At 36.8% G+C, this 63,428-nt stretch overlaps 3 protein-coding genes across 5 annotated transcripts; 1 reads left to right on the forward strand and 2 right to left on the reverse strand.

The window, feature by feature from the left end:
* Positions 1-27,241: 27,241 nt before the first annotated feature.
* Positions 27,242-33,116, reverse strand: LOC132184775 (GEM-like protein 4). 3 transcript variants are annotated; one of them, XM_059598522.1, is made up of 5 exons: positions 32,947-33,116; positions 30,424-30,696; positions 30,263-30,343; positions 29,631-29,905; positions 27,242-27,625 (listed from the first exon to the last, which is right to left on the reverse strand). In XM_059598522.1, the coding sequence occupies exons 2-5, from the start codon at positions 30,575-30,577 to the stop codon at positions 27,443-27,445; spliced, it is 693 nt and encodes a 230-aa protein (XP_059454505.1). In that variant the 5' UTR covers positions 30,578-30,696; positions 32,947-33,116; the 3' UTR covers positions 27,242-27,442. The 3 variants fall into 3 exon arrangements, with proteins under 3 accessions (XP_059454505.1, XP_059454504.1, XP_059454503.1); XM_059598521.1 differs by having other exon boundaries at positions 32,931-33,116; XM_059598520.1 differs by having other exon boundaries at positions 32,904-33,116.
* Positions 33,117-49,139: 16,023 nt separating this feature from the next.
* On the reverse strand, positions 49,140-49,760 carry LOC132185934 (uncharacterized). The gene has a single exon (XM_059599751.1). It carries the CDS (start codon positions 49,528-49,530, stop codon positions 49,156-49,158), a length of 375 nt encoding a protein of 124 aa, XP_059455734.1. The 5' UTR covers positions 49,531-49,760; the 3' UTR covers positions 49,140-49,155.
* Positions 49,761-51,434: 1,674 nt separating this feature from the next.
* On the forward strand, positions 51,435-59,075 carry LOC132185943 (uncharacterized). The gene is made up of 2 exons (XM_059599763.1): positions 51,435-51,977; positions 58,387-59,075. Exon 1 carries the CDS (start codon positions 51,565-51,567, stop codon positions 51,946-51,948), a length of 384 nt encoding a protein of 127 aa, XP_059455746.1. The 5' UTR covers positions 51,435-51,564; the 3' UTR covers positions 51,949-51,977; positions 58,387-59,075.
* The last annotated feature ends 4,353 nt before the right edge of the window (positions 59,076-63,428 follow it).

A 63,428-nucleotide genomic window follows, 5' to 3' on the forward strand; every position in this document is an offset into this window, starting at 1 on the left:
TCTTTATCATGTTCAGGCTATCTTGGATGGCACAAACTACACTCTAGATGGCACCAATTACACTCTGATTTTGCATTTGAAATCTCTAGATGACAAAAATCTCTAGATGCCTGGTCCCAATCTATGTGTAGCTTTTCTTAAAGGTTGCAAGCTTTTGTTTTATGTGACAGGAGATGCCAAAGAGCCCATTAAAGGCGCTACTTAAATTGATGAAGCTTTCCTTACTCACCTCATTGATTGGGATAGCAATCATTATCAGATTCTTACGTGGTTCCGCAACACCACTATTTCATCCTATTTCTGTGCTATTTGGCAGTTTTGATGAAGGTAAGGGTGCTTGGAATATGAGAAAGCTGGTGTACCTCTATATTTCTCAATAGTTTACTTCCATGTCCTCTTCACTTTCATATAGTAGCTTCTCCCATGTTAGTATATACAGCATTGGAGTATCCTGGAATCAAGTGGATGCCCTTTTACACATTCAAAAAGTACCTCAATTTATTATTTTTTATTTTTCATTTTTAGGACACGTGGCATATTTTAGGAGTGACACGTGAGAGATTAACGAGGTATCGATTTTGTATTTTCCCATAGGTGAGGTACTAGATTTGACTGTTTTGGAAACCTAGAGGGAAAAAAAAATAAAAAAGTACAAACCGAGGTACTAAAAAAATACTTAACCCTAGTTTTTATAGCATGGATGCATTGCTAGAGATGATGCAGAACCTGCACCAAACGACAATACCCACTACCCACTTGGCCAGCCCAAGGAGCTATTGTAGGCCCAAAAGCCCACAATTGGGGCTGAATGGATTGGGCCTAAGCCAAGGGCCTCAGTCATATAAAGAACACTAGGAATATTTACGGTGAAGAGGATAACCTCTTCCAGGGATAGAGTCAAAAAGTTTTATGAGCAAGAACCAAAGTTTTGTAACATATGTTACAAACATTATTTTTTTAAGCAGTTGGTTTACTAATTCGTTATTTTTATGACAAAAAACTAAATCAATTTAATTGGTTTTTGCGGTTTTGACCGTTAGTCATTAAAAAGTGGGTATTTTAGAAATTTTGACAAAATTTGACAGAAAAGCCTAATGGACGACGGTAATTAAAAGAAATTGAAGGTTTGATACTCATAATTGAGAGTTTTTAAACATTGAGGAGTAATGTCAAAACAAGTGGAAGTTTATGGGGATTTTGTAAAGTTTCCCCTTTTCTTTTGTTGATTGATTGCCCTCTTAAATTTTTTTTTTTTTTTTTTTTTTTTTTGAATCTTTCATAAATTTTTATTAAGGGTATTGTTGTCATTAGAAGGGACATTGATATTTTTTTGGTAGTTAAGAGGGGACATTGATACAATTGGTAGTTTAGAGGTGGGGGATATTGATAATGGGGTGATAGTTTGATATGGATATGTGTACTTTTCCTAACAGTTTAAAATTAAATGTTAACCTCTGAAAAAAAAATATATATATATTTTATCCCTTGAAGTATTCACGCATTTGCATTTTGACGTCCCCAACGTTTAAAAATTGACGAAAGACCCCCACAATGTATCAAAAAAAATCGACAAAGTTGGCAAAAAAAACCATATGTCCATCAAATCTATCTATTTTGGACGGAAACCAAGTCATGTGCGTGGCATGTGACCATTTTCAACCAAAACTTTCGAAAATGCCCTCAGGGGTAGGGCGGGTATCAGGTTTTTTCCCACCTGACCCGCACCTTGCGGGTTTGGGATTTTCCAACCCGCCACCTGAGCCCAACGACCAAGATCCGTACTGGTCGGGTATTTGCGATGCGGGTTAAATAGGTGCGGGTTTGCGGGTCGGGCCGGGTTTATTTACTCAGACCAAAAAGAAAGAAAAGAAAAAAAAATATTAACAATTCTGATGAAGCAAACAGTAATGTCGGAAACATTGACAAACCACTGTTACCAGAAGAAACAAATGTCACCAGGAAACAACTTCAACCCATGATCCACTCCCACAAGCAAGCCATAATCTAACAAAAACCAAAAACACCCATTAACCAGAAAAGCGAAACCCACAACCGCAACTGACCCAAAACACATTCTTCAAAAAAACCCACATATCCATGATTTACTAGAAAACTAAGCAAAACCCACATTTTATTTCACAAAACAAATCAACACTAACAAAAAAATTTGACCCAAAAGCTCGTACCTTCCGGCCATTTGGGAAATCATTTGAGAATATTTCTTTCTTTCCATTCATTTCATCTTTCCCAAGAACCAAACAGAAAAGAGAGAGAGAGAGAGGGTACCCTTCAGAGATCGAGAGGTCAGAGGCGAGAGTGAGAGATCGAGAGGCAAGACTCGAGAGTGAGATGGGTCCGATGGGAGATCGAGAGGTGCGGTCGTACGGTGCGGGGAGTGAGATGAGATCGAGAGGATGAGAGGTGCGGTCGTGAACTCATGCAGTGCAGCTGAGTCAGACTGATGGCTGTGTTGAGGACTTGACTCTTGAGTGCTGGGTGAAAGGGAGAAAGCCGAATGGGTCTCTAAGCCTCTTAAGTCTAGGGTTTTTTTTTGTGTTTTAGCCTTTAGGAGCGGGTCGGGGCAGGTTCCTGCATAGGTAATATTAGTAAACCCAAAACCCGCCCCGCCCCATACAGGTTGGATATTCTTAACCCGAACCCGTGAAAATAAACACTAAACCCGCACGGGCGAGGTGGGGTAGGGCGGGCCGTGCCGGGAAATGTGGTGGGTGGCCAAGCCATTTGGGGGTGGCTCAGCTACCCCCATTCCGCCGATATGGGGTACCGAACCACCCATGTGTCCCATAGGGGTGGTCTAACCACCCCATATGCCCAAATGAGAGTGGGCAAAATCACCCAAAATGGGTTTGGAGGTGGCCAAGCTACCCTTATTCGGTCAGTCTTGAGATGGTTTGGCCAAAGGGGATGGCTCGGCCATCCATCACTTTTTATTTTTTTCTATTTGTAAGTTTAGTTTTAGTTTTTGATTTTTGATTTTGATTTTTTAATTTTTTTTTACTTTAGTTGGATTTTGTTTATTTTTGTTTATTTTATTTTATTTTATTTTATTTTTGCACTTCCAAAAAAAAAAAAAAAGTTGTTTATGTTTACACTTTAGGCACGAGGGCATTTTCAAAAGTTTTGGTTGAAAAAGGTCACGTGTCACGCATGTGACTTGGTTTCCATCCAAATAGACAGATTTTTTGGATCGATGGTATTTTTTGCTGTTAGATAAGAAAAAACACTTTTTCAAATTTGGATAGTCACCATTAAAAGGAACCGAACATCAAACTCTATATATCTGTATTTACTTTAGTTAAATATTATTTTTAATTATTTATTTGATTTGCATACGAGAGACAAAAGAGAAATGAATATAGAAGAAGCCTAAACAATTAAATAACTTTCACAATTTTGGCTTTTAATATTTATAGAGCTTCTCTTAAAAAATTAAATTTGAATAGAGTGCTTATTAATTGGCCTTTTTTTTTTTTTTTTTTTTAACGGCATAGGAGGAGGGAAACTATTGACTGATGATGGAAGAGTTACCACGTTTATGGAAGAATTGTCATTGATGAAAGAGACAGTAACCAGAGATGTAATTCGTCAGTTTATGCTGCAGATCTATATAATGATTGTGATGATGACATTTCTAACGTATTGATTTGTAATAGCCCTAGAGGCTATTCGGTAAATCATATATTCTGTTTGGGGTCATAGAGTTTTCAACTTGCATCTTTGGCATTGAATGATGGAGCATTTTGCTCGAGATTGATTTTATATCAATGAAGATAATTCCTTGGTTAAAATTTTTTTGGGAAAAATACACTTTACCCCCTGAACTATCTGTCAATTTGCACTTTTAACCCCAATGTTTAAAAAATGACATTACCCCCCCTCCCCCAAAGTATCTGACATTGACATTTGACTCCCATGAAATACACTTTACTCCCCTGAAGTATTTGAATTGACACTTTACCACCCCGAAGTAACTAAGTTTTGGGAGGTAAAGTGTCAACTCAGGGAAAAGTTATTTAAAGAGTTCATATCCTCCTAACTTAGGTACTGAAATTTTTTATTTTTATTTTTAACTCTTAAACTAAATCCATTAAGCTGGTTTTTCTCTCTCGCGAAATCAAAAGTGCCAACATTCTCAGCTATCTTCCTCTCTTTGCCACGTTCTCTTGGCAACCCAAGATGTAAAGGACCTCTGCTTCCACGATTTCTTTTTAATAATTTTATGAACACTATTTGATGGAGAGACTGGAGTGCTACATATAAGAAAGTGCTGCCCACAATTTTGATAATAAAACTTGTTAGATTATATGTAGTGCTGTCCCATGTTGGCTATGTACATATAGTGTCTGTATTATTAGCCTATATATATAGGCCCCTTCTGTACATTATTCTGTATGATTAAATATATAACCTTATTCTCAACATGGTATCAAAGCACAGGTTCTGAATCACCTTTAAATTTTTTTTTTTGCATCCTATGTTTTTTTTCTTTTTTGGCGTCACTAGTGTTCTTCGGTTAATCTCTCGCTCTGTTCTTTTCTGTTCTCTCTCCTCCCCTCATAGTTTCCAAGGGCTCAATATACTGCTAGAAACCTCAGAAGATGACCGTTCTAGAGCTACCGCACACAGCCTCATCGGAGTCCTCACGCGCCGCTTGAAGTCTTTGCCGCTCCGCCCCAAGTCGCCACGGTGGTCCATTCGCTTCACTCAGGCTGCCGTTCGATAGATTTCCTTCCAGTCACTCCAGAACTAGCAAAAACGCCTCCATTCAACGCTGTACGCACCCTCATGCGCCACTAAAAGATCCACTCGTAAGTTTCATGCGCTCAGGCGCCTCTAGCCCTTCAGCGCATGCTCCACACGCACTACGGTCTTCAGACTACCACATCAGCCTTTGTATCATGTCAGCCCTATTGCCATTACAGGACCACTGCCACGTCAGTCTTGCATTGACCATTGACCTTTGACTTCTGCTAGAGTTGATCGTTGACTTCTAGAGTTGACCAAGTGCTTTCTACTCTATTTTTTCTTCCTGATTTCATATTTGTGGTCTGTTTTTTCATTTGACCCTTCTAGAGAGCATAAAACGAGATTCTTCTTCATGTTCAGACTGTATTGGATGGCACAAACTATATGGTGTGGTCTCAATCTATGCGCAGCTTTCTTAATGGCCAGAAGCTTTGGCTTTATGTGATTGGAGAGGTCATAAAGCCAGTTAAAGGGGCTTCTGAATTAGATGACGCTTTCACCATCCGTCTTATTGATTGGGATAGTAAGCATTATTAGATTCTTATGTGGTTCCGTAACACCACTGTCCCATCTATTTCTGCTCTCTTTGCCAGCTTTGATGAAGCAAAGGGTGCTTGGGATATGCTTACTTCTTGTTATTCTTCTGTAGATGGTGCTCATGTGTATCAGCTTCTGTTTGAGCTTTTCCATCTGAGGCAGGAACCTAGCCAGAGTATTAATGATTTTTTTGCTCGCATGAAATTCTTATGGAACCAAATTGATGTTTGTGATCCTATTTGGAAGGATCCTATTGATGCCGAGATGTATGTTACACGTAGAGATCAACATCACCTTCACCAATTTTGATGACCCTGAGTGATAATTTTGAGCTTGTTTGTGTGCCCGTACTGTGAGTGGTTTATCTCCAGCTGCTTCATCTCTAGCTACTCCCTCTTCAGTTGCTCCCTCTGGCTAGTCATCAGGATCCAGTGTCACCTTATCTGTAGCTAACTTCGAGGCAATAGTCAACCAGGTCATCCTATCTCATTCTAGTAATGGATTTTCCTCTATCCTCTCAGTCTTGCTAGGTACCTCTTCCTCTTGGCTCTTTGACTCTGCTTGTTGCAATCACATGACACCTCACCCTACTTCCTTTACCACATCTGCACCTTCACCTCATTTCTCATTGATTTGCATAGTTGATGGCTCCACTATGACTATTAAAAATATAGGCACTATCAATACACCTTCCCTTTTTGTTCCTGTAGTTTTTCATATGCCTGAATTGTCTTTCAATTTTCTTTCTGTTGGGCAACTGTGTGAACTTGGATATAGACTTTTTTTTGACTTTTCTGGTGTGCATGTGGAAGATCCTCGTACGAGCCAAACCCTTGGGACCGGGCGTAGAATTGGGCGTATGTTCGAACTCTCATCCTTACACGTCCCCACGACTAGCATCTCTGCTGCTGCCTCTTCGTCACCACCATCTCTTACACTTTGGCATTCGCGTCTTGGTCATACATCTGCGTCTCGCGTACAATTTTTAGCTTCAAAGGGCTTGTTAGGTTCAGTGTCCAATAGTTCTTTTGATTGTATTCCATGTCAACTTGGGAAACAACCGGCATTGCCATTTAATCATAGTGAGCCTCATGCTACTTCTTCTTTTGATTTAATTCATTCTGATGTTTGGGGACCTTCTCTTGTTGCTAGTATGAGTGGTTCAAGTTATTTTGTTATTTTTGTTCATGATTTCTCTCATTACATTTGGGTGTTTATAATGAAAACTCGTTCTGAATTATTAGTTATTTATCACACTTTTGCCAAAATGGTTGAAACCCAATTTTCAAAACCCATCAAAGCTTTTCATTCTAATAATGCTTTAGAATATGCTCAACATGATTTTCAAGCCATCCTCAAACATTATGGCATTGTTCCTCACTTGTCGTGTCTAGGCACCTCATAACAAAATGGTTGAGCTGAACGTAAACTTAGGCACATTTTAGACATTGTCTGTACTCTTCTTCTTTCCACATTTGTTCCTACCCCATTTTAGGGTGAAGCCACTCTCATAGCGGAATAGGATCCTCTCCAGTCCATTTTGGAGTGGAGAATATCCAGTTTATGGCTAGGATTTTTTCTTGGAAATCCTAAAGTCACAAATGAGACACCTGTCCACTAGCAAAAAATAATAATAAAATATTATTTTATCTTAAAAAAAAAAATTAAAAAAATAATAATAAAATAATAAGGGGTTGTTGGCCACCCCGAAGAGCCAAACAAAATTATTACTTTTTTTTTAGATTTGGCCCGTGTGGTTGGCCAGACTACCCCCAATGGCCAAACAATTTTTTTTTTTTTTTTCTTTTAGATTTGGCCCTTGGGGGTGGCCAACCACCTCTTACATTTTTATTATTTTATTTTAATATAAAAATAATATTTTATTAGTATTTTTGTTAGTGGACAGGTGTCTCATTTACAACTCTAGGATTTCAAGAATAAATCCTAGCCATGAACTGGATATTCTCTAGTCCAAAATGGACTGAAGAGGATCCTGTTCCTCTCACGGCTGTCTACATGATCAATATGTTGCTACCCCTATCCTTCATAATTGCACTCCTCACGAGAGGTTGTTTGGCTCTATCCCCTCATATCACCATCTTCATGTTTTTAGTTTTGCCTGTTTTGTTTTACTCCAACCTCATGAGCGCACCAAACTCGAGCCTCGTTCTCGGTTGTGTTGTTTTCTTGGATATGGAGTGGAACAAAAGAGCTATCAGTGTTATGATCCTGTGTCTTGTCGTCTTCGCATCTCCTGTCATGTAGTTTTTTGGGAGCATCAACTATTCCACAAAGTCGGCAAATTCAGCATGCCATCATTTCCTCACTTTAATACTCTTCTTGAGATTCCTCTTTCTCCAACCCCCACCAGCAATGTCTTGCCAGAGTGTCTCTCGCTCGAATAGCTATCATCTTACACTCTTGATGCCGCTCCACCTATGTCCCCAGGTTCTGTTCCATCCGAAGATCCGGTCTGTACTCCACCACCTAACCTTCGTCGATCCACTCGAGTAAGATCTCTTCCATCCCATTTACAGGATTTTCATTGCTTTCATGCCTTAGCTACCTTGCGTGAGTCTCACTCCTTTCGTGAGGCCTCCAGTAACCCTCTTTCACAAGCTACGATGAAAGAGGAACTTGATGCTTTACATAAGAACAAGACATGGGATTTGCTTGACTTGCCTCCTGAAAAATTTGTGGTTGGGTGTAAGTGGGTATACAAAATCAAGACTTGTTCTGATGGTACTATTGACAGGTATGATAAGCGTCGAATATTGCATATTCAAGTCCCTTAACTTGTATATGTTAATTCTTTAGCATTGTTATTTGTTTGATTTTGTGTTGTTTTATTGTTTTCAAGTTTTAAATAGAGATACAAAAAATACCATTGATTTTGGGCTTAAAGCACACTTTGAGAAGACCTAGAAGATGTGGTTAAGCTTAACCAATCATAATAGAGGACCAATATGATGTGGTTAAGTTTAATCAAATTAAAGAAATAATTAAATCGAAATTTCTTTAATTTGAGTTAAAATCGGATTGGATTCAAATTTGGATTTTGCACATGTATCAGTATTTTGATCATAACTTTCTGCTCAAGTATTGGATCGAGATGAAAGTAGTGGCATTAGAAAGCTAACTCAAAATGATACACATCATTGTGAAATAGGATTGTCCTAATTCGGATGTATGCTATGCCAAAATTGTCCTGCAATAAAAGAACGCAAATTTGGAAAAAATCCTATTCTGATTTGTACTAGGATTGCTTCCTAATTTGACTAGGAGGCTAAAGTACGATTTTTTTGGAATTCCTAGGGCTTCTAGGGTTTTTTTTACACCCTATAAATATGCCTCTAAGACTTGAATATAGGTGTGCTTAGTTTTAGACATAAATTATCTTCTTGGAGGCACCATATAGGATGGCACCGTCAGAGTTGAAAGAGTTAAAGGAACAACTCCAAGAACTTTTGGATAAGGGCTTTATCTCCCCTAGTTCATCACTTCGGGGAGCGCCGGTATTGTTCGTAAAGAAGAACGGGTCGATGAGGATGTGCATCGACTACCGCGAGTTGAACAAGATGATGATCAAGAACAGTATCCTTTGCCAAGGATTGACAACTTGTTGGATCAACTGCAAGGAGCGCGCGTGTTTTCCAAGATTGATTTACGCTCAGGCTATCACCAAGTAAGGGTGAAGGAACAGGACATTCCTAAGAAGGCCTTCCGAACTCATGATGGACATTACAAGTTTTTAGTTATGTCTTTTGGACTAACTAAAGCACTAGCTGTCTTCATAGGTATGATGAACAAAGTCTTTCATGACTATCTGGATCAATTCACTGTGGTTTTCATTGACGACTTCTTGATCTACTCAAAGACATCAGAGGAGCACAAGGAGCAACAACGGAAGGCATTAGAAAGGCTTCGAAGGGAGCAGATCTACACTAAACTCAAGAAGTGTGAGTTTTGGTTAGGCAACGTGTCTTTCCTCGGACAAATGATTTCCAAAGAAGGTGTAGCAATTGACCTGGAAAAGATCAAGGCAGTGGTGGAGTGGACTAGGCCAACCAACGTATTTGAGATCCAGAGTTTCTTATGACTCGCTGGCTATTACCGACGCTTCATCGAGGGTTTCTCAAAGCTGTCGGGACCACTTACTGCATTAAATAGGAAGAACGCTTGTTATTTTGGATGGACGAGTGTGAGAAAAGTTTTCAAAAGCTGAAGAAGCGCTTGATAACTGCTCCTATGTTGGCATTGCCTATGGGATCTGGCAATTTTGTAGCATATAGCGACACCTCTGAGAATGGATTAGGGTGCATGCTTATGCAAAACAACAATGTTATTGCCTAAGCTTCACGCCAACTAAAGACATACGAACAGAATTATCCTATGCACGACTTGGAGTTGGCAGTGGTCATGTTTGCCTTGAAGATCTGGAGGCACTACTTTTATGACGAGAAGTGTGAGATCTACACTGACCACAAAAGCTTGAAGTACTTCTTTACTCAGAATGAGCTTAACATGAGGCAGAGAAGGTGGTTGGAGCTGATCAAGGATTATGATTGTATGATCAATTATCATCTTGGCAAGGTTAATGTAGTAGCGGATGCGTTGAGTAGGAAATCAACAGTGGAGCTTGCTGCCCTTGGAATTTTCCAACCTCAGTTGATCAAGGAACTTGCTAGGATGGGACTGGAAGTAGTAGGAGAAGGTGTGCTTGCACACTTGGCTAACTTGATTGTTCAGTTAGAGCTACTTGAAAGGATTAAAGCCACTGAGTTGGAGGACCCTAAGTGTGCCAAGATCAAGCAATTGCTAGGAGTAGGGAAGGCTTCATGATGTGGTCTTTTTGTGTACCAAAATATATCAATAATAAATTAACCATTCACAATAGGACGAATCCTTGTAGGATAGGGCTATATTGAGGGTGTCGAACCTCAAGGACTACGTAGGTGTTGTTATCAAGCTTTTCAAGATTAAATATAACTTAATTTAAATATGTTTTTTTTGTTTTGTTTATAAAAGTAAAGACATAAAAATAAAGATAGTAGTGATGTGGGAAAGAATAGGCGATTGATTTCACCACTAACCACATAACAATGGACAACCAATTAATAAGGAAAATTCATAATATACAATGATATAAGGCTCGTCTCATTTGAGTAGTTAAGAAAATACCATCATTAAGCAATAAGTATAACCCATCTTTGGTTGGCACGAACTGTCCACCTAACCACTAAGATGCGGTGTGATCCGTCTTTCCTAGGTATGGCTTATCTAATTCCTTATTAGGATACATACAATCAAGGGAATAGTATAACCTATCTTCGGTTGGCACGAACTGTCTACCTAAATTACACTAAACTAGGTTGTAGTACAATCCATCTTCCCTAGACATGGTCTATCTAACCCTCTTGATCATATGTCAATTAAAACCATTGCATAACAATCATTCACATAATCACAGAAAATATGAAGGATTGAGTTCAATCAATATAAAAGACTTTCTAAGAAAAGATAAGAAATCCATAATAATTGAATATAAACATTAAAATCAATTCTCGCAGTTATACAATCATCATGCATATATAAAATCCCAAATTAAATACAATTAAGCCATTGTTACTTATAAAGGGCTACATCAAGGCCCTATTACAGAATTAGTTGCTCATCGGGGTGCTACGATGGCCTCCTGCCATGATCTTCTCCTCTTCAACTTGTCAGGCCTCTAAGAAGATAATTTATTTCTAAAACTACGTACATCTTTTCTTGAAGCTTAGGGGTCTATTTATAGGGAGCAAACAAGTCCTAAAAGCCCAAGGAATTCTATAAAAATTGTACTTGAGTCTCCTAGTCAAATTAGGAAGCAATCCTAGTCAAAATCATAATAGGATTTGTCCAAATTTATGTTCTTGTATTGCGGGACAATTTTGGCATAGCAAACGTTCTAATTAGGAAAATCATATTTCACAATAATTTGTACTATTTTGAGTTAGGTTTCTAATGCTACTGGAGTCACCTCAATCCGATATTTAAACCAAAAGTTATGGTCAAAATACTGAGACATGTGCAGAATCCAAATTTGAATCCAATCCGATTTTGACTCCAATTAGAGAAATTTCAATTTAATCATTTTCTTGATTTGATTAAATTTAACCACATCATTTAGGTCCTCTATTATGAGTTTAATCATATCTTCTAGGTTTTTTCAAAGTGTGCTTTAAAGCTAAAATCAATGAAATTAATTGCATCTTTATTTAAAACCTAAAAACAAGAAAACAATACAAAATAAAACAAATAACATTGCTAAGGAATTAATATATGCGAGTTAAGAGACTTGAATGTACAACATTCGGCGCTTATCACTCAGTAATTCAACCTTAAGGACAATGGGTTGCTCACCCATTTCAAGCAAGTATGTGTACTAGATGGCGAAGGACTAAAGAAGGAGATAATGAGCGAGGCTCATCGTTCCTCATATACTGTACATCCTGGTAGTACAAAGATGTACAAGGACGTGAAAGAGTCATATTGGTGGAACAATATGAAGCAAGATATCACAAGGTTTGTGGAGCAATGCTCAACCTGCCAACGGGTGAAGGTAGAGCATTAGAGGCCGGTAGGGATGCTCAAGCCATCGTTTATACTAAAGTGGAAATGGGATGAGATTGCCATAGATTTTATTTTGGGGTTACCTATGACGCCCACCGGAGAAGATTCCATTTGGGTGGTAGTCGATCGTCTCACAAAGAGTGCTCACTTCATTCCAATGAAGGTTAAGGATCCGATGGATAAGTTGGCCAGACTATATGTTCAGAATATAGTCCGATTACACGGGGTACCATTAGCAATCGTTTCGGATAGAGACTCTCGCTTTACTTCGAAGTTTTGGCAAAGTCTACCGAAAGAGATGAGGATGGAGATGAAGTTTAGTACCACTTTTCACCTGCAGACGGATGGTTAGTCAGAGCGGACTAACCTACCTTTGATAGAGTTCGCATACAGCAACAACTATCAGGCGACTATTCGAATGCCGCCTTATGAAGCACTTTATGGACGAAAATGGCAATCGCCCTTGTTCTGGGACAACATCAATGAGAGGCAGATGTTGGGGCTGAAACTAATTCAAGATACTTGAGACAAAGGGCTTATCATTAGAGAAAGGACGAGTTCAGCCCAGAGTTGGCAAAAGAGTTATGCCGATAATCGGAGGCAACAATTGGAATTCGAAGTGGGGGATCGTGTATTCCTCAAGATATCACCCATGATGGGAGTGATGCGATTAGGGAAGAAGGGGAAGCTCAGCCCTTGATTTATTAGACCGTTTGAGATCACCCAAAGAGTAGGGAGATTGACGTACAGAGTCGCCTTCCCCCAGACATGGTCGGGTCGCATGATGTTTTTCATGTCCCAATGCTGAGAAAGTACATCGCTAACCCCGATAAAATTGTGAAATATGAGCCATTAGGAATCCAGGAGGAATTGACCTTCGTCAATGAGCCAGTGAAGATTGTGGACAGAAAGGAGCAGGTGCTCCGTACTAAAATGATTTCTATCGTTAATTGTGGCGTAACCATGGTGTTGAGGAAGCATCATGAAAGGCAAAGCAAGACACGCGGAGCCGTTATCTTGATTTGTTTGAGTGATTGTGTATGACTCTTTTGCTTAAGATTATACTTGGATAGTATACCTATTTCTGTTTTGGATATGGGAATAGTTGATTAAGAAAGAGTTTGTTTTTCTCTACAGGAGTATGGCACCTATACCAGTCAACCCGGATTGCATGTGGAATTACTTATTCTGTAAGCTGATGGATTTAGGAGTTAAGATTGATGATGACTAGTATAGCATTGGAAACATTGAGTATGATGCGTTAGATGACTTACGAGGTGATTTTTTGCAACTGTTTGAGGATGAAGTCATGCTAGTCAACGGATGGGAGGAGATAGCCCAGGAGCCTACTGAGCACGATGTTGATGATGCGGCAGACGAAAGGTAACATTCTACCCCATTTGGTTGCTGTTCTTTTGGTATTTTATCTAAAAATTTTGAGGATGAAATTTTTATAAGGAGGGGAGAATGTAGTGACCCAAATAATTAATTAAGCTTAGATAGCTTAGTTAGAGAGTTAATTTGGAATTTGGGTCACTAGGCCAACTAGAGGTGCATTTCAAGAATTTTGGACTTTCTGACCATACATACGCCCAACAGCACTGTACGTATGCTCCTGTCTTTAGTAAAGGACGTACGTAGGAGGACCACTATACGTATGCCTTTGTCTTTAGTGAGGACGTACGAAAGGGGGCCACTGTACGTATGCGTGGAAAAAGTATAAGGACATATGCCTGGGGACCACCCGGACGTACGCTACAACCTTTGGACTGCTGGGTAAATAGTACCGGACGTATGCTACTTTTCAGAAAAGTGTGCAGCGCCCTCTGCTTTTTCTCACCTATAAAGACCCCCTACCCTCACCCTTTCATGCCCATTCTAGCCCCAACCTCTCTAAAACCCTGTGTGAGTGTGTTCTTGTGAGTTTTAGTGATTTGTGGAGAAAGGAGGTGATTCTTTGGCTTCAAGGAGGTAACCCTCTAAGCTTTGTTTGTTTCTTAAGTCGTTAAGCTCTTTTAATGTTTTCTTGACTAGCTTAGTGTTGGTTTGAATTTCTAGATAGATTATGCTTTAATCTTGATCTGAGATGGGTTAGTGTTTCTTTTTTTTATCAAACGTGTTTTCGTACACATGGAGGCCTTATTTTGAGATAGGAGGTCTTAGAAATCCGTTTAGATAAACCTAGAACCAATTTGGGAGGATAGGAGGACGCATGGACAAATGAGGTTCCACCTGTGAGTTTTAACTCACATAATGCTTGGAGGAATATTCGGAGACTTTGTTCGACCCTGGCGAGTTTTAACTCACATAATGCTTGCCATTATTTTCCCACATGTGCACTATATTTTGGGTACCAAAACATGCATATTTGCAACTCTCACGGTGATATATTTTCTGCTGCACATGAACTCTAGCTTTTGTGAAAACTGTTGTACTTAATATGTTAACGAAAATGAGACTTGTAAAGCATGCATGTAAAATACGGACAAAATAAATTGCATCGTATGACATGGTACACCGGTACGTACGGGATAATGGCCATGGGCTTACTATACATGTTTAACTTTAAGGTCAAATGTGTATGTGTTATATGAGCCTTAGATCCAATGGTTGTTTCGTGACCGGCGCAACCTTAATGGGCGATCACTACAGAACGTACATAATTAGTGGTGTGGGCCACCTGAGTCGGACTCGATCATGCCACTAGTGTTATGGATGGTAGCGTAGTATATCCAGGGCACGCTGTTGTATTATAGGTCCATCGGGACAACGCCAACCCTGCTGAGAATGGGTAATATCTCGGGTAAACCATACTCTTGAACTGTCATTGTTACTCTATGTCATATGCATATATCATCATATATCTATATCACGCATATGGAAAACTATCATGATTAGACTGTTACTTACTTTATAAAATAGAGTTCATCACTAAAATTGGCATGCGTGCAGTGGTGGAGCCAGAACTTTTGTTCATTGGGGGCAAAACATAACTAACGAAATAAATTTTTTTTATCAATTTTAATTATATATTTTAATAGTAAGTGATTGAGTTCAATCTAATTAGGGGGTAGCATGAGAAATTTCAACATTTATTTATGGAATGGGATGTCTTGCAGTTAGAACACATTGTACATTAATGAATTACTTTTTTTCCATCTGAATCAATAAATTAAATCTATTGAGGGTTTCAAAACCATCCAAGTATCATCTTATGAGTTAGAGTTTCTAGATGCACAATGATCATCCATTTTTAATGTGGTATGCATGCTGAAAAGAAATTCTTTTAAAAAGAGTTGTTTCCATATAGCATCTAAAAAATCAATTTTGCATAATTTACTTTGATGGAGATAGAGATTATCCAAAAATAAATAAACTATATAATGCAAATGCTATTCTTGCAAATATGTTTTTAACACTTTAAAGTTTAAATTGTGTATATCCAACAATTAACTAGGGAGCAGTTTTAATTAATTATGATGTCACATTTATCCATCTTCGACATGTAATCAATTTAAGTTTATCCATCTTCGAAAAAAAAAAAAAAAAAACTGTGAGTGATTCAATTTAATTTTTATTTTTTAATGTCAAAATTTTGAATTATGATATGTATGGTAGTGTTGCCGTGGAAGTTTTAGCTTCTATTTTTTATTTTTTTTGTAAAATTTGGCTTCCATTTCCAAAAGAAAGACTAGCCACAAATAAGTCTAGTGGCTTGTGCATTATAATTAATTGTGATGTCTTGTGAATTGTGAACAATGTCTCATCACTTAAAAAAATATATCTTGATGACTTTAAGACATCCCAAACACTCTTCCTGCTTCATTCTTTTTTCTTCTTTTTTTGGGCCCTTCCTTCTCTATTCTTGAAGTTGAAGACTGAAGTAAGTTTCTCTTTCTTTGTTCTAGAATTTTTCTTCTTCTTCTTTTCTGAGCTTGTTCTTGAAAGACTTGAAGGCTGATTTTTCTTCTTTGTTCAATTGTTCATCTAAGTTTTAATTTATTAAAAGTGAAGATTGAAAAAACAGCAACAAATTTGCTGGTCTAACGTCAATAGCTGAAGGATCCTAGGGGTGCCCCTGAATTAGTGGTGGAGAGTTTTGAGGGTGGGCAAGTTCAGGGCAAACAAAAAAATTTCACTGGTTAAAGAACTTTTTGCGTTAAAATTTATAAGTCTTTAAACTTACCCCTTTATTGTATGTTTTCCCCCTTCATTACGAATAATTGCGCGGTTTAGCTAGCCTAGACGAGAATGCCTTTGGATCAGACATGGGTGATTGCGTAGGACCTAATCTAAGTTATTTTTGAGGATATGGACTCAGTTTGGTTGAAGTCTATAGGGATGATGGAGGAACTACCCGAGTGGACATGAACAAGATTATTATCTCTTTAGCATTGCTTAAGCTTAAGATTTGATATATTGATCTTTTGTAAGACAATTGTGTTATAAGATGTAATTTTTATTTTGATGATGGTCTAATGACTGATAGATTTGGTGACTATTTTTATATTATGAGGAATTATGTTTACTCTGGTGTACGAATGTGTGGTTGCTTTGTTATTACCCTCTATTCCTATAGTTTAGAAGTCTTCCGCCGAGGTCTTTTGCTTATGAGAGGTTGTAATCCCTGAGTCTTGTCTTATGAGGGATAGGGCTGGGAGACGTACCATGAGGTCAATTACTAGTTAATTGATTTGCCCATTGGGGTCGTTACATTATCGTAGTATTATTTATTTAGAAACTTTGAGTTTGTATTGATGATAATTAATGACAAATGAACATATTTTTAGTTTGTTTCAAATCATTCTTTTCCGCTATAGTTTACTATGATAATAAATGTTGGTCTAATGAATCTAGTTAATTAGTGTGGAGGCATTACGAGTAACACTCAAAGTTAATTATTTTAATTAATTAATTTTGGGGGCGTTACAATTTTGTTGCTGATTAAGTGGTTGGCTCGCCTAAATAAGGAGGGCCAACTTGAATCCTAAATAGAACAATACGGGAGCAACCACAACACCACAAGAGTGAAAATACCACAACAAAAGATACCCATATACAACCCAATTTTGAGCATAGTTGGGGCGAGAGGGAACAATCCCAAAATAGGCTAAGCGAGTGCTAATGTTCCTCGTATTTTGTTAATTCAATGTTGTACGGTAGAGATACTATCTCCTTAACTGATGTTAAATCTGCTTTGAATTCTATGGAGTTGAGGACAAGATTGAATAGTAAAGGTAGTGATAATCAGGCAGAGGGTTTATTTGTTAAGGGTCGTTCAGAAAAATTTTCTAATTTTAGAGGTCGATCCAGTGAGAGGGATTCGGGTAAAAGTAAATCAAGAGGCCGATCGCAATCCAGGTCAAAGAAGAAAGTAAAGTGTTACTACTGTAAAAAGTATGGGCATTATAAATCCAGGTGTCCGAAGTTGAAAAATAAAGAGGAAGGTGACAAGCAAAGTTCCTCTTCTGTGGCTGGTGTTGTGGAAGGAAATTCTAAGGGTTCAGACCTTGTCCTTGCAGTTACCATTTCTAATGATCGTTCTAACGACAAGTGGGTCCTTGATACTGCTTGAACATTTCATATGTCCCCTAAAAGGGATTGGTTTACTACCTATGATTCAGTCAATGGTGGTTCAGTCTTGATGAGAAATAATGTCGCCTGCAAGATTGTTGGTATTGGTACAATCAGAATTAGGATGCATGATGGGATTGTGAGGACTTTGACAAGTGTTCGACATATACCAGATTTGAAGAAAAATCTTATTTCATTGGGCACTTTGGACTCCCTTGGATACAAGTATTCTGGTGAAGGTGGAGTCATTCGGGTTAGCAAAGGCTCATTGGTTATAATGAAAGGTAACAAGGTTGATGGCCTCTACTTTCTTCAGGGTAGTACGGTAACAAGTTCAGCTGCTGTGTCTTTTTCAAATGATCCAGATTCAAACACTACTCGGTTATGACATATGCGGTTGGGTCATATGAGTGAGAGGGGTATGACAATCTTGAGCAAACGGGGTTTGCTTTGTGACCAGAAAACAGGATCTCTTGACTTTTGTGAGCATTGTGTGTTCGGGAAACAGTGCAGAGTCAAGTTCAGTACAGGCATCCACAGAACAAGTGGTACATTGGATTATATCCATGCAGATCTATGGGGTCCCTCTCAGGTTCCATCAAAGGGTGGTGCTCGATACTTTGTTACATTTATTGATGATTATTCCAGAAAAGTCTGGGTATATTTTTTGAAGAAGAAAAGTGATGTGTTTGTCACTTTCAAGCAATAGAAGACATTAATTGAGAATTACACTGGGATGAAAATCAAGCGACTCAGAATAGACAATGGCATGGAATTTTGTGGTGGTGAATTTAATAAATTCTGCAAAGATGAAGGCATCGCTAGACATCTCACAGTTAGTCATACTCCACAGCAAAATGGGGTTGCTGAGCAGATGAACAAGACTCTCTTGGAGAGAGTGCATTGCTTACTTTCAAATGCCCAGTTGTCTAGAGATTTTTGGGCTGAGGCAGTCAATATTGCTTGCTATTTGGTCAACCGTTCTCCATCAACAGTCATTGATTGTAAAACTCCTTATGAGGTATGGTCTGGTACTCCTGCTGATTATTCATTTTTAAAAACTTTTGGTTGTCCTGCTTATTGTCATGTGAATGATGGTAAGCTTGAGCCTAGGTCAAAGAAATGTATATTTCTAGGCTATGCGGATGGGGTGAAGGGATATAGATTGTGGTGTTCTGATCCTAAATCACCTAAGTTTATAGTCAGTAGAGATGTTGTATTTGATGAATCTGTCATGCTTCACCCGAGAAAGGAGTCTATTGTTTCTGTAGGAAAGGAGCAAGGTTCTAGCAAGGAGGTGGAGCTTCAGGTGGAGGCTTCACAGAGGGTGCGAGATAACACTCAAGATCAGCCTGTTACAGATGTTCATGATTCCAGTTCTGATGATGATGATCCACAAGAAGAGCAAGAGACCAGTATTGCAATTGGTAGACAAAGGAGGTAGATTAGGCCACCTTAGAGATATGGCTATGCAGATTTGGTAGCATATGCACTTACTGAGGCAGAGGACACTGCAGTCCAGGATCCATCCACCTACTCAGAAGCTGTCACAAGTAGTGAGTCTGCTCAATGGGTTTTTGCCATGAATGAGGAGATTGAGTCTCTTCATAAGAGCCAAACATGGGGATTGGTGAAATTGCCTAAATGCGCTAAAACTGTTGGTTGCAAATGGATCTTCAAGAAAAAGGAAGGAATCCCAGGTGTTGAAGATGCAAGGTTCAAGGCACGTTTGGTAGCAAAGGGCTATAGTCAGAAAGAAGGTATGGACTTCAATAAAGTTTTCTCTCCTGTTGTGAGACATAGTTCTATTCGTGCTTTGCTTGCCATGGTTGCTCTAAATGATTTGGAACTTGAGCAACTTGATGTGAAAACTGCATTTTTGCATGGTGAGCTTGAGGAAACCATTTACATGCATCAGCCAGAAGGGTTCATTGCTGAAGGTAAAGAGGATCATGTTTGTCAGCTGAGGAGGTCATTGTATGGTTTAAAACAATCTCCAAGAAAGTGGTTCAAGTGCTTTGACAGCTTTATGATCGGACATGGTTACACAAGAAGTAGCTATGATAGCTGTGTGTATTACAGGCAATTGTCATATGGTTCTTTTGTTTATTTGTTACTCTATGTGGATGACATGCTTATTGCTGCTAAAAGCATGTTGAAGATTAAGAGATTGAAATCTATGGTGAGTGATGAGTTTGAAATGAAGGATTTGGGTACTGCGAAGAAAATCCTTGGTATGGAGATTCACAAGGATAGAAAAGCGGGAAAGTTGTACTTGTCACAGAAAAAGTACATTGAGAAAGTACTTGAACGCTTTGGTATGCATAATTCTAAACCAGTGAATACTCCACTTGCAGCTCATTTTAGACTTTCCGCAGCAGCGTCAGCGCCACAGAGTGAGGAAGAGGAGTAGTTCATGTCGCGTGTTCCTTACTCCAGTGCAGTTGGGAGCATCATGTATGCTATGGTGTGCACTCGTCTAGATATTTCACAAGCAGTTAGTGTTGTTAGTCGCTACATGGTGAATCCGGGCAAGGTTCACTGCCAGGCAGTGAAATGGATACTCCGTTATTTACGGGGCACTACAGATGTTGGTTTAGTCTATGATAGAGGCAGTGGTATCAGTTCTAGTGTCACTGGTTATGTTGATTCAGATTATGTTGGTGATTTGGATAAAAGAAGATCTCTAACAGGTTTTGTTTTCACTCTCTCGGGGTGTGCCATTAGTTGGAAAGCGACTTTACAGTCAACGGTTGCTTTGTCCACTATGGAAGCAGAGTATATGGCAGCAGCAGAGGCAGTGAAAGAAGCAATTTGGCTCAGAGGTTTGGCCAGTGATCTGGGTTTGCAGCAGGATGAGACCGTTGTATTTTTTGATAGCCAGAGCGCAATACATTTGACCAAAAATCAAATGTACCATGAGAGGACCAAACACATTGATGTCAAATATCATTTTCTTAAGGAGGTCGTGACACAAGGTGAGATCATAGTGAAGAAAATTGCAACGATGGAAAATCCAACAGACATGTTGACTAAGCCACTTCCGATCCTCAAGTTCAAGCATTGCTTGGGCTTGATTGGTGTTTGTCATTTGTAATTACCCTTAGGGGTGTTCGAGGAGACGTCTTGAGGAGATTTGAGTTGAAGACTTGATGAAATTCAAGTCAAGGTGGAGATTTGTCAGAATTGGTGACTTGTTTTCACAAGTCTTACTGTGGGCCCCACAGTAGTATGGCATCCCATACTTTTGACTTATGTTTTCTCTCTCACACGTCCATTTTGGCTTCTCCATTCATTGAGCTTCTTCTAGAAGCTTTGTGAAAAGGCATTGTTGTTTTATTATTGAAGCCATTCGGTCATCAAGCATAGAGAGGCAGCAACTTTAGCAAGAAAAAGAGAGAAAGAAGAAAAGAGAGAGTTGCCGAGAGAGAGAGACTTGTGTTGCAAAGAGAATAAGAGATACACAATTTTTTCTTCATTTTGATCTCACTTTTGGAGTGCTGAAATACTTAGAGAATTTTAGAGAATATTTTCTCTTTTGTATCTAATTCTCTTTTGAGTGAGATTGGGGTGTAATGGGGTTTTTGGGTTTAAGTGGTTTTGTTTGTACTAATCTTTGTACTCCACTCTTTTGTTAGTGAATTTCTCCTGGATCGTCTCCGCCAGTGGATGTAGGCTTATTAAGCTGAACCACTTAAATCTTGGTGTCTTGTGTGGTTATGTTAATTTTTCTATTCTGCACTTTTCTACTTCTTTGGTGATCTTGGATTTGCATTTGTCACAACAATACATGGTATCAAAGCCTCTTACAAGCCAACGCTCATCTATGGCCGATTCTAGTTCTAATACCGCACCTTCCCAAACCTCCAACCTAGTAACTGAAATCATCCCCCACATTTTTGCACTTCATAACATTACACAATTGGGTGGTATCAAACTGGAAGGATCTAACTACCTAGGATGCATAGCTCAATTTCAGCCCATTCTTTGTGGCTATGATCTCCAAGGATTAATTGACGGGACTGATCCCCCTCCCTTCCCAAATACATCACCAACTCCACAGGTGATGCCCAAACTCTGAATCCCGCCTATGTTGCATGGTGGAGGAAAGACCGGCAATTGCTAAGTCTCATTATTTGCTCTCTTGCTCCATCCTTAGTGGCGTCGATGTATGGTTTAAACACATCCTGCTTAGCCTGGAATGCTCTTGCAACTAGGTTTGTTGCCCAATCCAGATCACGCATCTCTCACCTCAAGCGTCAGTTACAAAGCTTGCAGCAGGGAAGTAAGTTGTGCACTGAATATTTGAACCAAGCCAAACAATGGGTTGACGAGTTATCTGTAGTAGGTAAGCCTATTGAAGATGATGATCTTATCTCATTCATCATTAGTGGAATAAATCCCATGTTCAATTCATTTGTCACTTCCTTCACCTTGCGTGACAGTGCAATGACCTTTCCAGACTTTCAGTCTGAATTGTTAAGTCATGAAATATTACTTCAAAATCAACGGCACACTCTCACACCTGAAGCTAGTCCTTTTGCCTTATATGCCAACAAACCCATCCTCACCATTCTGCCCACTTTAGGAAACCAAAATTTTCCTCAAGACAAAACCAATATAGCCAATCACGTCCTTCCCATTTTTCTCCACGTAATCACACTTCCCCACCAAATCTCCAACCAACACCACACCATGGGAATTCCCCACTCAGTGCTCCTCCAACCCCACTGTCCCCATGCCAAATCTGTGGGAAAAGCAGTCACAGGGCTTTAGACTGCTCCTATAGAATGGACTATGCCTATCAAGGGAGGCATCCCCATCACAACTAGCAGCAATGGTTGCCAACACCAATGGCGATTTTGAAACTCAAGGCTGGTTGGCTAACTTTAGAGCCAACACTCACGTGACAACTGATTTCTCCAACATCACTGATGCTCAACCATTTGCAGTAGCAAATACTTTGGTTGTAGACAATGGTTCAAGTTTGGATATACATGGCATTGGTTCCTCAATTGTTCAAACACATGCATCTAACCCCACATCTCTTATTCTCAAAGACATATTACATTGTCCATCTGCATCTGCCTATTTACTCTCCATAAATAAATTTTGTAAGGATAATTACTGTTGGTTTGCTTTGACTGACTCTGATTTCACTGTGAAGGAAAACTTGACAGGAGTTGTGTTACTTCAGGGGCCGTGTGAGAATGGGCTATGCCCTATTCCTCTACACTGAAAATTCATGAATAAACTGAAGGGGTTTTCTGCTCTTCTTGGTGTTAAAACTACCGACATGGTTTGGCATCAAAGGCTAGGACACCCATCAGCACTTATTTTCCAGCATCTCCTCCGTCACCAGAAAATTCTCCTCTTGGGTCTTTTAATAAATGAAGAGTATATAAGTCGTGTCAACTTGGAAAATCCAAACAATTGCCATTTTTTGAGTCCAATCGAGTTTCCACTGGTCCGCTAGAAATAATTCACTCAGATGTTTGGATATCTTCTGTTCCATCACTTAGTGGTTTCAAATTTTACATATTGTTTATTGATGACTACAACTGATTCACCTAGTTGTATCTCATTATGAATAAAAGTGATTTGTTTCAATGTTTTGTCAAATTCAAATTGCTTACTGAAAATCTATTCTCTGCTAAAATAAAATATTTTCAATCTGACAATCGTGGAGAATATTGCTCTCTTCAATTCTAGGATTTTCTCAGCCGTTATAGAATCTTTCATAGACTAACCCATATACCTCTCAGCAAAATGGTATTGCTGGGAGGAAACATAGACATATTATGGAGACGGGCCTTACTTTATTGGCTCAATCTGGTCTACCCCTTAAATACTGGGTTGGTTCCTTTCTGACTTCCAACTTCCTCATTAATCGACTACCATCTACTGCTATTCAAAATGAAACACCGTTCTCTAAGCTTTTTAAGAAACATCCTGATTATACCTTCTTGAGAGCCTTTGGGTGTTTATGTTATCCACTCCTTCGTCCTTATGCACATCATAAGTTGTCATTCAGAAGCAAACCTTGCATTTTTTTAGGCTATGGTGCTAACCAGCGTGGGTACTGTTGTCTTGATCCTCAATCTAAAAAAATGTACATCTCCTGCAGTGTAGTCTTTGATGAATCCCAATTTCCAGCTAAGGGTATGGCTCTCTCACAAGGATCCTGCAGTCACAGTTTCAACAGGTAATCTCATCATGTCTCTTCCTTCAAATTTTATGCATACCCCACCTAGCCTGTTTCCACTTACCCCTCTGCTGATTTGTCAAGAACCCCTTTTCCATCACCTACAATGCAGATCCCTACCTTGCAGGCAAACCCACCTACAGCTATAACCCCTTGAGCTGCTACCATTTTGCAGCAAACCTACTCCTCTATTTTGCAGGACAGCTCACCTATGCTACCTTCCAACTCACACGTTACCCCTCCTCTAGCTGCAGTACCAATGCCCCTCAACACGCAAGCTTCCTCTAGTGAGCCAACACATCTTCATTCAGCCTTTTTGCATCAAAGCCACGCCCCTAGTCTGCATGACAGCTCTCCTACTTTGCCTCTCAACTCACATGTTGTCACCAACTAAGCTACAGAACCCATGCCCCAAGAAACATCTGTTTTACCCACTACCCCATCACATCCAACTTCAGCCGTGGAGGTTACATCCTTGCCTCTACCCAACCTTATGTGTCCCTCTTCTTCTCTTGACAGCCCATCGTGTATCCGCACATCATCAGTTACCGTTGCACATACTGCTCCTACCCATCACATTGTGACACATTCCCAGACAGGTAATCTAAAACCAAAATCATTTTCTGATTTTAAACTCTTCCGAGCTGTCAAACATCCTCTTCTCGCCTATCACACCCTTGCTGTCCCTCTTGAGCCCTCTACATGCTGCCAAGCAGCAACTACACCCAAATTGGTTGCTTCATTGAATTCAATGCTTCGTTCACAAACAAAACTTGGTCTCTATGCCCCAGGCCTCTGCACTAAAATGTGGTAAGGAACAAATGGGTATTTAAGCTGAAACAAAAGCCTGACGGCAGTATTGGCAGGTTTAAGGCTCGTCATGTTGCTAAGGGATTTGATCAGGTGAGTGGGGTTGAATATCATGAAACACTCAATCTCGTTATCAAATCTACAACCATTCGATTAATATTGGCATTGGCCATGCAATTCAATTGGCAAATAAAGCAACTGGATGTTTCTAACGCCTTCTATCATGGTGTGTTAGACGAAGAAGTGTACATGGAGCAACCTCAAGGGTTTGTGGATCCCTCTAACCCTACCTACGTCTATCGATTACACAAATCTTTCTATGGCCTAAAACAGGCTCCTAGAGCTTGGTTCACTCGACTTTCTCATGCATTACTGGAAATTGGGTTTTGTGGCTCTCAAGTGGACCATTCCTTATTTGTTTATCACACTGACAGTGTCCATATTTTTCTTCTTGTTTATGTGGATGATATTATCCTCACAGGAAATCATCCAGACACCATGCAACGCCTTATTGACAACTTGTAGTCCGATTTCGCAATGAAGGACCTTGGGCCTTTTGGCTATTTTCTTGGCATTCAAGCTATCCGAGACGCCACTGGACTTCACCTTCGCCAGTCCAAATATGCTCTTGATCTGCTCACTCTCACACAAATGACAGAATCCAAGCCTTATTGTGCCCCTTGTACTACTGGTTCTAAAATGTCTAAATTTGATGGTGATGCACTGGCCAATCCCACTGAATTTCAACAAGTTGTGGGTGCTCTTCAATATGTCACTCTCACACGCCCAGACCTTGCATACTTGTAAATCAGCTATCTCAGCACATGCATACTCCCACTTATGTGCATTGGACAGCAACCAAACGTGTGTTGCGCTACTTGAAAGGCACTGTCGATTTTGGCCTTCACTGTCGCAAAGGCGCACTTGCTCTCAATGCCTTTTGTGACTCGGATGGGGCTGGCAACCCTGATGACCGCCGCTCCACCACTGATTTTAGCATTTCCTTGGGCTCCAATTTAATCTCTTGGTCTGCCAAGAAACAACCTGTGGTGTCCCGCTCAAGTAACGAAGCCGAGTATCGCTGCATGGCCAATGCCACTGCTAAAATGTTCTGGCTTCGCATGCTTCTCAAAGAATTGAGGATTTCTCTCCACTCTCCTCCTGTCCTTTGGTGTGATAATTTTGGTGCCCTTGCCCTCGCCTCTATCCATGAAAAGGTTACCAACCGTGACATTCAACTTCGCTATATCTCTACCTTGGATCAGGTCGCTGATATTTTTACAAAGGGACAAACTGTTGATCGCTTCTGTTTCTTATGTGACAAATTGCCGGTCGTCCCCCCATCAGTTTGCTGGGGGGTGTTAAAGGTATCTCTGGAAATCAGAAAATGAGCACTGGTATCTCGGTCAATCAACAAGGCAGGAATAAGAGCATACAATATCAAATCAAATCACCCACACATCAAGCACCTTCCTTCGACAATCACATTGAGACAGAGGAGGATTCACCATATCATCTTGACAACTAGTGACAATATTTATATTCCTTACGTGAATGTATGCAGCTATATATATCTCACAATAGCTGTATTAATTTGATTTACTTTCTTTTTATCTTGTACCAGTTGTAAGCTTACCATTGTAGTTATAAACTTGCCATTTAGATGGTCCTTTGTATTGCACTATATAAAGGGAAATACAACACTGTTTTGGTCGAGCAACCAAAAACAGTTCTTGAAATATTTACTCCTACTAGAGAAAGATGGAGATAAATCACCCTTCCAAAAGGAAAGCGTTGGGGAGGTGTGAGATCTACCCATGTCCTTGCAGGAAGTAAGTCATACTACTACTAAAGTATGGAAAAGCTATCTTACTGTGTAATCACCGGGTCACATCTTCTCTCTCTTACCCATTCCCTACTGTCCTCATTTTGGATGTACTTGTTGTGAATAATTTTTTTTTCTTGTGAGTTGTTGTGAACATTTTTTAGATGGTGTAATATTTGATGACATATGCCATTGTGTTTATGCAATTGTCCTTCCTTGCCATTAAAACTCTTGTTGAACCACATTATTATTGTCATTAAAATTTTCGCTAGCATCTGACCTCACTAATAAATTGCCATTGACTGTGCAAGCTTTTGTGATTGATTGATTTAATTGAAAGCCTCTAGTGTTCTATAGTTAACTATCAATCTACTCGGTTGACTTGAGTTTTGGGCTTGACTCCCTTTAACTTATAATAAACTTGGGACCAAGTCTCTACTTGTCCACCCGACATCTAGACATCATTCCAAAAAAGAAATGTTACACATACTCTCACTTTTACCCTTACAAGTACACATTCTCTGACGTGACAATGAAAATCACTATTGAATACAAAATCTAATAATTATTTATCTAAAATCAAAAAGTAATTTTTATTATCACCGCAGATAGTATATGCACTTATAAATGTGTGTAAGATTTCTTCATTCCAAAAATTACCTCAAAATTGTCTGGCAACTTTGCTAGGGAGTCAAGTTCCAATAAGTCAACCTCACAATGTCGCCAAAGTCTAGCAACTCCCCTCGAGAAGGCAATGCACCTTCTCAGGGTCCCTCAGGACATGTGTTTGAAGATACTGGCTCTCACAACATTCAGAAATTAACCAAGAAACTGCTCAGTCCCAAATGACTATATACTCTTTGACATGGACATGAAGCAAGCTCAGTCTGGGCTTAGCTGAAGTGGTAAAAAAAAATGAGGGGCCTAGCTCAGAGTATATTGTAATTTAAGTGCTATTTTACCCTAAACTTTCATTTCCTAACACAACAAAGGCCTACACATCAAGGGCCAAGTACCCTCCCAGCTATGAATCATATAATCTAACAAAATTATACAAGCTTTTCCTGGGGAATTTTCTAGATCTCCTTCACTTATATATCTATATATAGTTATATTTGGTTGGCCATAGAAATGGCCTTTTGAAGATTGCAGAGAGCTCTCTCATAGCGTAAGAATCCCATAAACCAAAATTCAAAATTATCCTCAGTAACTATTTCTATGTACTTCTGGGCAGGGTTGTTCACATTCGCACTTTGGTTGGCTCTTTGAATCTTCCTTACTGGTATCAGAACCTGCCATGCATATTAAATATAACTTTGTGGGATCAGTAGAAATATTAAAACAATTATTTCTGATAGAATTTTCTTATAATATACAATGTTCATTGCAAACAATTGAATGACTAAATAATAAAACAAGCCAGGCATAAATTAACAATACTCTTGAAGGACGATAAATTTGAAATAGTCACAAAACCATTAGTGAATAAAAAAAAGGGGAATTGTTCGTCATGAGCACGCTCATACATGATTCTATCACATTATGCAGCCATATTTTCTCCCATTTAAATTGTCTTTTTCTGCGAGAACTTCAAAACTCTTTCGATTGATAAAAGAAAAAGTTGAAAATTTTGTCGGAAGTAGTAGTGTTTTAATGTTTAATTTAACGGTTACCTATAGTTGCTGGACGTCGATAGGTAGATTACACTGTACAGTCTAGAATATGAAAACATTAAAATTAAGACCAACTCAGAATTTAAGGTAGATTACCCTGCAAGCTAGGCAATTTACAATGTTTCATTTAAACTATGAATTGAAACAATGTCTCTAGCCTTTAAAACAGACAAAAATATTTATATAAATTCAAAAAGAAAAAAACAATAATAAATGGCGAGGGTGTTGTGACGGGTGACCCACGGCAAAGCCACCATGATTTTTAATTTTAATTTTTTTTTTATCAAAGGCATTTCTGTCAGGAAATTTAGATATCCAAGAGAATGTGGACGTGATACAAACCCAACACGAACTTAGAAGATTAAAATCTAAAGATTTAATTGGTTTAATTAAATAGGTTGGATTATGATTGATTTATATAGTTTTTCATTACCATTGCCTTAACACAATCTCAACATGACATGTAACCCTAAGGCTCATAATTTTTAACACAACCCATAAATCAAACACGAAATTAACATATTAAATTAAAATTTAACTCATTTAATTAGATAAGTTAAAATTAAAGTTAACTTATTTAGTCTTAATAATTTATATCTTGACACAACTCGAATCCAACAACCATACTTTCTTAAACTAGAATTGAAACGAGCTATTTGGGCACCTATTCGAGCCATTTCTAGAGCCACGTGACCATTTTTATATTTGGTTGCCACATGAGACAGTTGAAAAATCAACTGTATTTGTATATATATATGCATTCACACTGCTGGTCAAGACATGCATGTCCCACATCCTTATCCTTTATTTTTCTAAACGGGAACAAAAAGTCTGTCTTCCTCCATCATCCATTCACGCTTGGAATTCCGCGTGGACTAAGAAAAGCGTGTACACGCACATTCCACCTGTTAGGATCCTATCTGTTAAGCCGGTGGACCTAATATTCCTAGGTGAAAACTGAATATTCCTATATATATATATTATTTTCTTAGTTTATGGTTCAAATTCTTTCTTAATAAAAAAAAAAAATCATTAAAAGTTTCATGAGCTATCACGCGTTTGGAAAAGACTTTTTAAAGTTCAAAAATTCTCCATTTTACCCTTTTAAACCTTTAATTTGATGTAATTTACTCTAGCCCTTAGAGTTTGGCATTAAACATACGTTAAAATAGATGAAATAGCCTTTATACTCCTGAAATGTTTATAAAATATTAAATTTATCCTTAATTTCACATTAAAAGCAAAAAAAAAAAAGGTTAGGGTACGTAGTTTAGTATTTTTCATAAGATCCGTTAGGATTTAATGCCAAATCTTAACCAAGGGGTAGATTTTTAAATTAGAACTTCGAGAACTGAAATTAAGAGTCTTTAAATTTTAGGGATCTTCTCAAAACGTGTAAAAGTTCAGGAAGCTTTTATATAAGTTAACCCTAATTAAAATAACATAAACATAATTTGAATTCAAGATCATTACTTTGATAGTAAGTTAAATCACGACTTATTTCTTTGTAATTCTCATTTTTCCTCTTTGTGTACCCAAAAAAAAAAAAAATGTTTAAATCACAGCTTAATTTAATAAAAATTAAATTTATATTTTAACATATTAGGCGTTTAGAATTAGGTACCTTGTAAGGTGTAGTAATGAAGTGGCCGTCAGGGGAAGAAATGGTGATGGATCTTTCACTGCAGAAGGCAACCTTCTCAGTGGAAACAAAGAGGAGCCCTGCAATAGGGCCGGCTGTTGTTGATAAGTAGCATTGCGAGGCTTTCAACATCTGCTCTCCTTGGCTCATTCCAAACACCTGCCTGAATATATTCTCCCTCCCTCCTTCTCGAACAACTCTTGCCCCCAAACTCAGCTTTCCCTTCACAGTTTCAGACAACTTTGGCCCCAGTTTCACTACAATTCCAAACCAAAACAAACATATATCACTCATCCAAAACAAAAACATGTCTTCTGTTAAATCACCACTTTTTCGGTAAGATTAAAGAAGTGATAAATTTAATCATTTAATCAACACTAATATTTCTCCTTACGCGTGGGGTTATACTCTCGGTTAATAGATGAGGCCCAATGAAATATTAATTTAAATTAAGTGAACTAATAGAGTCAGGGTTCGATTCTAAGACATTTGACTCTAATACCATGTTAAATTATCACTTATCCCAAAAGTTTAAATTGATAGGAATAGATAAATTTAATCATTCAATCAACACTTAGCATTTTTCATCTCAAATCAAGTAGATAGATCCTTACCATGCTCCCGAATCCTGTATACAAAACTGCTGCTTTTCCTCCCAAGCTTTTTCTTGTTTCCCATCTCTGAATCCCATTTATCTGCACTTTCCAAAACTAGTAAGAGATCAACAAATAGATAGATTGATTAGAGAGAGAGAGAGAGAGAGGTGATTGCTTACTGTTTTTGAAGGAGGGGGAGTCATATGAGGAAGGTGGACTATGAAGGCAGCTGGCAGTCTCAGAAAGAGAAGAGTGTCTGGCTGGAGTACTTGTGCCATATGAGCTCATCAAGGGACTATCAATAAACTGATGATCCGCATATTGTTCCTTCATATTCACTTTTGCAGAAAATTCACTTGAGAATCTTTGCCTTTAAGTCTTTCACGGGAGAAACAAGCTATTTAAAAGATGGGATCTGTGGCTTGAATCTACTTCTTTCTACGTCAGTTTATCTGTATAATATTGACAAATATAATAGACATTAAATAAGGAGGCTGCAGGAACGTAAGAATTTTCTATGATTCCTCTTTGTTTTGCAGCTTAAAGTTCAAACCCTTTCTTTGTTATATTTGTTCTCTTGTGGGTGGAGAGTTTTCTAGAAAATGCCGCAGTTTCTTGGCAATTTACAAAGCTTGGAAAGCAAGTCGACTTTTGCTTACTGACCTCAATATTTCTTAGTCAATAAAATGTGGCCAAACGGCCCCCATACATAGTGCAGAAATATTTATTTTATAATGAACACCAAATAAGAAAGGACGCATATATATATATATATATACTGTTTAACATTAATAAATTGTGTTGTTATTTGTTAAAGTATTGAATAAGGCTCGTTTGGCTTGTGGAATAGCTATTCTTATGAATTAGTATTTTTTTTGTTTGATAAGGGTCTATTTTTAGGAATAGCCATTCTTGTGGAAATGACTAATCTTTTACACAGACGAATAGTTATTCCTTAAAGAATGAAATATATTTTTCAAAAATACCCATTTTATTCTATTTTAAATTTTAAAAAATAATAATAATAGAAGATAAAGTGGGTGGCCGCACCACCCTCGGACACCTCGAGGGACCACTCTAGATTTGTTTCAGACCCCCGGCCCATGGGTGGTCGTCCACCCACTTTATTTTTTTTAATATGAATTGAAAAAGAAAATAATAATATGAGGTTTTTAGTCATTTTGATTCAATTTTAGTTAGACTATGTGTATTATTACTAAAGAATATAAATAACTATTTTATTCCGCTCTCCTCTAAAAAGCCCTAAATGGTTAAACGTATTTATTATTAGCTTCAAATTTTAAAATAAGCAATAATTTAACATGGTATAATGGTATTAGAACCAAAAGTCATAAGTTTAAATCTTGGGGAAATCAAGAGTTTGAGAGTGTTTACTAAGAGTACATTAATATATATATTTGAATACCACTTTAATCCTAACACTTAAGCTAATGAGCTTGGGTTTACTTTAGTTATATTAACCACTTTTTTTCTTATACTTTCTCAATGTTGGACTTAACATTTTTAAGAGAGTCTCACATCATGAAGAGTTGCACAAGAGGGCCACAGAACGCAACTTCAAACTAGACTCATCTAAACACCATTTCATCAAATCAACCGTGGCTATGATACTACTTGTTTAAGACATTAATAATTTGAGAGTTTTTACTAAGACTGCATTAATATACATATTTGAACATTACTTTTAGCATAAAAGCTTGTGAGTACACCCACAACAAAATCATATATGAGGACACTTTTTTCTTTCTTTCTTTTTTTCTGAAAAGTATGAAAAGATTAATTGAAGGCTCACATAATATTGAATTTTATTTATTTATTTTTTATCGATTACTTCCGCAGCGGTCATGCTCTAGATCTAGAAGACTAGAGTTAACTAATTTCGAATGGGATTCAACTACTACTAGCGTGGGCCTCAATTAAAGAATATGAGTTTTATGGGTGCTTTTCTGCATTTTGAAAGACTTACGCGCGATCACTTAAATAATAATAAAGACGATCAAAAAATAATAATAATAAAGAATTATGGTACATAGTGATTTTATTAATTTCTTTATAATTTTTATGAACAAGTCAAATCTACCTTGCATCATAAGAATGGGAAAGCATGTATAAATTAATGAATCCAATACGTGTTGCTAGCTTTGAGTATAAGAAATGATTTGATATAATATTTGTGAACAACCCTTTAGCTAAATTCGAAGTACAGAGTATAAGAAAGAAAAGAAAAGAGACAGCAAAATGATTAAGATATATATTATCCATCAATGAAACTTAATTGAGAATTTTATTTATGTGAATAGAGAACTCCATATATTAGTGAATAATAAACGTAGCAAAAAGAATCAAAATAAATATATAATTAAGTTAAATAACTCAGTATATATTTTAGAATATATATGTGTAATTTTATTTTTATGGTGATAGAACCCGCCAGTTAGAAATTCAAGAAACTGAAAAAGGAAGATTCAATAACAATTTTCCACTAGGGTTCGGAACAAGACTTTTTTAAGAGGAATATTGAATTTTTCCTAATAGAATGGACTTTGGAGTTGACAAAGGAATAGTGCAAATTAAGTAGTGTGCGTGTGTTGCAACAATTATCTTGCAAACAAGGTAATTAAGCACTCATCTTTGTTACCCTTTTTCTGCACAAAATTTGTCATACAAGTTTTGGCATGAACCTTTGGTCTTCACGCCAGTGCATCAGCAGAACTTATCTCTATTTGCTGCTTCTTCTTCGGTGAGCCCTAACAGCAGCTTCTTTCCTGACCCTTAAAGCAGCTGAAAGCCGTTCCTTTTGCGCCGATCTACCGCTCATTTGCTGACCCCTAAAGCAGCCGAGAACCACGCCTTTTGCGCCGATCTACCGCTCCGTTTTAAAGATTTTTTTTTTCTCTCTCTATTGCGATTTGCTTGTCAAATTTGTTGTTCAGTTCATTGTTATTAATGAGTTTGGTATTAGGTTGCAAAATAATTGTAGTTAACGTGTGAAGAAGTCATGTCCCTAGCTAGTTCATCCTACTTAGGTTGCAAATAATTGTGATGACGTGTGAAGAACTCATGTCCCTCCTCTTCTTCCTCTTCCTCCATGGGGAACTTAAATTAATGACACATTAATGTCTAAGGCATACACTTAAATTAATGACACATTAACAACAAGAGTTAGAAATGAAAAGATTCATCACCTGCCAACTTCCAGCCAAAGCCAGAAACAAAGCTTCAATTGAAAGAATTAATCAAGATTTGTTTTCGTTTGCCAAATGCCATGACAGATTGTTGAACTTCTCCTTTTCTAGGTCTATCCTTCTTCTCCTTTCCATGTTCTGACTAGCTAGATTGTAATTAAATAAATAAATTTTGCAATATTAAATCAATATTGGATTAGGTTCTCTGATGTCTGATTAACTTATTTCTACCGTAGCATAACATAAGGAAACACTTAACACTTCTAAACATTATAAGGCTAATTAAATAAAATTAAAACAAAAATAACATAAGGCAATAACGTTTGGTGCACTGAATGAGTATTCCATTCAAAAAATGTATAGTTATTTTAAAGAATGGTTGAAGGTGGAATGAAATTGTTTAGCTATTCATATTTCTTGGTTTGATTGTACCACTATAATAGAACTTGAATTGTAATCAAATTTACTAAAACAATCAATAATACAATTCTTAATTACAATTTCTCATTTCTCAAACTCTAAGTCCCTCACTTTTTTTCCCGCTCAAGCTATTTCTTTCTATTTTACTTGCACTCGCTGGAGATCTAAAAATTGGGAATCAGATCTTGGACTGCAAGTTTGACAGAGATGTCATCACCTATGTCAAGCTTTACAATATATAAAGAATGCAAAGCAAACAAGGGGAAAATATGAATCGAATGAAAATGTATTCTCTGATTAATCAACTTCAGCTTACAATAATGGAAGAAATCAACTTATATACTCAGCTACAATAAGATCAAAATAACAGAGCATAACCAAATAAAGAAACTAACCAATTGATGAGAGCAATGAGAACGACCACATTAACTCATAACAAGTGGATGCCAATGCCCAGTATTCTGCTTCAGCCGATGATCTAGATATTGTTTGTTGCTTCTTGGGTTTCCAAAAATGATTGAGTCACCAATAAACACACAATATCCAGTTATGGATCTCCTGGTGTCCAAGCAGCCTACCTAATCTGAATCTGAAAAAGCCTTGAGACGTAAATCTGATTTTGTAAAAAATATTAGACCTTGTGCAGGAGAGTTCTTGATGTATTTGAGAACTCTATGTGTAGCATGTAAATGTGGTTGTCTTGGTTTATCCATAAACTGGCTTAGTGTTTGAACTGCATATGCTATATCTGGCCGAGTTATTGTCAAGTAAAGTAGCCTTCCAACCAATCTTCTATAACATGTAGAATCTGATAAGAGAACACCACCATCCCTGGATAACTTTAGATTCTGTTCCATTGGAAACTTAACCGGTTTGGAAGCCAACAGACCAGAACCTTCCAAGACTTCTAATGCATATTTTCTTTCAGAAACAGAAATACCCTCTGGTAACTTAGCAATCTCAAGGCCTAGAAAATACTTCAAAGGTCCTAAGTCTTTCAAATGAAATATGTCATTCAAAAGAGTAATAAAAGAAGCCACTGCTTTTGGATCATTGCTAGCTATGGCAACATCATCTACATAGACTAGTAAAGCAATATATGAAGAACCTTTAATCTGTGTGAACAAAGAGTAATTTGCCTTAGATTGAATAAAATCAAGATCAACTCAAGTTGTAGAAAACTTAGAGAGCCACTGTCTTGAGCCCTGCTTCAAACCATATAAAGATTTGTTAATCTACAAACCTTTGTCTCCCTCTTAGTACCAAAACTAGGAGGCATGTTCATATATACTTCTTCATTAACGTCACCATGTAAAAATGCATTATTCACATCCAATTGATGTAAAATCCAACCCTTAGCTGCTGCAAGTGCTACTAGACACCTAACAGTACTCATTTTAGCTACAGGTGAAAATTTTTCCTGATAATCCAAACCTTTTCACATTGAATGTACCCTTTTGCTACAACCGAGCCTTGTACCTCTAAATACTACCATCAGACTTTTGCTTCACCTTGTATACCCATTTACACCCTATAGGATGCTTATTTGGTGGTAACGCAGTAATTACCCATGTTTTGTTCTCTTCAAGTGCTTGAATTTCAGCCTTCATGGCTTCACGCCAGTGTGCATCTTTGACAGCTTGATGATAAAATTTAGGCTCAATTTGAGATGATATGGAAAGACATAAATTTTTGTAAGAAGGAGACAGCTTATCATATGAAACAAATGAAGACAATGGATAAGATATACCTTAATCAGTAGCCATGTGAGTAGATAGAGGAGGAGAAGAAACCAAATGGCAATGAAAATTCTGTAAATAGCTAGGTTTTTGTTTGATCCTATTTGATTTTCTAGGAGGTGGAACAAATGGTTGAGCAGAAGTGGGAGAATTTGATGAAATGTCATGGATGTTAATATCAGATGGAATATCATGAGCATTAACATCAAATGACTCTGGATTATGATCAGATGGCTGTGTACTAATATCAGGTGAAATAGAATTAGGAGACATATGAGTAGATAGAGGTGGAGAAGAAGAAACTAGTTGGCAATGAAAATTCTTCAAATAGCTAGGTTTTTGTTTGATCTTATTTGATTTTCTAAGAGGTGGAATAGATGGTTAAGCAGAAGTGAGAGAATTTGATGAATTATCATGGATGTTAATATCAGATGGAATATCATGAGCATTAACATAAGATGACTGTGGATTAGGATCAAATGGTTGTGTACTAAAATCAAGTGAAACAGAATTAGGTGACATATGATTTATAGCAGAATCGTGATCTAATACATCAGGAACATGCATAGGAATTAAAGAAGGTATTATATTATGTATTGTAGGTGATAGATGTTTAAGAAAACAATTATTAGATATGAGTGATCTAAGTTAGAAGAATATAGAAAAATTGTTTCATGGAATATAACATGCCGAGAGATAATGATGGATTGAGTATGAAGGTTATAGAATTTATATCCCTTCATGCCATATGCGTAGCCAATAAAGATACGAGGAGTGGCTCTTGAATCAAACTTTGTTCTATGTCTAGACAAAGTTGAAACATAAGCTAAACATCTAAAAACTTTTAGATGTGTGTATGAAGGTGCATGTAACGGAGAACAACAACTCATGTGAGGATTTATTTGAAAGAAGAGGTGTGGGAATTCTATTTTTGATGATATGAGCAGCTGTGAGAATACAATCCCCCAAAAAAGATAAAGGGAGATTTGATTGAAATTGTAAGGATCTTGCAACATTTAGCAAGTGCAGATGTTTTCTTTCAACTATACCATTTTGGTATGAAGTTTCTATACAACTAAGCTGATGTATGGTGCCATGTGTAGAAGAAGAAGAAAAAAATCATTTTACATTCAGGACCATTGTTAGATCTTAAGCATTTGATTTTGAGATTAAATTGAGTTTGAACAAGTTGAACGAAAGACTAAATTATAGAACGAGTATGTGATTTGTGTTGTAATAAGTGCCAAATATTGCATATTTGAGCCCCTAAATTTGCGTGTTAATTCCTTAGTATTATTATTTGTTTTAGTGTTTCCAGGTTCTGAAGGAAAAATGCAATGAATTCTATTGATTTTGGGTTTAAAGCATACTTTGAGAAGACCTAGATGATGTGGTTAAGTTTAACCAAATCAATGAAAAGATTAAATCGAAATTTCTCTAATTGGAGTCAAAATCAGATTGGATTGAATTTCAGATTATGCACACGTCTTAGTATTTTGACTATAACTTTCAGCTCAAGTATCGGATTAAGGTGAAAATAGTGACGTTGGAAAGCTAACTCAAAATAATACAAATCATTATGAAATAGGAGTTTCCTAATTTGGACTTTTTCTATGTCAAAAGCGTCTTGCAATATAAGAACTCAAATCTGGACTAATCTTATTCCAATTTGTATTAGGATTGCTTCCTAATTTGACTATGAGATTGAAGTACAATTTTTCTGGGATTTTTAGGACTTCTAGGGTTTGTTTGCTTCCTATAAATAGGACCTAAAGCTTCAGAAAAAGGAGGAGGCTACAGAGGTTGCTTAGTACGAAACTTCAGAGTAGTTCTCCATTTAGTTTAGTGTTTTCCTTTATGTTTAGGATTTATTTTCCATAGTTATGTGTAGCTAATTTCTTAACTAAGGTTGAAGATAAAACCTCACTGATAAAGAACAACAATATTTTTATGTAAGTTGATATTATCCGATTTTATGAGTTTTAATATTTCAATTGTTCTACTTCAATTCAATTAGTGGGATGATTCTTGGGTATTTCTTGTGATTTGTTCCATGGATACATTTGATGATTTGAGATAGTTTCATTTAATTGATTGTTTTTTTTTTTTTTTATCAAAACATTAGATATTCATTGTGTTTCATTCAACGGATACATTTAATGATTTGGTTTAAATTAGAAATCTTTTTGTGATTTATGGATACATTTGATGATTTAATTTAAACTAGATATCTTTTGTGATTTGTGCCAAGAACGGATTCATTGAATGATTTAATTAATCTTTAAAGCAAAGTAGAACATACATAAGATTTTTATTGTGAGAACTTCGGATATATATTGATGAACATGAGAATATGTTGCTATGATTCGGTGGGTATGGATTCCAAAACCTTAGTGCTTTATCTTTTGATTAATTTTACTTGGTTTAGTTTATGTTTTCTTTTTATTCAAAAATCATAAATCTTTTGGAACTAGGTTATGATTTAATTGGTTTAGGCATAATTGTTCTTCATAAACACAATTTACTGTGGGTTCGACCTCGCACTTGCACCCCTATATTGCAAGTGCAAGATCGCCTTCTGGAAATGAAGCCGTTTCACGCCCTTTCCAGAAGGCGGCTCAAGGCCCTTCTGGAAACGATGTCGTTCCATACAAAAAGAACAACACCGTTTCCCCACGAAACGAAGCCGATCCAAGAATGCTTGAAGGTGCACGTAAAACACCCCATGACATCGCCGTTGTGAGCCCAAAACCAAATTCAGATCCGACCCGAAATCCAAGTTGAACCAGCCCGAAGTGGAAACACATGGCCCACAAATCAGTCCTCAGAGCCCAAGCCTATGCCCAGAAGATCAAGTCACACGCCTTCACACCACCCGACCCGGATCCGGGGCCCAAATCCGTGGAAGAACCGAATCCAAAGTCGAAATCCTCATCAGCCTCGGATCCAGCAGCTAACTTGGGACCGCAACCCGTCCCGGAAACAAATCCACACCAACAAGCCCAACCACTAGGCCAAGCCACGTGGTGCACCAAACTATAGGTCTAGAAACCCGGTTTCGACAAACCCTATCCGGTTTGCCTAAACGACTTGAATCACCTGAACTAGCCAATTTGAGGTAATTTCACTGTTTTTGATCGTTCTGCCTCGTTTCAACCTGATTCAAATGATTCCAAAACCACTGGAAAGCTAATTGGAAGGAGAAGAAAATTATAAGTTTCTCTCAAAACAATTTTCAAAATGAACAATTGATTTCACAACTATCCTTTTTTATTTTACTATTTGGTTTGTATTTATTTAGAACCATGTATTTATTTTTATTTGTTGAAATAAGTGTGATACACAACACATTTGTATAGGTTTGTAATTATTAAACTTTATTAGTTAATGTTAATGTATACACATTCTAAAATGGCTATAAAAAGCGATATAAATGTCTCAAAGGTTGAAAACCTTAATGGCATCAATTTTAGAATGTGAAAACATAAAAAAAATTTATGTATTGACGCATGAGAAAATATTATACACTCTTAATTCTGTAAAACTAGAATTAGATGGCAAAGAGACGAAGAGGTCATCAAGAAACAAGAAAAATGGTTAGGAGACGACTTTATGACAAGAGCTACCCTTCTTCATAATATGAAAGATAATATAGTGGGTTAAATTCACTTTACCTCACTGAAGTTTCAGGAATTTTTCAATTCGAACCCCAATGTTTAAAAATTGGCAATGTACGCTCCTAATGTTTCAAAAAATTTCAATTCAAACCCTCCACTACTTATTTCCTTTTAATTGGATGGAACGTGGGATTTTGATATCCCCTATTCCAATTTTGCCCTAATTAAAACCTATAAAATTAGGTAATTACCCTCAATTTCATAAGTTTTAATGAGGGTAATTACGTAATTTTATATGTTTTAATAAGGGCAAAATTGGAATAGAGGGCATCAAAATCCCACGTGAAACGCACGTGGGATGACTTCTGTCCAATTAGACGAAAATTAGTAACGGATTTGAATTGAAAATTTTTGAAATATTAGGGGGGTATATTGCCAATTTTTAAACATTGGGTTTCGAATTGAAAAACCCCTGAAACTTTAGAGGGGTAAAGTGAATTTTTCCTTAATATAATTCATCTTTTTGAAGAACACGAGATCAAAAGTATGAACCTTAGTCTGAGACACACATACAATTGTTACTAAATAAATATAACAATGTTCGTATGGATGAAAATGATTATGTAGGTGATTATGTTAACCAAATAGAACTTGTTGCAAAATAATTAGTAAATGCAGGTCACCTAGTGTCAAACAAAATGCAAGTTACAACCATACATAATAGTCTTCCTCTATCATGGGAGCATGTGGTAACTTCTTTGGCACAGAATGGCAAAGAAATTTCAATGACATCTTGCCAGTGTTACTTGTGTTGGAAGAAGAGAGAATGAGCAAAGAAGAATACAAGGGACAACTACAAACCTAATGATGGCATATACAGCAGCACAAAAATCACATGTGCCCGCATTCAAAGGAAAATCGAAGAAACTTAAAAGAAGATGGAAGGGTAAACCAAAAGACACTTTCAAAAACAAAAGATCATGCTACAGACAGATGTGAAAAGACAGGACATTTTAAAGCAAATTGTCCAAAGAACAATGGCAGCAAGAAACAGGGAGAAATTGCTATTACAATCACTAAAGTAATGATGGCAGAACCGGCTACAAATTCCTGGTGGATAGATTCGACATCAACCACACATATCACAACAAACCAAGAATTTTTGTAGATTTCAAGGTAAAAAGCAATAGGATAACACAAAGTTTACATGGGCAACAATACTTACAATGATGTCTTAGGAGAGAGAAAATGTAAGATTTTTGTTAATGGGTCTGTTATTGTTTTATACAATACATTGTATATACCAAGTATCCGTATAAATCTAATATCAGTACCTATATTAAATGACAAATGATATGGTATAAAATTTAAATCTGGGAAGGCCTACATTAGCAAAGGGAATATATCAATAAAGGATACAAAAATAGACAATATGTACTTCCTCAAAGTTGATAATAAAATATCTATTTTTGATTATTTGAATGTGTCGATTGATAGTTCTTTCTTTTGGCATTTAAGATTAGGTCACATCAATAAGGATAAATTAATTCGAATGAACAAGGGTTAGAGCATTCCCAATGGAAGAGCTAAATGTTACTTTTATCTAAAATAGTTCTTTAAATGTTTAAAAAACCCCCTACATTGGATTAGCCAAAAGAAAATGTAAAATAGATATTTAATTAGAAGAGCTAAAAAAAAAACTAAATGTAGCAGCACTTTTCAAGTGAGCTATTTTATTTTTCATTGTTTCTCTTACCTATTTTCTCTTTTTCCCAAATTTTTTCCTACTTTTTCTCTGCATGTTCTCTTTTTCCCAAAACTTTTATTGCTTTTAATAATATTTTAATAGAATAGATAGAAATATAACTAATTAGATGTAGATACATTTAAAAATGGCTTAGATAAACTAGATAAAAATGAATTTTGAGAAGCCATTTTACATAAAAATATGGCTTCTCCATTGGGAATGCTCTTATTACCAAAAATTAATTATGGGAATTTTCATATATGTGCATCATTTATTAAAGGGAAAATGACTACTGATAACTATTCAAGATATGGACACATCTATCTAATTAGACATAAGTCCGAGGCTATTGGAAAATTTAAAGAATACAAATTGGAGGTAGAAAATAAACTAGGTAGATCCATAAAAAGCTTGAATAATGATAGGGGAAGTGAGGATGAAGCCATGGATTTTTTCTATAAGGAAAATGGAATAAGGCATTTATTTACAATGCCTTATAAGCCTTAACAAAATTGTGTTGTAGAAAGTAGAAATAGAACATTGATGTAAATGACACGATCTATTATTCTGACATAATAAGCTTTTCTGTTTTTCTTTGTCTTTGATCCTCCATTGAATTTCTACCCTAACAGGACAAAATCCTTCTACGTTAGATCCTGATAACAATTTTCCTACAAACTTCCTTAGAATCTGCTTGAATTTTAGAAAATTTGAGCACGAAATAAGAGAAGGGTCTTGGGTCCAAGATGCAAGGCACCTTGAGCCTTGTACTCCCCTCTCTCATAATTCTTTGCCCAAATTTTTTAGAATTTGAGCAGGGATTAGCTAGTGTGTGTTAAATCATTATTTATTCTAAAAGCTTAAACTGATAATAAATTATACATTTAATTAATACTTTAACATTCCCCCTCACATGTAGGCTCAAATATCAACCCAATACGAGAAATATTTAATTGAAAGTGAGTGTTTAAACTTAAGACCTCTAGCTCTTATAACATGTTAAATTATCACTTATCAAAAAGCTTAAACTAAAAAGAATTGATAAATTTAGTCATTTAATGAATATTTTAACACTTGCTCTCCTCACGTGTAAGGCCTAACATGTGAAATATTCAATTTAAATGAGAGTTAAATTGTGGAGTCAGGATTCGACTTCATGACTTCTAACGCTAATACCATATTAAATCATCACTTATACTAAAAGATTAAATTGTTGAGTACAAATATGTGAGTACAGAAAGGTTTGAGTTTTACATTGGAAATATGTCATTAGTGTGAGTAAATAATATAGCGTAGTTGGTCCCAAACCCATAAACTTAAGTTTTTGGGTTGAGTGATGTCTCAACATACTATATTATGAGCTTACTAAAATACGCCCTAAGGTATAATTTCCCAAACAAAAGTGTGCACCATCACTTTTGGTTGAGTAATATTACACGTACTCTCACTCTCCCACCCTTATTCTCATACACCTTTAAATAGTTCCCATTCACCATTTGGTGAAAGAATGAGAGTGTATATAGCATTACTCATTTTTTGTTTCCTTGATTTGCCATCTTATCTTATATTAGGTGGCCTCATTTCTTGATTTAATATATGTAGTTAGAACAAATCATGCAACAGTTTCAAAGTTACAAGATGTCAAAAGCACGTACAATACAAAATAGCTTCTCTCAAAGAGTTTTCTCAGCCAATACCATCAACTATAAAATTTCATTCTCCAAATGGCTAAAATCAAAAGCTGAGGCCTAACAACATAGCGAGGCAGAGAAGAGGCATAGGATGGGAATCAATGGTAAAATACGTCACTCTTCGCAATATCCTTCCAAACTTGATCAAAGAAAAACTTACCCATAAAAATATATAGCGTTTGTGAGTTCATGAACTTGGTTTCTTTACTATTAGCATCAAAACATGTAATAAGCAAGATGTCTTTTATCTCAACAATGAAGCCAAACCATGTTCTTTTATATTAATTTTGTGGGGGACGTACATGGATGGTCGTGTAATTCCAATAAACAACAGATGGACATGGCAACAGTGCTGGTAGAGACGGTCTAGCAAGTGAGGGAGCTGAGAAAGACAGTTTCGGCTTTGGAAGCATTTTGTGATCCTAAGGAGAGCTTTGAAAGTGGTCATAGAGAGGCTCATTTTATAGGAAATCTCAATCCAGAATCCAAAGCCTATCGATAGTTTCTTCATTTCTTCTTTTTTTATTTCCTCTCCTATTTTGACCAATCAATTAAGTAATATCATGTCCAAAAAAAAAAAAAAAAATTAAGTAATAGAAATTTCTTACATAGTGGGTTGTAGGAGTTTTTAACAACCTAACATTTAAAAGTGATATGTATCATTTAGCATGTAAGAAACACACTTTTTTTTTTTTTTTTTTTCTAATAGAATGTGCTTCTCAAATACTTTTTTTTAATAGTATTAATAAGAAAGCATGTGGTTCTCACATGCTTAAAAGACACATGTCATTTTTTAAGAATATGAAATGTAGAAACTCTCACAATCCAATTTGTAAAAAAATTATGTCTGTAATTGTTACAGGTCCATTAACCGCATAACATCTTTAGTAGGCGGTTATAAAAAATCGCTAATCGCCTAAAGCAGAGCGGTTAGCAGTTTTAGGAGTAGGGAAAAGTGGTTATTAACCATCTACCCTTATATATAATAATATAAATATATATTTTATATTAAAAATATAACATTAAAACGACGATGTTTTAGTGTTAAACACCAAAACGATGTCGTTTTAAATACTTGTTAAAGATAGGGTTTCATCATATTCATTGTCTTTTGGAACACTTTGACCCATAACTATTTAAAATAAGCACATTGAGGCACAAAAGAACCTCAAAAAGCCCAAAAGTCCATATAAAAAATAATAAATAAATAAAAAGGGGTTATAAAACCGTTGGTTATTGGTTTGAATAACCGCTACCCGCCGGTTAGAAAATAATCACTAGCTACCTAAGCAGAGCAGTTGCAATTATTAAAATCCAATAACCACCTTAGGCAGTTACGATCAGCGATTCTAGCCAATAACCACTAACTGCAACCGCTTATATACCCCTAGTGACTATGTTTGACTATTGATTGATGATGCCTCCATATTATAGTACTAATGACGTTGTATTTAGTCATTAACTATGGACTAGCCCATAAGGCACCAAGTTTGGTTAGCTAAGAATTTGAGAACGTGATCCTCTCCAATTGAAATCAATTGGAGAGGAGTTGGTCCCTTTTTTTTAGGAGTATAATTGTATTTTCATTTTTGTTTAAGCAGTTATATACCAAAAAAAGGGAACTGGTTCCTCTCCCGTTGATTTCAACCGGAGAGAATCCTGTTAAAAGAATTTGAGAGTACCTCCCTTAGCATGGCCTTCGGTTTCAAGTAAAACCAGATCAGGCTGCTTGGCAAGATTGACATTTGTCATTGTGTTTAATGTCAATAGAGTGTATTGATGGGTGTTGCAAGGTGGGATGGATTGGGCTTTAGGTTTGATTCTTAAGAAAAACAGTAAGGATAGAACTAGGCAGTTCAGATTGGCTTCATGCCAGTTTAATTTCCAACCAAAAAAAAGGTAAAGAAATCTAATTAAAGGACATAATTTTCTTTAAAGTGGGTTAGAGGAAATTTCTTCAACTTAATCTATTAAATTGATTTGTGTCCTTAAAACATGTGATTCTTGAAAATGAATTCAAACAGATGAGAGAAAGATATTTTTCTTTTATACTTCTTTGGTGATTCACGCTCCTATTATATACACATATGATTGTAACTATACAAGGGATTTTCCATGATTCTTGGGATTGCATTGAATACACAATTACCCCATATATGTCATGATTAATATATTTCCATGCATGTGTGAGGGTTATTCCTTTATTGTATAATCCTTGTTGTCTTTGACTTCCTTAGTGAGTATGCACTGATGTGCTGTCAAGCAAGAGGACAGCATAGAGTTTCCTTTTGCAATATCTTTATGAAACGTGTGCAGCAAGTGCTTTGCTGTCGAGCAGGGAGATCTTCCATTTGTAGTTACATGCAGATTAGAGTTTCCTTGTGTAGTGCAAGGAGACGTGTGATTGTGCTGAGCATCAGAATATTCGCTTACACCCCCCTTCAAGTGCATGGGTGGGGACACCACACAAAGCTTGTCTCGTAAGAGCGCAAAGCGAGCCGACCCAAGAGCTTTTGTAAAGATATCTGCGATTTGATCAACTGTGGCAATGTAGCGAGTAGAAATATCTTTGGTCACCACCTTTTCTCTTACAAAGTGGTAGTCAATTTCAATATGTTTCGTACGAGCATGGAATACATGATTGGATGCAAGGGCAAGTGCACCAATATTGTCGCACCATAGTGTGGGTGGCATAGGAAGGACAACTCGTAAATCTTTGAGTAACATTCGAAGCCAATAGAGATCTGCAATAGCAACGGGCATGGCCCGATATTCAGCTTCGGTACTTGAGCGAGAGACAACATGTTGCTTTTTTGCACTCCAAGAGACAAGGCATGGACCAAAGAAAACCCCAAACCCAGTGGTGGATCGCCGGTCATCAGGATTGCCAACCCAATCAGAATCACAAAAGGCTTGAAGATGCAATGCTTCTTTTGTAAAGTAGAGACCATGGTCCATCGTCCCTTTTAAATATTGCAATACGCATTTGGATGCAGTCAATGGAGGGTGGTTGGTGAGTGCATGAATTGACAAAGTTGGTTCACAGCATAAGCAATTTCGGGCCTTGTTAAGGTGCAACATTGGAGAGCCCCAACAGCATGGCGATACTCAGTTGCATCAGGCAAAGGATCACCACTGGACTTACTAAGTTTCTGACATGAACTCAAAGGAGTAGTGGCAGGCTTCGTACCTAGCATGCGTGTGTGATGGAGTAAGTCTGCGATGTATTTAGACTGATTTAAGTGGAGTCCGTGGCTGTCCCAAGCAGCATGAATGCCAACGAAAAAGGCAAGTGGGCCAAGATCCTCGAGTGAAAAATCATGCTTGAGGTGATCACTGAGCTTGAGAATGAGATGTTCACATGTTCCTGTAATAAGAATGTCATCGACATACACCAGAAAATAGATCAAAATAGAACCTTTGTGAAAGACAAATAAGGAGTGATCAACTGAGGATTCAAGAAAGCCCAAGGTAGTGAGAGCATGAGGGAGACGGGTGAACCAAGCTCTTGGGGCTTGTTTGAGACCATAGATAGCTTTCTTTAAACAACGAACATAGTCGGGATGGGTTGAATCAACGAACCCCTATGGTTGTTCCATGAACACTTCTTCATCCAATACACCATGGAGGAAGGCATTTGAGATATCTAACTGTCGAACTGGCCAATCATTATGCACAGCAAGAGCAAGCACAAGGCAAAGTGTAGGGATCTTAAGGACCAGGCTGAAAGTCTCAAAATAGTCAATGCCACCCTGTTGATCAAATCCTTTGGTGACTAATCGGGCTTTGAAACGTTCAATATTGCCATCATAATGTTGTTTGATTTTATAGACCCATTTATTACGAATGACATTTTTGTCTTTGGGTCAAGGACAAAGGACCCAAGTGTGGTTGGCAAGGAGAGCGCCAAATTCAGCTCCCATTGCTACTCTCCATTCCTGATGCTTCATAGCTTGAGAAAAACATGTGGGCTCTGATGGGATGGTGGTAGCAGTGAAACACTTGGGAGGGTACTTGGACGAGTAGTAGATGTGATTGTTTGGAAATTGACGTGGTCGTAGATTCCCAGTTCTGGAGCGAGTAACAATGGAAGAGCGGACAGATGCGGTGCTGCCAGATGGATCATCTATGGGAATGAAAGGCATGCCAGAGTTGGGCACGTCCACAGTGGGGCTAAGTTGGCAGCCAGCATGTGCTGTGGCAGGGGCGGCAAGAGCAACAAGTCTTGGAGAACTTGGAGACTCAGCAGAAGCAGCTGGCTATGAGTCATCAACCCTATTGTCCACACCTGCATAGATAGGCACATGGTGCATAGAAGACAAGGAACCAATGTGTGGGGACACATTTGTGTTGCTCACGGGTTCCAATGGAATAGTAGCACAAGTGGAGGGACCTACAAGAGAAGGTGAGGTTCCAGATGTTGTATTTTCTCCTTACACATGTCCTTGGTGAGGAACCAACGTGGGTTCAATATTTTGAATAAAAGGATATAAGGATTGAGGAGGTGCACATACTTGGTCGGAGGAGTGTGGGACCGTATCTTTCGGCTGGAAATGAGGTCTCATCAAACACAACATGGCGGGTTATGTAGACACGATTGGTAGCAGGGTCTAAGCAACAATACCCACGATGGTTGGCACTATAACCCACAAATATGCATTTTTTGCTTCGAAGTAATAATTTATGTGCATTGTATGGTCGAAGCAAAGGGAAGCATGAGCAACCAAATACCTTCGAGATAGAATAATCGAGTTCCACGTTGAGGAATTCGGCATAGAGAGACGTATTTTGTAAAACAGGGGTAGGTAACCAGTTAATTAAATACACTGCAGTGTTAAATGCATCAACCCAGAATTTAGAGTTGAGATGCGATTGGGCTAACAGTGTGATACCAGTTTCTACTATATGGCGATGTTTTCTTTTTGAGATGCCATTTTGTTGTGGTGTGTGGGGACATGAGCGACGATGAAAAATGCCATGAGTAGACATAAAATTTTAGAATTGGTTTGACATGTATTCACCCCCACCATCTGATTGTAGAGATTTGATTTTAGAAGACAATTAATTTTGAGCAAGTGATTTAAATTTCACAAAGCAGATGAACACATCAGATTTAGAGTGCAAAGGAAACAGCCCAGTGAAGCGAGAAATTCATCAATAAAAAGAACATAGTATTTGCAACCACTTATTGATGGAATAGGAGATGTCCACATATCAGTATGGATAATTTCAAGAGGACTTTTGCTAACCCGACACAAATTAGAAAAAGGTAATATTCTGATGCTCAGCACAATCACACGTCTCCTAGCACTACACAAGGAAACTCTAATCTGCATGTAACTACAAATGGAAGATCTCCCTACTCAACAGCAAAGCACTTGCTACACACGTTTCATAAAGATATTACAAAAGGAAACTCTATGCTATCCTCTTGCTTGACAACGCATCAATGCATACTCACTAAGGAAGTCAAAGACAGCAAAGATTATACAATAAAGGAAAAACACTCATACCTACATGGAAATATATTAATCATGACATATATGAGGTAATTGTGTATTCAATGCAATCCCAAGAATCAGGAAAATCTCTTGTATAGTTACAATCATATGTGTATATAATAGGAGCATGTGTCACCAAAGAAGTATAAAAGAAAAATATCTTTCTCTCATCTGTTTGAATTCATTTTCAATTCTCACACGTCCTAAAAACATGTGTGGAAAAATTTTCTCTAACCCAGTTTAAAGGATACCATTCGCTAAATGCATGTAAATTTTAGGAAAAAAAAAAAGCAAAATCAGTTATTGTAGTTTACCTTATTTGCAATTAGCTCTTTATGGTATGAAAATGAATTCAAAGATCCCTAAGCTATGCTAAAAAAATAATTTACTCCGTACATTCAAATTCCATCCACTAATATAACAAATTTCGATAGTGTGACACATAAGAGCAAAAAAAAAAATACACATAAGTTAGTGCCACATTAACGAAACCTATTAAGCTAGTAACCAGAATTTGACTATAGGGAGTGAATTTTTATTTTTATTTTGACATATCTTATGGACATGCATCTAAGTTTATTTTGATACCACATAAAGTTAATTGTAAATCAAGTAAATCATTAAAACTGATTTTGCATTTTCCCAATAAAATTTAAGAAAATTGTGAGACAACATGAATCACCATAATCAATAACTCTTATTATTTAATTAAGTAGTCAAATTGTGAGAGGTAATGAGTCGTTACCTCTCAAAATTTGCTTCCATAAGAGATTGGTTTTGTTAAGTTATCCCCTGAGAGGGCAGGCACGTAGGCTTTAAGTCTTGTTGAGCAGGTGAACTAACGAGAACTTCTCCAACTACATCCCATCAAACACTTGGATCCCTTCAACATCCCACTCTATAAATACCAATTAGGACTTCGACTCAAAACACACTTAGAAAAGTTCCACGTATATAGAGAAAGAACTATCAAACAATGGCCGGTTCCACTCATTTTTTCCTATTGTCTTTAGTTATAACAATGTCGTTGTCGAGCATCGATATGAGCATGGCAGCTCGCCACCTTATGGACACACCGGTAGCGGCTCCACCCCCGGCATTGACGCTGCCTACAATTCCATCTTTGCCTCCTTTGCCCTCAATGCCAACCCTGCCTAAAGCCACATTGCCCCCACTGCCTAGCATGCCATTGCCAACTTTGCCAGCACTTCCCAAGCTGACTCTTCCTCCTCTGCCAGCCATTCCATTGCCCACCATCCCAACTACAATCCCCTCTATTCCTACCATTCCAACAACAATTCCAACCATTCCTTTCTTCTCCCCACCCCCATCAAACTGAACTACTAGTACTCCTTGAAAAGCCATAGGACCGTTCACTACTTGTTGGAGTCTGTATTGGCTCTACATATGTTTTCTTCTTGTTTTTTTTTTTTTTTTTTTGTTTGAGCTTAGACATATGAGTGTTTGCAAGCTTGTGTGGGGTTTATACTATATATGCTTGTATTTATTGTTGTAGGGTCATTATTTATTCATTTTAGTCATTCCTTCGGCTTGTTATTGTCATTGTTGTCCTTAAGAACATGATTACTTCTTTATTTTAATGATGAGCCTCTATCTTCCATTGATTATTACTGTCATTGTTGTCCTTTCATTTTCATTTTTAGCTTATTTTTTGTCCATCTCCATATAAAAAATGTGCAAATTCATCATTAAATCTGTAAGACATATTCAATAATGAATTTGCAAGAGAGATGATCAAGAGATGGATGGTACTTTCATTACTAAAACAAATGGAAGGGGGTAAAAAGAGAAAGGAAGACTAGAATATGCTCCCACCCAATTTAAATAAGGGGAAAAAAATGTTAAAAACAGTCTCTGTGGTTATACCGACCAATTTATAATAAGTTCCTTAAGGTTCGTCGTGATAAGTTAAATGGAAAAATAACTCCCCAATTTGAACTTCTATTTGAAATTTGGATAAAAGCCGGCAAAGTGTCACTTTAGTATCAATAATAATAACACCATATTTTATGCGCATCTCACGTATTATTAAAAAAATAGACACATGTCACTTTTATAAACTAAGGGCTCATTTGGTTCGCGGATTGGGTATTTCGTTTAAAAAAAAAAAAAGTTATTACTAGGAATAGAGGAAGGCAGAATGGAATAGTTATTCATATTCCTTAGTTTGATAACAATATATGTATTTTAATGAGAGTTGAACCAAAATTACCAAAAACCACACCCTTCTTTTAAAAAAATAAAAAAAAAAAACAAAAAAAAAATTAAAAACAAAAAACAAAAAAATTAAAAAACCTAAAATTACAGGGGCGGCCTGCCACCCAATTGGGTGGTCGGCCACCCCCCCTACATGACCTGGGAGTGGTCGCACCACCCCCGGAGCACCTTGGGGTGGACCCCCGAGGTGCCCCGAGGGTGATGCAACCACTCCCAGTGGAGTTGGGGGTGGCTTGACGCTCATCGAGGGTGGCCTTGGCCACCTTCGATGGCAACAGGGGAGGCCACGGCCACCCCCAAGACGTTTACCAAGTGGCCTCAGCCTCCCCCTTCGCCACCAGCCAAATCCACCGGGGGTGGTGCGACCACCCCCAGGTCATGCAGGGGGTCGCCGACCACCAAATGGGGTTGTCGGCCACCCCTCTAAATTTGGTTTTTTCTTTCTTTATTTTTAAATAAAAATAAAAAATAAATTTAAGGGTTAAAACTAAAAAAAAAAATATAAAAGTTGTTTGTTTGGAAAAATTTGTCAATTCCTGTATCTAAGGAATTAATGATCCTCACAGAAATAACTATTTCTAATAATAGACCCTTACCAAAAGTTTATTCCGCAAATCAAACGTTTCCAATTTGAAATAAACTTTGTCATTATGAAAAACGTGTCAAATGGAATTACTTTATTCTTTCTTTTATTTTTATTTTTTGGGGAAATTTCATAAAGTCCCCCTGAACTTTCAGCCAATTTGAAAAACCCTCCCTAAATTTTCAAAATTCTCATTTAGGCCCCCTGAAATTTGGTTTTCTCTCACTTTGGACCCTTTTAACATTAAACTACGTCGTTTTGTGTCCTAAAATTACAATACCTACCCAGCCCAAAACGACGTAGTTTAATGTTAAAAGGGTCCAAAGTGAGAGAAAATGAAAGTTTAAGGGACCTAAATGAGAGTTTTAAAAATTCAAGAAGAATTTTTCAAATTGGCTGAAAGTTTAGGGGGGCTTTATGAAGTTTCCCCTTATTTTTTTGTCTTTGGGGTTACAAGAACATAAAGGATGAGATTCATGAGACCAAACCCAGAATCCTCTCTTGAGTAGTATAGAATTGGCGAGGTGTGGTTTAAAAGAGAGAAAAGAGAGCTGAGGACCGGACAGGGAGTGTTTGAGATGTCGGATCCGTACGAGAGAGTGAAAGGAGGGAGGCTGACCTTCAAAGGGGGAAGCCTCGCGAGCCGCAGCAAATCCATCGACAAGAAGAAGCACAAGAAGAAGAACAAGAATCACAACCCAAAGGTCGATGAATCCGAGCCTTCGTTTCCCTTAGACGTGGAGGCGGAGATTCAGGTTGCCGATGATGCGGGCGATGAATCTGGAAAAGCGGAAGGAGCGCAAGTAGTTTACACCATCGACGCGGCCAAGCGCATGAAGTACGAGCAGCTCTTCCCCGTGGAGACCAAGAAGTTCGGTTACGATCCCAAGTCTATTTCCAAGTCCGTCGAGGACGCTCTCGACGAACGGGTCAAGAAGAAGGCCGATCGTTACTGTAAATAATTTCCATATCAACCATCTTTTTGGTTCAGGTCCGCTTCTTCTTCTTCTTCTTTATTGTTAGGGATTGTAGTTGGCCATACAATCTTCATGCTTTATGGTTGTTACAATTCTTGCAATAGGCTACCATGAGCACATTCTCATCTTAAAATTTTCTCCTTTATAGCATCTTGGTTTATATGATTTGGGAATGTTCCATTTAATGTGATTGGTGTGATCACTCAAGCACTTGTATGCAAAATTCATGCTACTCTAGTTTCTCTTGATAATCCTTCATAAATATCTCCCTCTTTGAATATCTTTGTGCTCCTTCTTAAGATGTTGGATTTTGAATGTTGGATTAAACAGTTATTAAATTGAAGGAGTCATCTTAAGATGTTGTAAATAGAATAACGTCTCACACATGTCAAGAACTGGTTGTCTTCAGGATATATTCAAACATCACATGTTCCTTTGCTAAACTTCTAATATTTTGAGTCAAATTTATTCAGATTCCTGAATTACTTTTCAGGACCTGAATTTAACCAGATTCTGCTTTCATGTCAAATTTGGTGAATTGTACCCTATCCATGGTTTAGATACATGAGTTGTGTATGAGGTCATGACTAACGATTCTTAATTATGGGTCAAATCACGTACCTTGCTGAAATTTTATGAGTTTGTACTATATATTGTATTCTTCTAAATATCATTAGTAGTCAAATATATGATTAATCCATAATATATGAGAGGATTTTTCTTAGGGTAAGTAATTGGCCTCAAGGGGAGGGGAAATGAGAGATTTGAACCTTAGCTTCATGAGATGTAATCCCCGGCCGATTAAGCTATCCCTTAGGGTAGAATATATGAGAGGAAATTAATTGCTTACAAAGTTCTTAACTAAACAATGGCATATTTTTAAATTTAACTGTTTGGACAGCTTCCGGTCGTTAGCAAATCCACTCTTGCAAAAGCAACAGAGCTTGCCGGAGCAGGCCGATGGGGTATAACTCCGATGCTTAAGTCAATTATCACCTTAAAGATAGATAATTATTGAATTCAGAGTGCTTTTGTGTTCAGAGGAAAAAAAGGTCCCAAACATCTCTCGTACCTGGACATAGTGTTGTTTTTATAGAGTCCGAACATTGAATATAATAATGGTAGCTAATCCCCATGCCCCCTAGACCCTGGGATTAGGGGGGAGCGCAGGCAGGGCAGAGCACTACTTGTCAATTGGTTGTGGTGTCCATACTCCTCGATTTGTGGAGTTGAAAGGACATTGGTCGTGTCCGAATAGTGTAGACTGTCAGGGGCACTACGACCGTACTTTGATATCTTCGAATTTGTGATATAGTTCAAAGATAGCTTTTTCTAGAGGGTCGAATCAGTTAGCGACAAAATCCCGGATATTGCGCTAACAAGTAGATTCGGTGCGACGATCGGATGGACAGCTTGGTCCGATCCCTGATCGGTAGTGAACCATTAATGATGAAACATGATGTCAGGCCCCGATCAATCATTTGGGTCTCGAGTTGGCAAACACTGATAATGGATTCCGATTGCTGGTGGGCTTTAACTGGCTGGCTTCTTCAATTGCACTTTTATAGCATGCAGTGGTAAGAAATTAATTTTCTATAACTATCAGTTATATAGCCTTATGAATTCCAAACTTCCACTTCCAGCTTGGAAATTAAATTATTAATTTCAGTCAATTATAAAGGGTGGATTCCTGCTCTACTAGGTTCTTCTCCTAAAGCCTGATCTCTTTCGATGGGAGGCTTCTCTCATCTCTCATAGTGCTTGTTCCCATAGTTGTCTACTTTTCTGGCCTTGTTATTTTGGCCCTTTGGTGGCTCTGTTATTGGGTTTAGCCTGCCCTTAATATTTTCTGCATACAATATCAGAGAGCTGCGTCAAACTTGCCTTAGAAATTCATTGAGCAGAAATTCTCTTTATCAGTTTGACATTATGGCCTACTTGTTTACATTGCTTTTGATAACTGTTGGTCACTTTTAGCTCAGGTTACTCTTTTTGCCTAACTATAAATAGGAAAACTGTTTATTTTCTCAACTTAAAAATTCATCTGACCTTTCCTGTTGGAAATCCCTTGAGATATGTGATATTGGTGGGAATTGTTGAGACTATGCGATTTAGTGAAAGGTAAAGAGAAAAGAGAGAGAAAAAAATACACAGAATTTACTTGAACCGGCACAGGCGGCTAATTTTTCAATATGTCAACTCATTTCGCTTACGCTCTACTCACCCTGTTCACGTGACCTTTTTACTAGAGACTATTGTTACTTCCACATTCATAATATGAGCCACCATCTCTAACATATATCTTTGTTTCAAATATTGGGACTCTAAACAAATGAGAAAAAGAATAAAATCAGATCTGGTTCATGGCTAAGTAACTAGGGAATTGTAGCATACTTGATTGTATTATTTTGGAGGCTAATAATAGGTACTTGTCTTAGGATTTCAATTGTATGGATATTAGAGTTCTAAGGCAGAGAAATCAAAGGTTGGATTGTAGTTTGGAGGCTAAATGAATTGCTGGAAGTTAAAAGAGTCAAGAAATAGATAGTTATGTTATGTATCACACCTATTTTCCTATACATCATACCTACGGTTTCCTCAATACACATCTTCGATTAAGTTTGCACCACACAGACCTCAAACAAAGCTCCATAACTTCTGAAGTTTTTACACATAAAAATAAAAAATAAAAACTTATGAAGTTCTTTTTCTTTTTATTTTTTTATAAGTAAAAGGTATTCTCCATTGAATATAAAACACTACGTCAAATTAAATACTTGGATTTAATGGGCTTGACTCCTAAGCCAAATTAAATAACTAAAAGTGTAGAAATATTTTTTGACTTTTTAAATTAAAGGAAAAACTTCACTTACCATTTATGATCTTTCATCACTTTTTTTGCAGTCATATTCTTAAATTTTAAAAAGTGCCATGTTAGAATTACCATCTTTCAAAAGTTTGCAATGTCAACATTTTCGTCAAAATGATTTCTCGTTGCCTGCACCATTCTCGCTTAGTTGGAGAAAACCGTTCTTGTTTTGTAGTAAAAAGATTATTGGTTTCTTGAATTGCATCCTTGACATTAGATAAAAAGATTGAATCTCGATTTTCTTTTCTTTCTCTTCTTCGTCTCAGTATTGTTAAGAGTATATTTGATTATCATATATTATGGGATTTGATTGTAATCGCCGACCTTTTAGGTTATCATTCAAATCTGATACTATCTCCATATTTGTATTATTTTCATGTACCATAGTTATCATATAAATAGGAGACTCTTATATTGTAAACATAACCATAGAAATAAGAGCAAAGTGGAACCCTTTTGGCTTTATCTTGTGGATGAAGGTCATAGACCTAACCACTAGTGCTCATTCTCTTTTGCATTCATATATGTGTTCACCCCTTCTAGATTTGCCAACCACTGCCTCAGTTTTCTATCCATCCTTCAAATTTGTGCCCATTCAAACCAGCTCTTGTCGATATATGTTGGTACGCATATACTACGTGATACAATGAGGAGTTGCTTAGGCCTTTTATGGTTTAGAATGGGTGTTTGTTCTCCTCTTTTGTGGCTGGTAAAAAACAAGAAAGAGAGAGTTTGGTGAGGCTTCAAGGCATGAGGAAAGCAAAAAAAAGAAAGAAAATTCGATTGAAAGAAAAGGAAAAAAAAAAAAAAAAACAACAACAACAACAAAAAGGCAAGTTGCTCATATTATTTTGGCCCTTTGTTGGCCCATTATTTTGGTCATTGTTGGTCCAATTGTTGACATAGACTCATATTTTGGCTTTTGTGGTATTGTTTAATGACCTACACCCTGCCTTTGTGGTATTGTTTGAAGGCCCAAGCCCATTTAAGGCCCATAATTGGCCTCATTTATGGCCCATAGTGGGCCTTATTTCAGCCCACAGTTTGCTTTTATTTCATCCCATAGTTGGCTTCATTTTCAGCCTTTTTGTTAGCTTTTTTTTTGGTCCATAGTTGACCCTCTTGGGCATATTGTTATTCAAGGCACATCTCAAATCACCGTCACCAACCGCCTCTAGTCACCGCTAGCGGTTGCCATCAACTCTAGCAAGTTCTTGGTTGTTCAGGCTTTTAGCTCACTGTCTTGGAAGGGCAGTTTTTTGTTTACAAATTGCAGCTTCCTTTACTTCACTGTCAGATCTGAAAATCTTTATGGTTGTATCTCACATAATAGCCATATCAATAGCTTCTTGGAGGTCAGAAAATTGTGCAGTAGTCATATTTTAATCTCAGATCTCAACCTACCCATGAATTGAGGAATTGTCATACATTTACATTCGACTACTCCACTCTTGATAGGTAGGTCAGCGAACTTTTAAGCATAATCAAACACTAAGAAACCATCTTGGTAAAAACAAACCATGTCATCATAATATCTCTCTTGGAGTCTATCTTGAAACACTTTGTTTTTGCATCTCCAACTATTCCCAACTCATTGTGGCTATATAGGATCTCCCATTATATGAAAACATAGTGAGGTAACCCACTTTGATACCAGAACTAAAGTAGGACAATAGTGATAGGGGCTAAAAGTGACTAACAGAACTTTTGGTTGCTGGAATTTTCCCTGCAGTCGGTATTGGAAGCATATTGGAGTTGTTTGGCTTAGGGTTTTGGGGTGGAAATGGCTGGGAGAATAGGTTGGGTTAAATTTTAATCATGCAGTAACAAGATGGGTGTGTTTTGGAGCTCAAACAGATGAAAAAAAAAAAAAAAAAGAGATCTGGTTCATGGCTGTAAACAGTAACTTTGCAGTTTTAGTAGATCTGATTCTGTAGGTTTGGAGGCTAATAATAGGTGGTTTGTGCTAAGGGTTTCTTTCCTAAGTATTTAGGGATTCTAAGGATGAGAAATCAAGGTCAGAGTATAGTTTGAAAGCCAGATGAATTGCTTGAATTTAGAGAGACCACAAGAACATAGATATAGGTCTCACACCTAGTTTCCCAAGCTTCCCAAGTGCCACACCTGGGTTTCTTTTGTTCGACATCACACCTCAGATTAACGTTGTGTCATACAAATTTGAACAAAGCTTCATAGTTTTTGAAATTTTTGCAGAATATAATCTCCTTTGAATAAGAAACATTACATCCATATAAATACGCGACTAATAGCTAATTCTAATAGGATATTGATGCTATTCGCAACATTTAGATGTACCATTATTAGATTCACTCAAAGGATAAAAGGGAATGGCTTTTTACATTGTGTGTTTCATTGCTCTAACGTTATGCAATAGATGTAGTCACCTATCCAGTTTTCTTGACAAAGTGTTACCCAAAGTAAATATTCCTTGTCTTGCTGCTACATTTGTATGTTCTGATGACGTTAAAATCTGATTTTCTCTTTGTGAGTATTTATTGTTGTGTTGGGGAGAGAAACACCAAAGGGAGTCAAACAAGAGTAAATTAATATACATATTAGGACACCACTTCTAGCTCAAAAGCCTAAGCTAATGGGCTTGGGTCCACTTAGATATATTAACCACTCTTATTCTTTATACTTTCTCAATGTGGGATACAAACCTCATAAGTGCATGTACGACAAATCTTCCTTCACTTATGAGTCTCTACCACATTGACTAAACTCCCCTACACACAAGAATGTCACGCATACCCCAAGAGAAACCACTCTTTTTACCGGAGTCAAACCAAACACGTCAAACCAAGGCATTCATATCAGCAACAGCGTCAGCTAACCATGAGCTCTAATACCAATTGTTGGGGAGAGAAACACCAAAGGGAGTCAAATCAGAGTAAATTAATATACATATTGGGACACTATTTTCAGCCCAAAAGCCTAAGCTAATGGGCTTGGGTCCACTTAGATATATTAATCATTCTTATTCTTTATACTTTCTCAATGTAGAACTCAAACTTCACAGGTGCATGTACAACATGTTTAGAGACAAATTGTGATATGAATGTATCATGGCTTTAAAAAAAATGACATGAGTGCACTTGCCAAGACCAAGACTTCAGTTTCTTGTGAAACTTAAAAATCTTGTCCTTCTCTGGGCCTGGTTTCCAATAATTGTTACAGAGACATGCTGACGAGCTCTAGCTCAAATGGCACTTTCTCCACAAAAGCGAGGTGGTGCATGAGGTCATGGGTCCGAGACAAACTGGTGCGTGTTTAACTTTCCAATCAAAACAAGTAAATAAATAACTTCTGCCAAGATTCTCTAGTCCGCTCTTCTAGTTTCATCTCCTGAGAGAATTTTTATATCAAGATTGTTTGGGCTTTTGATTTCAATGGTTTCTCTACATGCATGTATCAATTTGTTAATGGTTTTGGTTGCATTAATATTTTCGTCAACATCATCAGATATGACTTTGTCTTGCAAATATAATTGTAAGGCTTCCATATGTGTGTGTTGATCTGTTGATTTCTGGCAGGCATGAGATGCACAATGGGATGGTTGAGTTTGCGGAGAAGTCTAGTTTGGAAACTTTGGTCTCTCAGAAGTAGCCAGGAAAGCTATATGCTCTGTACTGCACTCAAATGAGGAAGATACCATTCCTTTGTTTACCCTATCTGCTCTTCTTTTAGTAAGCCCTTGTTATATTGTAATCGTTGTAGACCATATTTAGGAGCCATTGTCTAAGGCAGATGATTTTATTTAGTAATATGCTAAGTTGTAAGAAACACCAAGAATAGAAAATTACATGGACGCGGCTTCGATTGGAACCATCAGGCAGAGTTGATGCTGTGGGCTGGGTGACGTTTTACAGGCCCAACACAATGTAGGATGGACAGAGCATCCTGAATAATCCACATGCATTTCCTTGCATTTTAGGGATATTTTTCCATTGGAGTGCATCATATTTGCATGCATCCAGTAAAAGCAGTTTACACAGCCGTGGCTAGCGTTTGTCCTTGTGCCTATAATAGGACTGGTAGATAACTCTTCAGCATGAGTGGTGGGAACAATGATTGACAGGCTTGTAGCATGCGGACGGAACAGTGGTTGGTCTATAAAATGGTAGCTGCTTTTGTATAACCGAAGCATTAAATTTTGATTTTAAGATGGCTTTTGTTTTACTGAGGTTTAAATGATTTTATAGACCATTGGATTTAAAATGAAGGACCACGATTTTGTAATATGAGATTCTCCAATTTTGAATAATTGGAGGGGATTTCAATCCCATGTTGACTGCCAAACTGTTTTGAACCCTTTAAATCCAATGTGCCCATTCTATAAAAAAAATAAATAAAAAATAAAAGAGCGAGAAAAGAGCACAAAATTTTACAAAGTTAGAGATATTAAGAAAGATGTCGGAAACAATACTCTCGAAGAGGGATTAAAGAAAACATAACTGCATATTGGCACTTGTCCCATTCATTTCTCTCTAAATGCACCACATTATTAAACATGAAGGGATTAACTTCTAAACAATTTTAGCATCCTTACAATTGACCTTTCCTTTTCAACCAAAAGATCCACAGCCTGTTTAAGCATAACTCATTCTAGTCTAAACATCTGAAAAATTAGAGTTACAAATCTTTTGCAACATCATAACGAAGGAAATGATTAGGAGTTTTCTTACTCTTTTTACACACACAAAATGACATGGCAATTCACAACTATAATGTGACACTTGGCGAAGAATATTCAGAGTGAGAAATTTCCCTTAAGATGTTATCTAGTTAAAGAAAGTCGCCCTTAAAGGTTCCTTAGTCCATCAAATTCTCTTCCAATGAAAAGAAAAGTCAACGTTGAGAAGGAAAACTTTGTAAAAAGTTTTGACCTAATATAAGGTATAGAAAGTAACTTTATGTCAAAAAATTCAGGGGGTGTTACACTCATAGCCCATCAAAAAACACTTGGTTGAACGACATCACTCGGCAACTTATTGAACACCAATTTGCTCAACTACTACACAATAAAAGGAAGCGCTATGCAATAGTTGCATTCCTATCCTAGGCAAAAGTTGCAACCTAAGCTGGCATCGTGGCAGTCCTACTGCCCACCGATGTTTACCCTTTTTCCCCTCCCACCAAATCCATCGTAAAGTTTGTTAATGTGGGCCTCCTCCACGGAAACAAATCATCTTCATTTCAAATGAAATGGAAAAAATCCATTTAGGCAAAATAGTATAAAATTTAGGACAATATTGTCCTCATTTTTTAAAATTAAGACATCCTTATTTTACCATTTTGCCTAAATGGCTCTCTTCCATTTCATTTGAAATGGAAATGATCCATTTAGGGGTGTCAAGGCGGTTACTGTTAGCGGTTATTGGCAATAACCGCTAACCGTAACCGCCTTAGCAGTTAGGAGATTTCACTAACCGCTTAGCAGTTAACGATTAGCGGTTAGTAAAATAGATAACCGCCTACTAACCACTTTTTCAAAATTTGGGCTTTTTTTGGCTTTTTGTGCTTTCTTTAGGGCTTTTTGGGCCTTTTTTGGCTTCTTTTTTTGGACTTTTTGGGTGTTTTTCAGCTTTTTTTTTTTTTTTTTTTTGTATTTTTAGTGTTTTCTTGGGCCCAATTGCTATAAAAAGCGCTCATATTTAAAAATCAAAAATATTTGACCCAAAATTTACATTTACTTGTACTTTAAAAAAATTTCTTTAAATATTAAATCATAACCGGTTAACTCTTTAAAAAAAAATAAAAAATAAAAAAAACAACAACAACAACAACAACATATAAAAAATAAAAAATAAATAAATAAAAAAAATTAACACAATGTATAAAAAAAAAGTTCAAAATTCAGACAACTGTCACAACATATAATGATAATACATTAATACTTAAATTGTGTTTATAAGTAATACATTAGTCATTGTTTAATCCAATGTCAATTACTTAATTTAATATTATACGAATCATATCATCATTGTACATTAATAATATGATTCACTTGAAGTCTTGAATAAAGTATTTGGATTGTCATTCAATCATATAATTAAGTATTGATATTATACATTTATATTATTCATATGCATATGTAGACTTATATAGACTTATAATATATATAGACTTATAAGTTTATAACATACATTGAAAATAAGTCTCTAGATATTTAATTGTTGTATTAGTATGAATTTGTATACTTATGAGTTATGTCATATTATATATGTATAATTTGTTATTGTATAATCAAATGATTTAATGATCAATTGATTATGTGATAAAATCATATAAATTATAGTGATAATATATTAATACTCAAATTGTGATTTAATTATTTTAAAAAAAAATTGTGATTTAATGATCAAGTGATTATATGATATAATTATATAAATTATAGTGATAGTATATTAATATTCAAATTGTGATTTAATGATCAACTGATTATGTTATATGTATAAATATTTTTATAATTATAATTATAAAAATATATTATATAAAAAAGGCGGTTAGCGGTTACGGTTAGTAAACCCAATAACCACTAACCGTTAACCGCTAGGCGGTTATAACAATTAGGCGATTAGCGGTTAATACGGTTAAGCGATTAAACGATTAGCAGTTAGCGGTTAACGGTTAGCAGTTCATTGACACCCCTAGATCCATTAGCCTCCTCCTCTTCCCTCTCAAGAGACCACAGCTCCCCACCATAGCTCATTAAAGGCAGCATCATGATTTGACTGACATTTTCAAAGGTCACCATAGATTCACCCCATGTGCAAGCGAATGTGTGGGAGGAAGGACTTTAATGGTGAATCTAGTGCCGAAGGCCAACAAAAATCGCGAGACATGTGGATGTATTGAGAGGTCAAAACAACATTGTCAATTATGGCGTCTCTTAAACATTCAACGAACTCTCCATTTGCTAGTTCAGTGACAACCCAAGAGGGTCATTCATCTTCCAAGCCAGAGGTGTACTGCAATACAATGGAAACTGAATATCATTTCTCAAAAGCCTTAGATCCATCACGTTCTCACTCGGCGGAAGTGCCACCTACTCCAGCCTAGCGGCATATCTTCCGCATGCCCATCCAAACGGTCAGGGCTAGCTCAATGTATTTAGGGGTTATCGGCAAAACTTTGAAATTGTGCCTAAATTTTTTTATTTTTTTGAAGTAACAAATTTTTTTTTTTTAAGTCAATTTTTCTTTTTAAAAGTGTATATATATATATATATATTCTTCTTCTCACTTTTTGAGATGCAAAATTTCTGATTAAGTTTTTATATTCAAGATTTTCTAACATCTTTTTTTTCAATTGATAATATATAGCTAATCAATTTAATCTCTCTTGTGACATTGTTGATTTTAGGTAGGATTTTATAAATTTTAATTTTGAAAAACTTCTTCCTGCAGAAGCAACTGTAACAGGTATTGTCAATAAAATTCCATAAGGGATACATGCATTTGGAAAAGAATCAAGTCTTTTTATATAATTTAATATATCAATTGGAGCACTTTCTTCTATTTGTAAAATTTATTTTAAAACTTTTAATTCTAAAAATAAATCTAAACCATCAAGATCATGTTTTAGGAAACCTTCTAGATTAAGACATTTATTTTGCAAACCATTATCATCTAGTAATTTTAATTTCTTAAAATTAAATAAAAAACCAAAAATATTTTCGTATATTTGAAATTGTTCAAACCTACTTTGAATTGAAAAAATAGCTTGATCTACTATATATAAGAAGTAAGCAATTCTAAAAGATATTTTAGCAGATTGTGTTGTTTCGTCATTAGCATTCTCATCAAACTGTTTCTTTCTACGAATTACACGTTTTTTTTCACGAAAAACATGTTCTATTTCCATTATGGTTGCAATCTCTTTAGATGAAATCATAGCCGATGCAAATCCAATTTCTCTATAAGTTTTAAAATAAGGAATAAGACCTTCTAATTAATCTATAGCAACATCAATATGCATGTCTTTCGATTGTAAATTTTTACTAACAGTATTAACGGCAAATAAAATATCTTATCAAATAGTCATACTTAATAAGAATTCAAAACTTTCAATCTCATAGGTTGCCAAACAATTAGCTTCACTTTTTGTTTTATGATCTTCACTTATTTTTGCTACTTGTAGCAGAGTCTCTCTTATTTGTAGAGTTTGAAATTTTATTGCTTTTATACTTTCAATCCGACTTTCCCAACATATTTGTGATAATGGCTTAAGAGTTAAACTTGGCGCATTCTCTAGTAATATTTTCCATCGTTTTGTAGATGACGAAAACAAAGTATATATACATTGTACAATTCCAAAAAAAGATATAGCTTTAAGACATGAATTAGCAATATCACATAGTACAAGATTAATTATTGAAATTTTGAGGTGGAATATTAAATTAATGGTCTATTTAAAATTGATCTATATCCCAATTTTTGGAATATTAATCCCTACATATAAATGTTGACATAAAGCAGAGTCTTATGAATGAGAAAATCCTCTATGTTATGGCATTGGAGATTGGAATATATCTCTATAAAGAATAAAAGGTCGATAAATGATAGAGTTTTTT

The sequence above is a fragment of the Corylus avellana genome, chromosome ca6, assembly GCF_901000735.1.
Source record: "Corylus avellana chromosome ca6, CavTom2PMs-1.0".
Taxonomy (NCBI): Eukaryota; Viridiplantae; Streptophyta; class Magnoliopsida; order Fagales; family Betulaceae; genus Corylus; species Corylus avellana.

Coding starts and splice junctions, on each gene's coding strand:
- LOC132185934 (XM_059599751.1), bottom strand. CDS start 49,530: ATGGCTTTTCAAGGAGTACTAGTAGTTCAGTTTGATGGGGGTGGGGAG.
- LOC132185943 (XM_059599763.1), top strand. CDS start 51,565: ATGTCGGATCCGTACGAGAGAGTGAAAGGAGGGAGGCTGACCTTCAAA.
- LOC132184775 (XM_059598522.1), bottom strand. CDS start 30,577: ATGAAGGAACAATATGCGGATCATCAGTTTATTGATAGTCCCTTGATG. Junction 29,906..30,262: donor ATACAGGATTCGGGAGCATG/GTAAGGATCTAT, acceptor TTGGAATTGTAG/TGAAACTGGGGCCAAAGTTG. Junction 27,626..29,630: donor TCATTACTACACCTTACAAG/GTACCTAATTCT, acceptor TATGCATGGCAG/GTTCTGATACCAGTAAGGAA.